The 71,915-nt window shown below is 43.7% G+C and overlaps 1 protein-coding gene and 4 non-coding genes across 5 annotated transcripts; all 5 read left to right on the top strand.

The window, feature by feature from the left end:
• Positions 1-27,683: 27,683 nt before the first annotated feature.
• LOC101732176 (transmembrane protease serine 2-like) lies at positions 27,684-53,038 on the top strand. Its single transcript, XM_031896543.1, has 14 exons — positions 27,684-27,736; positions 31,266-31,401; positions 31,615-31,701; positions 33,422-33,547; positions 35,332-35,445; positions 35,692-35,821; positions 37,002-37,109; positions 40,542-40,585; positions 44,557-44,731; positions 46,494-46,666; positions 47,764-47,859; positions 49,416-49,558; positions 49,695-49,847; positions 52,553-53,038. Exons 1-14 carry the CDS (start codon positions 27,686-27,688, stop codon positions 52,565-52,567), a joined length of 1,551 nt encoding a protein of 516 aa, XP_031752403.1. The 5' UTR covers positions 27,684-27,685; the 3' UTR covers positions 52,568-53,038.
• Positions 53,039-66,157: 13,119 nt separating this feature from the next.
• trnad-guc lies at positions 66,158-66,229 on the top strand. The gene has a single exon. It is a non-coding gene; the product is annotated as a tRNA-Asp (tRNA).
• Positions 66,230-66,471: 242 nt separating this feature from the next.
• trnai-aau lies at positions 66,472-66,545 on the top strand. The gene has a single exon. It is a non-coding gene; the product is annotated as a tRNA-Ile (tRNA).
• Positions 66,546-67,134: 589 nt separating this feature from the next.
• trnad-guc lies at positions 67,135-67,206 on the top strand. Its single transcript has one exon. It is a non-coding gene; the product is annotated as a tRNA-Asp (tRNA).
• A 242-nt stretch (positions 67,207-67,448) lies between these two features.
• Positions 67,449-67,522, top strand: trnai-aau. Its single transcript has one exon. It is a non-coding gene; the product is annotated as a tRNA-Ile (tRNA).
• The last annotated feature ends 4,393 nt before the right edge of the window (positions 67,523-71,915 follow it).

Raw genomic sequence — 71,915 nt, 5'->3', positions numbered from 1 at the left:
CAGGCGGGGCAATTACATCGGTCATTGCCTCCGCTGCTAATGACAAGCAGCAGAGGCAATGACAAAGTAGCACTAGAGGTAGGCAGAAGAGGCAGCTGCCTAGGGCGCAATGATTGAGGGGCCTCTCCTGCCTACCCCTAGTGCTACTTTGTCATTGCCTCTGCTGCTTGTCATTAGCGGCGGAGGCAATGACCGATGTAATTGCACCGCCCCCCCCTGCACCTCCTCCCGTACTTTGGCGAACATGCGCCGTTGGGGGGGCGGGGAGGTGGGCGGAGTTGGCCGACTGGGTTGCCTAGGGTGCCCGGTCGGCTTGGCCCACCCCTGTTAGTGTGTAATCTGTAGGTATGATGAATTCACCCTTCTGTTGCACAGCACTTTGTAATCTGTAATAATAATCATGGATATTAAATTAAATCTGCCAGGATATTTGTCTAATTTCACTTCCTTAACAACAAACCCCCAAAGCAGTACAGCATTGCACTAAATTTGAGCATAGTTTATAGTGCAAGGCCATTAATGCCCCAAAGAGTAGACTGACCTTAGAAAACCCAAGTATGTGGCAAGTAAAGTGTCACGGCCAGGAAGACAAGTCGATGTAAGCAAGCCCATAAAGTCCCACACTACCGGAGGCTTGCCTGAGGATGGGAATATGAAGCACGGAAGTGGAGAGAGGCCGGAGAGCCAAACGAGGTACAACGGGATCAGGCGAGAGAATAGTCAGACAGGTCCAGGTCGAGGCGGGCAGAACAGGTTCAGAAGCGAAGGTAAGGCAATGTTCAAAAACGAAGAAACAGGATCAGGATAAATGCCAGGCACAAGAGTAATCTTGATAACCAAGCAAAGATGGTGGATTCTAGGCGACTATTTAAACCAGTGTTTTTCAACCTTTTTTGGGCAAAGGCACACTTGTTTCATGAAAAAAATCACGAGGCACACCACCATTAGAAAATGTTAAAAAATTTAACTCTGTGCCCAGCAGCAGTGCCCCCCTAGTACATTGGTGCCCAGCAGCAGTGCCCCCCTAGTACATTGGTGCCCAGCAGCAGTGCCCCCTAGTACATTGGTGCCAAGAGCAGTGCCCCCCTAGTACATTGGTGCCAAGAGCAGTGCCCCCCTAGTACATTGGTGCCCTGCCTACGGCACACCAGGCAACATCTCGCGGCACACTAGTGTGCCGCGGAACAGTGGTTGAAAAACGCTGATTTAAACTAACAGGATGGCGCCAATACATGAGGACGCATTTGCGTCAAGACGCACGCTGAATTGCATCACTTGCATGCGGACCCACGTGGCCGAATTTTAGTTGCACAACGAACGTTCTTTCGTGGGCAAGTGCGCTGATCGAGCCCATGCAGACGGCGGACACCCTTACATAAAGACCTCCAAATGAAAACAGTTGAAAGCTGACCCCCACAGAGAATTATATCATAGAAATCATAGAACGTACACAATCTGACAAATCCAAAACAGCTAAATGTATCTTTCTATTCCAAAATACCAAACTGCAAATGTTTGATAAAGGAGAACCAAACCCTAAAAATGAATATGGTTAGAAATGCTGTATTTTTTTAATACTGATCTTATTGCATCAGCCTAAAGGTTCAGAAGGTCCGAAGCAGCAATTATCTAGGCCTTCCAAGTTTTCACAGGAGCTGCCTATCTTGGATTTTATCAACCTTATATTGAGACATTTATACTCTATACACAAAATATATTGTGCGTTGTACCCTAAGCTCAGGTAAGTGACAGCCGCCCAGAGTATGTGCTGGGATTTCGCAGAAAAGAAGATGGGGGGCTACTGGGGCACCTTCAGGGGTACAGATCTTCCCTGCTAAAGGGCTGTGGGTGCCTTGGGCTGGTACTGAAACCCTAAGACATAATACAGGTATGGGATCCCTTATCCGGAAACCCATTATCCAGAAAGCTCCGAATTATGGAAAGCCTGTCTCCCTTAGACTCCATTTTAATCAAATAATTCAGAATTTTTAAACTGTTTTCCTTTTTCTCTGTAGTAATAAGACAGTACCTTGTAATTGATCCCTACAAAGATATAATTACCCCTTATTGGGGGCAGAACAGCCCTATTGGGTTTATTTAATGGTTAAATGATTCCCTTTTCTCTGTAATAATAAAACAGTACCTGTACTTGATCCCAACTAAGATATAATTACCCCTTATTGGGGCAGAACAGCCCTATTGTGTTTATTTAATGGTTAAATGATTCCCTTTTCTCTGTAATAATAAAACTGTACCTGTACTTGATCCCAACTAAGATATAAATACCCCTTATTGGGGGCAGAACAGCCCTATTGGGTTTATTTAATGGTTAAATGATTCCCTTTTCTCTGTAATAATAAAACAGTACCTGTACTTGATCCCAACTAAGATATAATTACCCCTTATTGGGGCAGAACAGCCCTATTGGGTTTATTTAATGGTTAAATGATTCCCTTTTCTCTGTAATAATAAAACTGTACCTGTACTTGATCCCAACTAAGATATAATTACCCCTTATTGGGGCAGAACAGCCCTATTGGGTTTATTTCATGGTTAAATGATTCCCTTTTCTCTGTAATAATAAAACAGTACCTGTACTTGATCCCAACTAAGATATAAATACCCCTTATTGGGGGCAGAACAGCCCTATTGGGTTTATTTCATGGTTAAATGATTCCCTTTTCTCTGTAATAATAAAACAGTACCTGTACTTGATCCCAACTAATATATAAATAATCCTTATTGGATGTAAAACAATCCTATTGGGTTTAAATAATGTTTTATTGCTTTTTTAGTAGACTTAAGGTATCAAGATCCAAATTACGGAAAGACCCCTTATCCAGAATACCCTTGGTCCCAAGCATTCTGGATAACGGGTCCTATACCTGTATACAATATTTCTTTCATTTCCAAAATGAAAATACTCTCGTTTTCCACTAGCAACAGGAAGGAGCTCCCAGTGGGGAGGCCATATTGTGGCACTAACATGCAAATGGCTTAGTGCCCCAGTTTGCTCATTATGTGCATGCCGCAGCTCTCTAGGGCCAACAGCTACATTAATATTGGGGCACAGTATTATAGTTGGGCTTACAACCCCTTTAACAGTCTCCATTAAGGGATACTTTTTACAAAATACAGATATTTGAATATTGGAATTTATGGCATTTTTGCCTTCTGTAATTATAGGGCTACCACTAGAGGGCACTGCTAGTTCACCCAGATATTTGTGGTTGATTTAGTTAATAGTAGGCCTCTTTTCAGCTTTAGATTGACTTTTTCCATACAATGACTTTTACATGTCGACCAATAGATATGTTCACTTAGTGAATCTACTTTATATGTTACCTAGTTTTGCTATAGATGTTGTTGAAAAACATAATTATAGATGCAAGGAAATTCACCAATGAGCATTCTACCGACTAAAAATCTCATTATAAGTGCAAGAGAAATGACCAATAAGAACGCTGATTCCCAGCATTCTGGAATCAGCATTCTCATTGGTCAGTTCTCCTGTATCTCTAATTAAGATTTTGGTCAGTAGAATTCTCAATGGTGAATTGTTTTCCATGTGTAATTAAAGGGCACCTATTTTCATTGGGGGATTATTTTTCATCTGGGGCACTAAGTACCATTTGCATGATAGTGTCACAACATGGCCGCTCACACTGGGAGCTCCCTCCTGTTCCTGTTGCTGGGGGCATAGTGCTTGTTAGGAGCATTTTTTGAACAAAATGGAGTGTTTCCCCCATCCAGGCAGTGGGCTCTATCACCTGCACTTCCAGTGGGGGTAAACAAATTTCCAGTGATAGGTGCCCTGTAACCTCTATTATATATTACATTATTCTGGGATTTGTTTGCAGTACAACAGGGTTTACATCCCCTTTAAAGTGGAATTTTTGCTTGACTTTGTATGTGCCCAACCCATGGGCAGAATAAAGATCCCATGGACAGCATACAAGATGGTGGTGCTGTCCTCCCTAGATTAGCATCAGTGGTTAAGCCTTTCCTTAGTTTATTTTCAGGACAAATAGGCACTATTAGCACTTTTTGATTTGCATTGTATTAACATTTTATATTCATCCCCAATAAATGTTAAAATAAAATAATGTTAAAATAATATGGTCACTTTATTATGTCACTTTATTATGGCCACTCATGCACAGGGTCAAATGGGGCTGATGCAATCGTTGACCATTAGTGATGAGCGAAAAATTCACTGAACTTTTGGTTGCCCGCGTATTTTTGCTGTGACCGCGCCCGATTTGATGCGCAACAAAAAAAAAATCCGGGTGACGAATTTTGGTGGTGAAGTTTCACGTGACAATTCTCCAATGGCGAAATGCAGAAATTTGTTGCGAATCCATGCCTGGCAAAAAAATTTGTTCATCACTATTGACCAGGGCCGGATTTCTATCCCGTGCGCCCCGAGGCCGCCCCTGTGGGTGTCCCCCGTGCGCATGCGCGAACGCGCCCCCCAGTACGCATGCGCGAACGCGCCCCCAGTGCGAATGCACAACACGCCCCCCAGTACGCATGCGCGAACGCGCCCCCCAGTGCGAATGCGCAACGCGCCCCCCAGTACGTATGCGCGAACGCGCCCCCCCCCGTGCGAACGCGCCCCCCAGTACGCATGCGCGAACGCGCCCCCCAGTACGCATGCGCGAACGCGGCCCCCAGTACGCATGCGTGAACGCGCCCCCCAGTGCGAATGCGCAACGCGCCAGCTCCCCATTGCGCATGCGCAAACGCTCCTTTTAACTCCCATACGGAGCAGTGGGGAGAGGTCCCGACTGCTCCGTATGGGAGCCAAATTTAAAAATGTTCTTGCGGCGGGGCGGCATGCCGCCCCTAAACTTCTGCCGCCCTAGGCCCGGGCCTTTGTGGCCTCTCCACAAATCCGGGCCTGCTATTGACCATAGGATCAGCAAACAGATCATACACTGGGGCCATAAGGGCCATTGAACAAAGGATGCATCAACACACTGATTTGGTACTTATCCAACTAATAGAGCCTGCACTCTAGTTAAGGGAAAGTTATTCCATTGTCAGAAAATGCCCCTTGCAAGAACTTTGCTGCCCACAATGGGAGAATGGGGGAGGAGCTGACTCCATAACCCCGGGCTTTGGGCTAGTAAATGACCCTTCTTGCTCCCGAGACACCGTGAATTACTTTTACTCTTGTCCAAATCATAATATTCCATTGTACATAACCTATAAATGTAAATCGCTGCTGCCAAGAAATGCAAACAGGTGAGTTTCAGCACATTCCTTCCAGTAAGTAGGAGTTTTCGATAAGTGACTGTTTCTCAAAATGGCAGGTATGAAGAAATTGAATCAAGTTGGCCGCTTCCTTATAACACCGGGAACTGAAATGTCTAAGGACACCAATGGGGAAATGTAACAAAAATCACAAATAGAAAAAAATGCACAAATAAGAATATTCCTTATTACAGATTTGACTGCAAAATAACCTATCGATTGTCAGTAAGGAGTGTTTTTACAGATTCTGTGCACTGGTTGTGCACTCTATTACATGTTACGTTATTCTGGGATTTGTTTGCAGTGCAGCAGTGGTTAAGCCTTTCCTTGGTTTATTTTCAGGACAAATAAGCACCACTGCACTTTTCTAGGCACTATTAGCACTTTTTGATTTGTATTTTATTAACATTTTATATTCATCCCCAATAAATGTTAAAATAAAATGGTCACTTTATTATGTCACTTTATTATGGCCACTCATGCACAGGGTCAAATGGGGCTGATCCAATCGTTGACCATAGGATCAGCAAACAGATCATACACTGGGGCCATAAGGGCCATTGAACAAAGGTTGTATCAACACCTGATTTGGTACTTATCCAACCAATAGAGCCTGCACTCTAGTTAAGGGAAAGTTATTCCATTGTCAGAAAATGCCCCTTGCAAGAACTATGCTGCCCCCAATGGAGGAATGGGGGAGGAGTTGACTCCATAACCCCGGGCTTTGGGCTACTAAATGACCCTTCTTGCTCCCGAAACACTGTGAATTACTTTTACTCTTGTCTCTAGTATAAATAAATTTAAAGCAACTGGACTTGTTAAGTAATCATTGAAGACGTTTCACTACTCATCCGAGCAGCTTCTTCAGTTCAACTGACTGGTATGGGAAGCCCTCAGCATATGTACTCTTCCACTAATCCAATCACTATGGCACTTTGTAACTCTTCAGAGAGGTGACATCTGAAACTCACAGAGGTGTGAATGCTGTGGAGTTACCATACATACTTGAGTATAAGCCGATCTGAATATAAGCCGAGGTACCTAATTTTACCTAAGAAAACTGGAAAAATGTATTGACTCGAGTATAAGCCTAGGGTGGGAAATGCAGCAGCTACTGCTAAGTTTCAATAATCAAAATAAATACCAATAAAATTACATTAAATGAGTGGGGTATGTGTTTTTAAATATTTATTTAAACAGTAAACTAGCTCTAGTGGAGAAGAGGGTCAACAAAAACAATATGGTATCAATGATGATACCTTAAGAGTACTACCCCCTTAGCTCAATCAGCAACCAAGCTAAAACACAAAGAGTTAAAATCCTTCAAAACTATATATAGTTTATATAGAATATAAAGTGCAATGCCTAGTGTAGAATGGGACAGGTGAGGATTGTAGATGAAGATGAATTTGGGAGCGGGCCAGGGCACTGGAGGGTCTGGTTGCAGGTGGCCTAATTTGCACACAAAGGACAGAGGGTGCTAGTCTGGAGGGACCCATGGCACCCGACTCGAGTATAAGCTGAGGGTGACTTTTTCAGCACATTTTAGGTGCTGAAAAACTAGGCTTATACTCGAGTATATACAGTACTTTGAAAGGATTACCAAAGTATCATGCAACTCTTCAAACAGGTGTTACTTGTTAGAGTTGTATGAATGGATGTGTGAAGAGTTCTGAAACTGCCGGGGTACAGATGTTAGAACAGCATTGTATGTAGCAGACAGAGGGTGTCGAAGTCCCCCGCCTCTGTTTTGGGATGGTTTCTCCACTTTGACATGAATGGCCTCTTTTACACCTCTTTCAAACCAGCGGTCTTCTTTTACTCTTGTCCAAGTCATAATATTCCATTGTACATAACCTATAAATGTAAATCGCTGCTGCCAAGAAATGCAAACAGGTGAGTTTCAGCACATTCCTTCCAGTAAGTAGGAGTTTTCGATAAGTGACTGTTTCTCGAAATGGCAGGTATGAAGAAATTGAATCAAGTTGGCCGCTTCCTTATAACACCGGGAACTGAAATGTCTAAGGACGCCAATGGGGAAATGTAACAAAAATCATAAATAGAAAAAAATGCACAAATAGGAATATTCCTTATTACAGATATGACTGCAAAATAACCAAATATCGATCCTCAGTAAGGAGTGTTTTTACAGACTGTGCACCGGTGCAAACTAAATGCCCAGTGTTTTTGGTGGATAGGGAATTCAGTTGGTTCATGGGTTCACAAATGCTATAATAAATTGATGAAAAGCAATATATATTTACATCAAGCATAAACATCCATTGACAGTGGATTACCAAAGTTGCTATATGGCCAGTAGGGGGCCAGTTTTGTCAAAATGGTAGGAGCTTAGGTGGAGGTTTATAACATATAATATATAATATAAAAAAAAAAAAATATATATATATATATATATATATATATAAATATATTGTAAACCCAATCATAATGCTGTCCCACTGCGCCCCCTAGTGTTGCTATAGAAGTTGCAGAAAAACATAATTATAGATGCACGAAAATTCCCCAATGAGAATTCTACTGATAAAAAAACTTCATTGAATGATTTATTAAATAACAAAATGAAAAGAACACCATCCAAGAGCGAAGTAACAAGTAATAAAAATACAATAAAATGTTTACAGAATACAGTTACAGAATAGTATTCCGCATATCCAAACCCCCAGCTTTTTCATTCCCAAGATATTTCTTATCTCAGCGCTGCGGGATATGTTGGCGCTTTATAATTAAATGTTAATAATAATAATAATTATAATAATCTCTTAGGAACTAAACATACATTTCGCTCAAGGCGATTTTAATACAATCAGTTACATTAATAAAATCAAGTTTAAAGAGTAAAATGTTCCAGACTTTTCTAGATGGCATTTTTAAAAAGGGCAGTAAATCATGCTGCGCTGCTCACCCAAACTTTATTCAGATGTTGTTGGACTACAAATCCCAGAATAATGTAACATATAATGAAGGGTGAGGCATGCTGGGAGCTGTAGTCCAGCAACATCAGGGTTGTATTCTTAAAGCAATATTGCTCAATAAAACTTTTCCTAAACTTTCCCCGCAATCTCAAGGGCCGGCGGCTGCATTAAAATGCAAGAAATCCCCCAATGAGAATCCCAGCTGATGTGAGTAAATCCGGCTCCCTGTTCTCTGTTCCTGCAATTGGAGTTGGGAGCGATAAGCACAGTTTCCCAGCACTGAACAAGTCTGTCCCTTTATCCCCATGTCTGATTCCTGTGCCATATAATGACGGGAAAATGCCATCATTATCTCTATATGTAAGGTACCAGCAAGGGGCCTGACACAGTGCTGGGAATCAGCATTCTCATTGGTCACTTCTCTTGCATTTATAAAGAGGTTATTGGTCAGTAGAATTCTCATTGGTGAATTTTCTTGCATCTAAAATGACGTTTTCAGCAACTTCTATAGCAAAACTAGGGGGCGCAGTGGGGCAGGGCAGTGACATCTATGAAGGGCAACATGTGAGTGGCAGGTCCCCTTTAATTAAATGATGATTTAGAAATGTCCTACATGTTTCTTTAGGAAACTGAGCAATGGAGTCACAGGTTCAATTCCAGCCGGGCCACTATCTACAAGGTGTGTTTTTCCTATTTACTCTGGATTCCTTATACACTACAAAAAGCTGCACACAGGCTGTTCCTAATATGTGTGTGTGTGCGTGTGTGAATGCAATTAGATTGTAAGCGCCCCTAGGGAGCTGCCGAACATCTTAGTGCTATAAAAATAAAATATTAAAATGGGCAACAATGAAGTGGGGAAAAACAAACAAACATTTTCAAAGTTTACTGAAGTACTAATTCTCGTTCCTAAAATAGACTTTGTTTCAGGCTAAGCCTGTTCCTTGGTGCAACATCAACAACTTTTTGTTGATAGATAAGGAAAAACGTCTCTGAACTGTACCGTGGTACAAAAGGCGCATATTTTGTTGGATGGATGAAATTCTTGCTGTTGTTCTCACAGCAATTGACAAAGATAGGGAACGTGACAATTTGAAGTTTTTTTTACTATAAATAACTTGGACTGAAAAAATTCTTATGTGTTGTGATATGGTTATATCCGTATCAGCCGTGCATTGGAGCCACATGACAGCCCACATGTATACATGGCCACTTGCTATTGTCCCCTTCATTGGAGTTAGCCACCCCAAAGGCCAGCAGAACCATGTCTGCTCTTCACTTTCTTTCCCCTGACCCAAGGGAGTGACCCATCAGGCCCCATAACCCTCAGTCCATCAGGATCCCAGGTTTGAGGTGCAGCACAATAATATGTGCCCAGATGGTTAGACCAAAACTGCCTGACCCAATCAGACCCTGCATTGCCATCTTTAGTTATGTTACTTTATTCAAAGGGGCTGTTCAACTTTAAATTAATGTTTAGTACAATCTAGAGCAGGGGTGTCGAACTCAATCAGAGAAGGGGCCAAAATCTAAAATCCAGCCTAAATCGCGGGCCGAATGGTTTACTGAACCCCCATACAAAGTACCCCCAATTGCCCCCCTAAACAGTGCCCCCAAAAATAAGTACCCCCAATTGCCTCATCATACACAGTACCCCCCATAGACAGTAGCCCCCACACACAGTGCCCCCAATTGCCTCATACACAGTACCCCTCCATAGACAGTAGCCTCCACACACAGTGCCCCCAATTGCCCGCATAGAAAGTACCCCCAATTGCCCCCATAAACAGTGCCCCCAATTGCCCCCATAAACAGTACCCTCCATAGACAGTAGCCCCCACACAAAGTGCCCCCAATTGCCTCATACACAGTACCCCCCATAGACAGTAGCCCCCACACACAGTGCCCCCATACAAAGTACCCCCAATTGCCCCCATAAACAGTGCCCCCAAAAATAAGTACCCCCAATTGCCTTATCATACACAGTACCCCCCATAGACAGTAGCCAGCCCGCACACACAGAGCCCCCACAGAAAGTACCCCCAACAGACCAGTGATGTCGGCGGCTCCTTCTCTCTTATGCCGCGGCAACAGGCACTACTACAAGGTTGCGCCTCGTCGCTGACGTGTGACGTCATACGCACGGGTGCAACCTTATAAAAGGGCCTGTTGCCGCGGCATAAGAGAGAAGGAGCCGCTGGCGCTGACGAAGACTTGGTATGTTTTTGCGCAGAGTGCGTGCAGTGATGACAGCGCGGTGCGGGCCACATTGCAAGGCCTGGTGGGCCGGATTTGGCCCGCGGGCCTTGTGTTTGACATGTATGATCTAGAGAGTGTTATTTTAGGACAAGTTGCAATGGGTCTTCATTTTTATGTATTTTTTTTTTACTCATTTAGCTTCTTTGTTGTGCTGCTCTCCAGTTTGGAATTTGTAGCAGCTACTGACGTATTTTAAATGTCGTATTTTGACAATGTGGGTTTCTCTCTCTTCCGAAATGTTGTAATTATACTCCTATGATCCTCCACTAGGGATATATGATTCGCCCACAGTGAGTAAAGGTGCCCATACATGATAAACGATCGAATTAGCCTACATTTTCCCCGATATCGCCCACCCGTAGGTGGGGATATTGGGAGAAGATCCGCACGCTTGGCGACCTCGACAAGCGAGCGGATCTTCTCCCGATATCCCCACCTACGGGTGGGCAATATCGGGTGAATTTAGGCTAATTTGATCCATTGGCCCTGGTATTGGCAGAAATGGGTCAGTCGGATTGGGGACCGCATCAATGAGCTGATGCGGTCCCCAATCCGACTAAATCTTTTAACCTGCCCGAAAGATATCTGGCCAATTTCAGGGCTGATATCGGTCGAGCATGCCCCTCGTTCCTGCCCCTACACGGGCCGATAAGCTGCCGAATCGGTCCAAGGAACCGGCACGTGTATGGCCACCTTTAGTCACTCTTGGATTTAAATAAATACTTACTCAAATCGAGCCTGGCCACGAAGTTCCCCCTGGGCCTGACTAGAACCACTCAGATTTACAAAGGATATTAACCAAACAGCTTTATTAGAGGTATACATTATTACAGAGTATTCCATACAGAGTATTAAATAATAGTTCATACGTTGAAAGCTCGTGAGGACTTGAGGGGAACATCTAACAATACAGCATGTTACCATTTAACCATTTCTTCTTCCATGGGGTAGATCATGTGGCATCCAATCATCATCCTTGGTTTTGTATATCTATCCCTCTCTGTCCATCTTAAGGGAAGGCTTAAGTGTCTCACTGTCTCAGCCCAATAGCCCAAAAAGGTATCTCTCTGGTAAAAGAAGTCTTCTACATCAGCACAGTGTCCTAAATGGTATTTGTGCAGTTGGTGATTCTGAGACTATTTGTGACATTCTTCACCTCGCACTAGGGATACTTGTGACAGGAGACAACAGATACATTCAGTGTCGGACTGAGACCCCAGGGGCCCACCAGGAAACCTTGAACCATAGGCCCACTTTCTAAACTAATATTACTCCTCTCCACCCTCAACTTCTCCTCTCTCAACCTTTTCATTATCCAAGTCTGTTTTCTCTATCCTTCCATCTATTTTTCCTATACAGAAATAGGGAATGACCATGCACTTGGCCATATAGTCAGAAGCAAGAGGGCCCACTGACACCTGGGCTCACTGGGAGTTTTCCTGGTATGGAAATGGACCAATGGACCAGTCCGATACTGGATACATTCCTTGTTCTGTGTGAACATTCTAAGGCCCAAGCAAACAGAATGAGCTCTGGTCTTGATGTCTAAAATCATCCTACAATTGCAGTTGTTCTGTGCCTGTGTCCTTTTCTAAATCCTGGTTCTTTGAAAACAACTAAAACACCAATATCTACAGCTACTGTATATGGTTGCTGGGGTTCAAATTTACCCTAGCAACCAAGCAGTGGTGTGAAAGAGAGACTGTAATGTAAATAGGAGAGGAAACAAACAAAAAGGTAAGCAATAAAAAATAACAATAAAAGTGTAGCCTTATAGAAGAATAGTAGGGATGCACCGAATCAAGGATTTGGTTTGGTATTTGACCAAGATTTGGCCTTTTTCGGCAGGATTTGGATTCGCCCAAATCCACGGTCCTGGATTCGGTATTTGGGCGAATCCCTTATGGTGGATTCGGCCCAACCCAAAAAGAATAGTCTCTAAAGAATAGTTCTTTGGCTGCTGGGACTCTCATTTGAAAGCTGGAAAGAATCAGAAAAAGGTGGCAAACCGTTCAAAAACTATGAAACATGAAAATGTCAATTGAAAAGTTGCTAAGAATCATTGCTCATTGTATAACATACTGACCGTGAACTTAATGGTGATATTATTTTAATGGTACATTATATTTTATTATATTTTAATAGCACATCAATTATTATTCTTCATTTGTTGAAGCAACGAATTGTTCAGTGCTTTAAAGAGCTTATAAATCATTCATATCAGCCCCTGCCCCAGTGAGCTTACAGTCTAAGGTCCCTATCCCATTCCCATCAGCCCCTGCCCCAGTGAGCTTACAATCTAAGGTCCTTATCACATCCCCATCAGTCCCTGCCCCAGTGGAGCTTACAATCTAAGGTCCCTATCCCATTCCCATCAGCCCCTGCTGCAGTGAGCTTACAATCTAAGGTCCTTATCACATCCCCATCAGTCCCTGCCCCAGTGGAGCTTACAATCTAAGGTCCCTATCACATTCCCATCAGTCCCTGCCCCAGTGATCTTACAATCTAAGGTCCCTATCCCATTCCCATCAGTCCCTGCCCCAGTGAGCTTACAATCTAAGGTCCCTATCACATTCCCATCAGTCCCTGCCCCAGTGAGCTTACACTCTAAGGTCCCTATCCCATTCCCAACAGCCCCTGCCCCAGTGGAGCTTACAGTCTAAGGTCCCTATCCCATTCCCATCAGTCCCTGCCCCAGTGAGCTTACAATCTAAGGTCCCTATCACATTCCCATCAGTCCCTGCCCCAGTGAGCTTACAATCTAAGGTCCCTATCACATTCCCATCAGTCCCTGCCCCAGTGAGCTTACAATCTAAGGTCCCTATCACATTCCCATCAGTCCCTGCCCCAGTGAGCTTACAATCTAAGGTCCCTATCACATTCCCATCAGCCCCTGCCCCAGTGAGCTTACAATCTAAGGTCCCTATCACATTCCTATCAGTCCCTGCCCCAGTGAGCTTACAATCTAAGGTCCCTATCACATTCCCATCAGCCCCTGCCCCAGTGATCTTACAATCTAAGGCCCCTATCACATTCCCATCAGTCCCTGCCCCAGTGAGATTACAATCTAAGGTCCCTATCACATTCCCATCAGTCCCTGCCCCAGTGATCTTACAATCTAAGGCCCCTATCACATTCCCATCAGCCCCTGCCCCAGTGAGCTTACAATCTAAGGTCCCTATCACATTCCCATCAGCCGCTGCCCCAGTGAGCTTACAATCTAAGGTCCTTATCACATCCCCATCAGTCCCTGCCACAGTGGAGCTTACAATCTAAGGTCCCTATCACATTCCCATCAGCCCCTGCCCCAGTGAGCTTACAATCTAAGGCCCCTTTCACATTCCCATCAGTCCCTGCCCCAGTGGAGCTTACAATCTAAGGCCCCTTTCACATTCCCATTAGTCCCTGCCCCAGTGAGCTTACAATCTAAGGTCCTTATCACATTTCCATCAGTCCCTGCCCCAGTGAGCTTACAATCTAAGGTCCCTATCACATTTCCATCAGTCCCTGCCCCAGTGGAGCTTACAATCTAAGGTCCCTATCACATTCCCATCAGTCCCTGCCCCAGTGAGCTTACAATCTAAGGTCTCGATCACATTTCCATCAGTCCCTGCCCCAGTGGAGCTTACAATCTAAGGTCCCTATCCCATTCCCATCAGTCCCTGCCCCAGTGAGCTTACAGTCTAAGGCCCCTATCACATTCCCATCAGTCCCTGCCCCAGTGAGCTTACAATCTAAGGCCCCTATCACATTCCCATCAGTCCCTGCCCCAGTGAGCTTACAATCTAAGGTCCCTATCCCATTCCCATCAGTCCCTGCCCCAGTGGAGCTTACAATCTAAGGTTCCTATCACATTCCCATCAGTCCCTGCCCCAGTGGAGCTTACAATCTAAGGTTCCTATCACATTCCCATCAGCCCCTGCCCCAGTGAGCTTACAATCTAAGGTCCCTATCACATTCCCATCAGTCCCTGCCCCAGTGAGCTTACAATCTAAGGTTCCTATCACATTCCCATCAGTCCCTGCCCCAGTGGAGCTTACAATCTAAGGTTCCAATCACATTCCCATCAGCCCCTGCCCCAGTGAGCTTACAATCTAAGGTCCCTATCACATTCCCATCAGTCCCTGCCCCAGTGAGCTTACAATCTAAGGTCCCTATCCCTTTCCCATCAGTCCCTGCCCCAGTGGAGCTTACAATCTAAGGTTCCTATCACATTCCCATCAGTCCCTGCCCCAGTGGAGCTTACAATCTAAGGTTCCTATCACATTCCCATCAGCCCCTGCCCCAGTGAGCTTACAATCTAAGGTCCCTATCACATTCCCATCAGCCCCTGCCCCAGTGAGCTTACAATCTAAGGTCCCTATCACATTCCCATCAGCCCCTGCCCCAGTGAGCTTACAGTCTAAGGTCCCTATCACATTCCCATCAGCCCCTGCCCCAGTGAGCTTACAATCTAAGGTCCCTATCACATTCCCATCAGTCCCTGTCCCAGTGGAGCTTACAGTCTAAGGTCCCTATCACATTCCCATCAGTCCCTGCCCCAGTGGAGCTTACAGTCTAAGGTCCCTATCACATTCCCATCAGTCCCTGCCCCAGTGGAGCTTACAGTCTAAGGTCCCTATCACATTCCCATCAGTCCCTGCCCCAGTGAGCTTACAATCTAAGGTCCCTATCACATTCCCATCAGTCCCTGCCCCAGTGAGCTTACAATCTAAGGTCCCTATCACATTCCCATCAGTCCCTGCCCCAGTGAGCTTACAATCTAAGGTCCCTATCACATTCCTATCAGTCCCTGCCCCAGTGAGCTTACAATCTAAGGTCCCTATCATATTCCCATCAGCCCCTGCCCTAGTGAGCTTACAATCTAAGGCCCCTATCACATTCCCATCAGTCCCTGCCCCAGTGAGCTTACAATCTAAGGTCCCTATCCCATTCCCATCAGTCCCTGCCCCAGTGGAGCTTACAATCTAAGGTCCCTATCCCATTCCCATCAGTCCCTGCCCCAGTGGAGCTTACAATCTAAGGTTCCTATCCCATTCCCATCAGTCCCTGCCCCAGTGAGCTTACAATCTAAGGTCCCTATCCCATTCCCATCAGTCCCTGCCCCAGTGGAGCTTACAATCTAAGGTTCCTATCACATTCCCATCAGCCCCTGCCCCAGTGAGCTTACAATCTAAGGTTCCTATCACATTCCCATCAGCCCCTGCCCCAGTGAGCTTACAATCTAAGGTCCCTATCACATTCCCATCAGCCCCTGCCTCAGTAAGCTTACAATCTAAGGTCCCTATCACATTCCCATCAGCCGCTGCCCCAGTGAGCTTACAGTCTAAGGTCCTTATCACATCCCCATCAGTCCCTGCCCCAGTGGAGCTTACAATCTAAGGTCCCTATCACATTCCCATCAGTCCCTGCCCCAGTGAGCTTACAATCTAAGGCCCCTTTCACATTCCCATCAGTCCCTGCCCCAGTGAGCTTACAATCTAAGGTCCTTATCACATTTCCATCAGTCCCTGCCCCAGTGGAGCTTACAATCTAAGGTTCCTATCACATTCCCATCAGTCCCTGCCCCAGTGGAGCTTACAATCTAAGGTTCCTATCACATTCCCATCAGCCCCTGCCCCAGTGAGCTTACAATCTAAGGTCCCTATCACATTCCCATCAGCCCCTGCCCCAGTAAGCTTACAGTCTAAGGTCCCTATCACATTCCCATCAGTCCCTGCCCCAGTGGAGCTTACAGTCTAAGGTCCCTATCACATTCCCATCAGTCCCTGCCCCAGTGAGCTTACAATCTAAGGTCCCTATCACATTCCCATCAGTCCCTGCCCCAGTGTGCTTACAATCTAAGGTCCCTATCACATTCCCATCAGCCCCTGCCCCAGTGAGCTTACAATCTAAGGTCCCTATCACATTCCTATCAGTCCCTGCCCCAGTGAGCTTACAATCTAAGGTCCCTATCATATTCCCATCAGCCCCTGCCCTAGTGAGCTTACAATCTAAGGCCCCTATCACATTCCCATCAGTCCCTGCCCCAGTGAGCTTACAATCTAAGGTCCCTATCCCATTCCCATCAGTCCCTGCCCCACTGGAGCTTACAATCTAAGGTTCCTATCACATTCCCATCAGTCCCTGCCCCAGTGGAGCTTACAATCTAAGGTTCCTATCACATTCCCATCAGCCCCTGCCCCAGTGAGCTTACAATCTAAGGTCCCTATCACATTCCCATCAGCCCCTGCCCCAGTAAGCTTACAATCTAAGGTCCCTATCACATTCCCATCAGCCGCTGCCCCAGTGAGCTTACAGTCTAAGGTCCTTATCACATCCCCATCAGTCCCTGCCCCAGTGGAGCTTACAATCTAAGGTCCCTATCACATTCCCATCAGTCCCTGCCCCAGTGGAGCTTACAATCTAAGGTCCCTATCACATTCCCATCAGCCCCTGCCCCAGTGAGCTTACAATCTAAGGTCCTTATCACATCCCCATCAGTCCCTGCCCCAGTGAGCTTACAATCTAAGGCCCCTTTCACATTCCCATCAGTCCCTGCCCCAGTGAGCTTACAATCTAAGGTCCTTATCACATTTCCATCAGTCCCTGCCCCAGTAAGCTTACAATCTAAGGTCCCTATCACATTTCCATCAGTCCCTGCCCCAGTGGAGCTTACAATCTAAGGTCCCTATCCCATTCCCATCAGTCCCTGCCCCAGTGAGCTTACAGTCTAAGGCCCCTATCACATTCCCATCAGTCCCTGCCCCAGTGAGCTTACAATCTAAGGCCCCTATCACATTCCCATCAGTCCCTGCCCCAGTGAGCTTACAATCTAAGGTTCCTATCACATTCCCATCAGTCCCTGCCCCAGTGGAGCTTACAATCTAAGGTTCCTATCACATTCCCATCAGCCCCTGCCCCAGTGAGCTTACAATCTAAGGTCCCTATCACATTCCCATCAGCCCCTGCCCCAGTGAGCTTACAATCTAAGGTCCCTATCACATTCCCATCAGCCCCTGCCCCAGTGAGCTTACAGTCTAAGGTCCTTATCACATCCCCATCAGTCCCTGCCCCAGTGGAGCTTACAATCTAAGGTCCCTATCACATTCCCATCAGCCCCTGCCCCAGTGAGCTTACAATCTAAGGTCCTTATCACATCCCCATCAGTCCCTGCCCCAGTGAGCTTACAATCTAAGGCCCCTTTCACATTCCCATCAGTCCCTGCCCCAGTGAGCTTACAATCTAAGGTCCTTATCACATTTCCATCAGTCCCTGCCCCAGTGAGCTTACAATCTAAGGTCCCTATCACATTTCCATCAGTCCCTGCCCCAGTGGAGCTTACAATCTAAGGTCCCTATCACATTCCCATCAGTCCCTGCCCCAGTGAGCTTACAATCTAAGGTCCCTATCACATTCCCATCAGTCCCTGCCCCAGTGAGCTTACAATCTAAGGTCCTTATCACATTCCCATCAGTCCCTGCCCCAGTGAGCTTACAATCTAAGGTCCCTATCACATTCCCATCAGTCCCTGCCCCAGTGATCTTACAATCTAAGGTCCCTATCACATTCCCATCAGTCCCTGCCCCAGTGAGCTTACAATCTAAGGCCCCTATCACATTCCCATCAGCCCCTGCCCCAGTGAGCTTACACTCTAAGGTCCCTATCACATTCCCATCAGTCCCTGCCCCAGTGAGCTTACAATCTAAGGCCCCTATCACATTCCCATCAGCCCCTGCCCCAGTGAGCTTACAATCTAAGGTCCCTATCACATTCCCATCAGCCCCTGCCCCAGTGGAGCTTACAATCTAAGGTCCCTATCCCATTCCCATCAGTCCCTGCCCCAGTGAGCTTACAATCTAAGGTCCTTATCACATCCCCATCAGTCCCTGCCCCAGTGAGCTTACAATCTAAGGCCCCTATCAAATTCCCATCAGTCCCTGCCCCAGTGAGCTTACAATCTAAGGCCCCTATCACATTCCCATCAGTCCCTGCCCCAGTGAGCTTACAATCTAAGGTCCCTATCACATTCCCATCAGTCCCTGCCCCAGTGAGCTTACAATCTAAGGCCCCTATCACATTCCCATCAGTCCCTGCCCCAGTGAGCTTACAATCTAAGGTCCCTATCACATTCCCATCAGTCCCTGCCCCAGTGAGCTTACAATCTAAGGTCCCTATCACATTCCCATCAGTCCCTGCCCCAGTGAGCTTACAATCTAAGGTCCCTATCACATTCCCATCAGTCCCTGCCCCAGTGAGCTTACAATCTAAGGTCCCTATCACATTCCCATCAGCCCCTGCCCCAGTCAGCTAACAATCTTAGGTCCCTATCACATTCCCATCAGTCCCTGCCACAGTGAGCTTACAATCTAAGGTCCCTATCACATTACCATCAGTCCCTGCCCCAGTGTAGCTTACAATCTTAGGTCCCTATCACATTCCCATCAGTCCCTGCCCCAGTGAGCTTACAATCTAAGGTCCCTATCACATTCCCATCAGTCCCTGCCCCAGTGGAGCTTAAAATCTAAGGTCCCTATCACATTCCCATCAGTCCCTGCCCCAGTGAGCTTACAATCTAAGGTCCCTATCACATTCCCATCAGTCCCTGCCCCAGTTGAATTTACAATCTAAGGTCCCTATCACATTCCCATCAGTCCCTGCCCCAGTGAGCTTACAATCTAAGGTCCCTATCACATTCCCATCAGTCCCTGCCCCAGTGAGCTTACAATCTAAGGCCCCTATCACATTACCATCAGTCCCTGCCCCAGTGAGCTTACAATCTAAGGTCCCTATCACATTCTCATCAGTCCCTGCCCTAGAGGAGCTAACAATCTAAGGTCCCTATTCCATTCCCATCAGTCCCTGCCCCAGTGAGCTTACAATCTAAGGTCCCTATCACATTCCCATCAGTCCCTGCCCCAGTGAGCTTACAATCTAAGGTCCCTATCACATTCCCATCAGTCCCTGCCCCAGTGAGCTTACAATCTAAGGTCCCTATCCCATTCCCATCAGTCCCTGCCCCAGTGAGCTTACAATCTAAGGTCCCTATCCCATTCCCATCAGTCCCTGCCCCAGTGAGCTTACAATCTAAGGTCCCTATCCCATTCCCATCAGTCCCTGCCCCAGTGGAGCTTACAATCTAAGGTCCCTATCACATTCCCATCAGTCCCTGCCCCAGTGAGCTTACAATCTAAGGTCCCTATCCCATTCCCATCAGTCCCTGCCCCAGTGGAGCTTACAATCTAAGGTCCCTATCCCATTCCCATCAGTCCCTGCCCCAGTGAGCTTACAATCTAAGGTCCCTATCCCATTCCCATCAGTCCCTGCCCCAGTGAGCTTACAATCTAAGGTCCCTATCACATTCCCATCAGTCCCTGCCCCAGTGAGCTTACAATCTAAGGTCCCTATCACATTCCCATCAGTCCCTGCCCCAGTGGAGCTTACAATCTAAGGTCCCTATCACTTTAACACACTATCATCAGTTTAAGAAGAAGCCAATCAACTTGTCTGGATGTTTTTGGATTGTGGGAGAAAACTGTGCCAAGAGGAGCCCTTACAGGCAAGTTAAGAACATCCTGCTCCTAGCAGATAGGGCCCTGGCTGGAATCAAACCTAGGACCACTGCATTGCAAGGAAATGATTAGCCCACCATGCTGCTTATTAGCTCCTCCTCTGCTCTGTGAAACCAGGAAGTGCTGTAGTTTATTGCTAACAGGAAACTGGTTTGATATTCTTCTCTTGCAAAATACTGGATTAATTACATGTATTCTCAGAAATTGTAATCAATCAAACTGTCTATGAAAAAGGTGTGACGATACATTTCAGTTTCTTCTGATAACGTCTTAAAGTATTCAGGCTACATTTTTGTCATTTATAAATAATGCATTATTTTTGAGTAAGTATTATGGGATCCATTTGGTATCTGTTATCCAGAAACTCGCTATCCTAAAAGCTCTGAATTATGGGAAGGCCATCTCAGATTTTAAGGAAATAATTTTAAATTTCAAAAATGATTTCCTTTATCTCTGTAAAAATTAAACAGTACAAGTATGGGACCCATTATCCGGAAAACCTGTTATCCACGGTTCTGAATTATAGAAATTACCATTTCTCTGTAATAATAAAACAGTACCTGTACTTGATCCCAACTAAGATATAATTACCCCTTATTGGGGCAGAACAGTCCTATTGGGTTTATTTAATGGTTAAATGATTCCCTTTTCTCTGTAATAATAAAACAGTACCTGTACTTGATCCCAACTAAGATATAATTACCCCTTATTGGGGCAGAACAGCCCTATTGGGTTTATTTCATGGTTAAATGATTCCCTTTTCTCTGTAATAATAAAACAGTACCTGTACATTGAAGTCTGGGGATGAAGTTGCTGCAGGTGTATGTGGGACCGTCTGTAAGTCATGGTTGAATTATTCTTATATAACACGGGGCGGCAGATATAACAAAGGTTATCAGCTTTTCCTAGTACCAATACAATACATTAGTTAGTATTATTTCCTGGAGAACAAGGTTTTTTCCCCCAGTTGAACTCCATGCAAATATTTCTTTCAGTGCTTTTCGTAAGTGATTTATAATTTAAATATACATAGAAATTCTGAGTTGGGTTTCACCTCCTCGCAACCCCTAAACCCAGGCAACTGCTCTAACATTAATGGTCACCGGTGCAGAACAGGAAATAGTGTTACAAATAATAGTACCTAATAGGGTTGTGATGCCACCAATATAGATTCATACACCTCAGTAGAGATGTAGCGAACTGTTCGCCGGAGAACTAATTCGCACGAAAATCGGGTGTTCGCAAGTTCGCGAACTTTTAGCGATGTTCGCAATTTTGGGTTCACCTTAGCTGGAGCCAAATTTTGACCTCTCACCCCAGAGCCAGCAGATACATGGCAGCCAATCAGGCAGCTCTCCCTCCTGGACCACCCCCAGACCACTCCCTTCCATATATAAACCGAAGCCCAGCAGCCATTTTACATTCTGCCTGTGTGTGCTTGATGAGTTAGCATAGGGAGAGAGCTGTGCAGGGGTTTGAGGGAGAGTTTAGGTAGCTTTGCTGACTAGTAATCTACTTTCTACTGCTCTGTATGTAGCTGCTGTGGGCAGCTGTCCTTCTGATCTCATCTGCTGTAATCCAATAGTCCTTGTAAGGACTGCTTTTATTTTCTGATTACTGATTACAACAACGTATTTTTCAGAGAAATTTTTGCCCTTGATCCCCCTCCTGCATGCCACTGTCCAGGTCGTGGCACCCTTTAAACAACTTTTAAAATCAGTTTTCTGGCCATAAATGGCATTTCTAAGTTTCAAAGTTCGCCTTCTCATTGAAGTCTATGGGGTTCGCAAAGTTCGCAAAAGTTCGCACTTTTTGGCAGAAGTTCGCAAACGGGTTCGCAAACTTTTTTTGTGAGGTTCGCTACATCCCTACACCTCAGTTCCCAGCAATACAGGGCCGGAACTAGGGGTTGGCAGAGTAGGCGCCTGCCTAGGGCGCAATCACTTGGGGGCGCAGTCGGCGCACATTAAAGGGGAAATGAAATTTTTTTTTTTTGTAGTTGTAGCTGGCGCCACCCAAACCCCCCTCTGGCATGATTAGCTTCCCAGGAACCGAGCGCACCGCCACCCTACCCTTCTCTATGCTTACCTCTGCGCCGCCTGCGCATGCGTATTGGGAAGTGGCGCGCACGCCCCCCTACGCATGCGTGTCATTCACAAGGCGCCAGAAGGACAGAAAGCGCTGGGGTGCGGCGGCAATGGGGCAATATGAGGGGTGGCTGGGCTGCTGGCACAGGTACAGATGGGGGCAATATGAGGGGCTGGGCTGCTGGCACAGGTACAGATGGGGGCAATATGAGGGGTAGCTGGGCTGCTGGCACAGGTACAGATGGGGGCAATATGAGGGGCTGGGCTGCTGGCACAGGTACAGATGGGGGCAATATGAGGGGTGGCTGGGCTGCTGGCACAGGTACAGATGGGGGCAATATGAGGGGCTGGGCTGCTGGCACAGGTACAGATGGGGGCAATATGAGGGGCTGGGCTGCTGGCACAGGTACAGATGGGGGCAATATGAGGGGGGCTTGGCTGCTGGCACAGGTACAGATGGGGGCAATATGAGGGGTGGCTGGGCTGCTGGCACAGGTACAGATGGGGGCAATATGAGGGGCTGGGCTGCTGGCACAGGTACAGATGGGGGCAATATGAGGGGTGGCTGGGCTGCTGGCACAGGTACAGATGGGTGCAATATGAGGGGCTGGGCTGCTGGCACAGGTACAGATGGGGGCAATATGAGGGGTAGCTGGGCTGCTGGCACAGGTACAGATGGGGGGCAATATGTTGGGTGTTGCTGGCACAGGTACAGATGGGGGGAAATATGTTGGGTGCTGCTGGTACAGATGGGGGGCAATATGTTGGGTGCTGCTGGCACAGGTACAGATGGGGGCAATATGATGGCTGTTGGCACTGGTACATGGGAGCAATTGGGGGGCTTATTTTATGTGGCATGATGATGGCAGCCAGTGTCGGACTGGCCAGGATACCAGGAAAACTCCCGGGGGCCCAGGTGTCCGTGGGCCCTCCTGCTCCTGACCATTTGGCCTGTTTCTTGGTCATTACCTATTTCTGAATGGTAAGAGAGAGGAGAAATAGATGGAAGGATAGATGTTAGCATGTAAATAAAAGAGACTGGGAGAATAAAGTGGTTGGGTGAGGAAAGGAGGCAAAATAGTTTGGAGAGTGACCCTAGGGTCTAAGGTTCTCTGTGGGGCAATACATGTAACTTGTTGTGACTGGGGGGTGGGGGTGGTTTCTGCTGTGCTGGAACTGATTAGGGTTATGTGTGCTGTGATTATTAGGTTTTAATTTTGGGCTGATGTGCTGCCTGTGATAATATGTGATATTATAAAATATAATACTTTAAAATGCAAAAAAAAAGAGATTACAAAAAACTGATACTGTTATCAGGTGGGAAAATGTAATGGGGGGGGGGGGCGCTAATTGAAGTCCTTGCCTAGGGTGCCAAAATACCTTGGCCCGGCCCTGCAGCAATACAAGGTACAGGTATGAGACCTGTTATCCAGAATGCTCAGGACCAGGTACTGTTTTATTATTCCAGAGAAAAGGGAATCATTTAACCATTAAATAAACCCAATAGGGCTGTTCTGCCCCCAATAAGGGGTAATTATATCTTAGTTGGGATCAAGTACAGGTACTGTTTTATTATTACAGAGAAAAGGGAATCATTTAACCATTAAATAAACCCAATAGGGCTGTTCTGCCCCAATAAGGGGTAATTATATCTTAGTTGGGATCAAGTACAGGTACTGTTTTATTATTACAGAGAAAAGGGAATCATTTAACCATTAAATAAACCCAATAGGGCTGTTCTGCCCCAATAAGGGGTAATTATATCTTAGTTGGGATCAAGTACAGGTACTGTTTTATTATTACAGAGAAAAGGGAATCATTTAACCATGAAATAAACCCAATAGGGCTGTTCTGCCCCAATAAGGGGTAATTATATCTTAGTTGGGATCAAGTACAGGTACTGTTTTATTATTACAGAGAAAAGGGAATCATTTAACCATGAAATAAACCCAATAGGGCTGTTCTGCCCCCAATAAGGGGTAATTATATCTTAGTTGGGATCAAGTACAGGTACTGTTTTATTATTACAGAGAAAAGGGAATCATTTAACCATTAAATAAACCCAATAGGTACTATTATTTGTAACACTATTTCCTGTTCTGCACTGGTGACCATTAATGTTAGAGCAGTTGCCTGGGTTTAGGGGTTGCGAGGAGGTGAAACCCAACTCAGAATTTCTATGTATCTTTAAATTATAAATCACTTACAAAAAGCATTGAAAGAAATATTTGCATGGAGTTCAACTGGGGGGAAAAACCTTGTTCTCCAGGAAATAATACTAACTAATGTATTGTATTGGTACTAGGAAAAGCTGATAACCTTTGTTAAATCTGCCAACCCGTGTTATATAAGAATATTTCATCCATGACTTACAGACGGTCCCACATACACCTGCAGCAACTTCATCCCCAGACTTCAATGTACACATTTCATGGTCGGTTTGTAATGTCAATTTATTTAGCTGCTCTGTTATTTCTTCTGTTTTGGCTTTTATGTTTCTTATTGTGATCTGAGGGTTGTTTATGCATCGCACGAAAACTTGTTCTGATTTCTCAACCCCCCATCCCTCGTTCCGTAAGTGGTATCATCTGGGCGTTACCAGAGGGGGTTTGGGGGGGGGGAGAAGGCTCTAGAAATAGAGCAGACGACGCATTATTTTACTCTTTTTAAGAACGAATCAAGGCGAGAAACTGCAAAGAAAACTAATTAAGAAAGACGCCGTTGAAGAATCCAGGTAGAAATATATTGATACAGGTATGGGATCCCTTATCCAGAAACCCATTATCCAGAAAGTTCCGAATCACAGACAGGTTATCTCCCATAGACTCAATTATAAGCAATAATTCTAATTTTTAAAAATTATTTTCTTTTTCTCTGTAATAATAAAACAGTATCTGTACTTGTTCCCAACTAAGATATAATTACCCCTTATTGGGGCAGAACAGCCCTATTGGGTTTATTTAATGGTTAAATGATTCCCTTTTCTCTGTAATAATAAAACAGTACCTGTACTTGATCCCAACTAAGGTATAATTACCCCTTATTGGGGGCAGAACAGCCCTATTGGGTTTATTTAATGGTTAAATGATTCCCTTTTCTCTGTAATAATAAAACAGTACCTGTACTTGATCCCAACTAAGATATAATTACCCCTTATTGGGGCAGAACAGCCCTATTGGGTTTATTTAATGGTTAAATGATTCCCTTTTCTCTGTAATAATAAAACAGTACCTGTACTTGATCCCAACTAAGGTATAATTACCCCTTATTGGGGGCAGAACAGCCCTATTGGGTTTATTTAATGGTTAAATGATTCCCTTTTCTCTGTAATAATAAAACAGTACCTGTACTTGATCCCAACTAAGATATAATTACCCCTTATTGGGGCAGAACAGCCCTATTGGGTTTATTTAATGGTTAAATGATTCCCTTTTCTCTGTAATAATAAAACAGTACCTGTACTTGATCCCAACTAAGGTATAATTACCCCTTATTGGGGGCAGAACAGCCCTATTGGGTTTATTTAATGGTTAAATGATTCCCTTTTCTCTGTAATAATAAAACAGTACCTGTACTTGATCCCAACTAAGGTATAATTACCCCTTATTGGGGGCAGAACAGCCCTATTGGGTTTATTTAATGGTTAAATGATTCCCTTTTCTCTGTAATAATAAAACAGTACCTGTACTTGATCCCAAGTAAGATATAATTACCCCTTATTGGGGCAGAACAGCCCTATTGGGTTTATTTAATGGTTAAATGATTCCCTTTTCTCTGTAATAATAAAACAGTACCTGTACTTGATCCCAACTAAGATATAATTACCCCTTATTGGGGCAGAACAGCCCTATTGGGTTTATTTCATGGTTAAATGATTCCCTTTTCTCTGTAATAATAAAACAGTACCTGTACTTGATCCCAACTAAGATATAATTACCCCTTATTGGGGCAGAACAGCCCTATTGGGTTTATTTCATGGTTAAATGATTCCCTTTTCTCTGTAATAATAAAACAGTACCTGTACTCGATCCCAACTAAGATATAATTACCCCTTATTGGGGGCAGAACAGCCCTATTGGGTTTATTTCATGGTTAAATGATTCCCTTTTCTCTGTAATAATAAAACAGTACCTGTACTTGATCCCAACTAAGATATAATTACCCCTTATTGGGGGCAGAACAACCCTGTTGGGTTTATTTAATGGTTAAATGATTGCCTTTTCTCTGTAATAATAAAACAGTACCTGTACTTGATCCCAACTAAGATATAATTACCCCTTATTGGGGCAGAACAGCCCTATTGGGTTTATTTCATGGTTAAATGATTCCCTTTTCTCTGTAATAATAAAACAGTACCTGTACTTGATCCCAACTAAGATATATTTACCCCTTATTGGGGGCAGAAAAATCCTTTATGAACACAGCCCTACTGTTGTTGGGTTCCCAGCCTTCATTATTAAGGTTATTACATTATTCAGGGATTTGTAGTCCAACAACAAGTAAAGTTTGGATGAGAAGTGCAGGAGGGTTTACAACCCCTTTAAATCAAGAGTAGTGATGAGCGAATCTGTTGTGAAAAATGGGAAGAAAAAAAAAAAAGTGGAACGGCAAAAAAATTGTCAAAAACAATTCTTACATGACTGCGCCTTTTTTTGACACGCCTGCAAATTTTTTGCAGCAAAATTCTGCAGAAGCTTCAATACACAATTTGCCGATGGCAAAATGCCTGGGGAGTAAATAATCAAGTATAATCAAGAGTAATTTCTAAACATTTTATAGTGACAGTTCCACTTTAGCAAGATTCCCATCTCGGGCTCATGATCACAGACAAATGGATACCCACAAAACAAATAATTCTCCAAAGACAATGGGTCATATGCTAAGGATCTGGTGTAACTCCAGGTTGTTTAACTTATGCTTCCAGGGCTTCCCTCAATAAATATTTCTATACCTTTATCCCCAGGGCCCTGCTCATAAGAGCTTACAATCTAGAGTTCAGTGAGCCGCCACATAGACCATTGCTGGTAGAACTGAACGGTTGCATTAGGGGCATTTTGGGCCCTAGTTCCACCCCTTTGACCCCATTTTTGTGCATCGGAGGGGGCCCCACATCACTAGTGCAGAAAGTGCAATGGTGCTCTCTCCACTAGAAGAGATGGAATTCAGATTAAAAAATCTGAATTTAGGCTCTTAAAGTTACCAGGAGCGGCTTTTTGTCACCCTTGGTAACTTAAGGGGCACTGCCGTGTCATGGCAACAGTACCCCGGGTTGCGTGATGAAGGATTTAGATTAATGAAGTGCTAGCACCCCTATTTCCTTTACTGGGTGTGTCAATTATGATTGTGTGTTCCTGCCCTCCTCTTTTGTTATTTCTTTGACATTCTGTAGATTTTAAGACGCTATGTGCCTTCAGCCTTTAACTAGAAGTCATTTACCCATCGGCACTGAACGAGGATTGTGGGTTTTCTAGAAATAACTAAAGACGAGGGGAAGGTGAAATTAACGACATTGATATATAATGACATTGATTAACCAGCATTTTACTTAGTTATTTGGTAATTCATTCTCTGGTTATCTGTTATCTGCTCATTTATTATGTATTTTTGTTGTTCCAGGTTCTGTTTATTATATGAGGAATTTAAAATGGTAAGTACATGTCTATATGTTCATGTATGTGTTTGATCTGTAAATGCATTTAAATAAGATGTTGTATAATTGTCTACTAATTATTACCAACATACTGGCGCCTACAATTCAATACATTTAGCCTTTATAAGGAAATATTTTTATAGATTATTTCAGCAGGACAATGGGGAAGGGAGCAAGATAGCAGCTCCCAGTAGGTATCAGAATAGCACTCAATAGTAAGAAATCCAAGTCCGGCTTGGGACTCCTCCAGTTACATGGGAGTAGGAGAAACAATAGGTTAGCTGAAAGCAGTTCTAATGTGTAGCACTGGCTCCTTCTGAAAGCTCAGGCACACTTTACTGCTGCGCTGCAAGTTGGAGTGATTTCCCCCCCCCCCTCACCCCCAGCAGCCGATCAGCAGAACAATGGGAAGGGAGCAAGATAGCAGCTCCCATTAGGTATCAGAATAGCACTCACTAGTAAGAAATCCAAGTCCGGCTTGGGACTCCTCCAGTTACATGGGAGTAGGAGAAACAATAGGTTAGCTGAAAGCAGTTCTAATGTGTAGCGCTGGCTGAAAGCTCAGACTCAGTCACACTTTACTGCTGCGCTGCAAGTTGGAGTGATATCCCCCCCTCCCCCCCAGCAGCTGATCAGCAGAACAATGGGAAGGGAGCAAGATAGCAGCTCCCAGTAGGTATCAGAATAGCACTCAATAGTAAGAAATCCAAGTCCGGCTTGGGACTCCTCCAGTTACATGGGAGTAGGAGAAACAATAGGTTAGCTGAAAGCAGTTCTAATGTGTAGCGCTGGCTGAAAGCTCAGACTCAGGCACACTTTACTGCTGCGCTGCAAGTTGGAGTGATATTCCCCCCCCATCACCCCCAGCAGCTGATCAGCAGAACAATGGGAAGGGAGCAAGATAGCAGCTCCCAGTAGGTATCAGAATAGCACTCAATAGTAAGAAATCCAAGTCCGGCTTGGGACTCCTCCAGTTACATGGGAGTAGGAGAAACAATAGGTTAGCTGAAAGCAGTTCTAATGTGTAGCGCTGGCTGAAAGCTCAGACTCAGGCACAAGGCACTGAGATGGCGCCTACACACCAATATTACAGCTACAAATACATTTGCTGGTACAAGAATAAAAGGTTAAATGGCAGAGGGAATTATTTGCTGTGTAACAGTGTCATTTAGAAATAAAAATTATGCCAGTATCCCTTTAATGCCTTTTATATGGTGGGTAGATTTATGTATGCATATTTATATTTATATAGCACTTCTTATGTACGCAGCGCTGTGCAGCAGAATAATACATTCATAAACAAGCAGGGGGTCATTACAATAATAGATTAATTTATACAAAGTACAATAATGAATACAGATAAATACAATGTACATTTGCATTAAAGATTCCACAGAACTAAGTGAGAAAAAGAGCTGATTTGAAATTTTTTATTTGAAATTTTAATTTCAATTACCTAAAAATTCTGCCCCTATATTGTAGGTTTAGTTACACCTTGATATCTGAGAATTTTACATTTAGTTTGCAGTAACAGTCCCTTCTTGTTCTCCTGCCATCAGAATCCCCTAACATAAGCTTCCTAATAAAATTAAAATGAATACAGTTTGGGTGGTGTTCTGGTTTTCAAAATTTTTATCTTTAAAGGAATATTTATATTGAACAACATTGGCCACTTAGATTGTAAGCTCTACAGGGCAGGGACCTCCTTCCTATTATGTCTCATACCACATGGCACTTACTCCCTGTGTATTTATACTTATTTATTGTATTTATTATAATACGTGGTATTCCTGTGTGTATTTATTTACAATGTACAGCACTGTTTATTCTTGTAGTGCTTTATAAATAAAACTATACATACATTTACAGCAAATAAAGTGCTGTCTTGTATAAAAAAGGGCATTGACTCAAGGGATGAGAACATAATTTTGCCCCTTTATAGGTCCCTGGTAAGGCCTCACCTTGAGTATGCAGTGCAGTTTTGGGCTCCAGTCCTTAAGAAGGATATTAATGAGCTGGAGAAAGTGCAGAGACGTGCAACTAAACTGGTAAAGGGGATGGAAGGGTTAAACTATGAGGTGAGACTGTCAAGGTTGGGGTTGTTTTCTCTGGAAAAGAGGCGCTTGCGAGGGGACATGATTACTCTGTACAAGTACATTAGAGGGGATTATAGGCAGTTGGGGGATGTTCTTTTTTCCCATAAAAACAATCAGCGCACCAGAGGTCACCCCTTTAGATTAGAGGAAAGGAGCTTCCATTTGAAGCAGCGTAGGGGGTTCCTCACGGTGAGGGCAGTGAGGGGGTTGGGGAATGCCCTGCCGGGGGATGTTGGGTAGGGGGTTCCTCACGGTGAGGGCAGTGAGGGGGTTGGGGAATGCCCTGCCGGGGGATGTTGGGTAGGGGGTTCCTCACGGTGAGGGCAGTGAGGGGGTTGGGGAATGCCCTGCCGGGGGATGTTGGGTAGGGGGTTCCTCACGGTGAGGGCAGTGAGGTTGGGGAATGCACTTCCTAGTGATGGGGTAATGGCAGATTCTGTTAATGCCTTTAAGAGGCACCTGGATGAGTTTTTGAACAAGCAGAATATCCAAGGCTATTGTGATACTAATATCTACAGTTAGTATTACTGGTTGTATATATAGTTTATGTATGTGAGTGTATAGATGGGTAAGTATAGGTTGTGCGCTGGGTTTACTCGGATGGGTTGAACTTGATGGACAATGGTCTTTTTTCAACCCTATGTAACTATGTAACTATATGTAACTAAGGGGCTAATATATATAATATATATGAGAACTAAAATGGTTATATGTGAATGAAGCACTAGAAGCAAATCCTAGGGTACTAAGGTGCAAATAAATGGGTAGTATGTTTTACCCTTTGCACTTTCCCTTTACTGTATCTTTAAAAGGGTTGCAAACCCAATCATAACGCTGCCCCACTGCGCCCCCTAGTTTTGCTATAGAAGTTGCCAAAAAACACAATTATAGATGCACGAAAATTCCCCAATGAGAATTCTACTGATAAATTCAAAAGAATAAACCAGTGAGAATGCTGATTCCCAGCACTATGTCCGGTATCTTGCTGTTATCTTACATATAGAGATAATTATGTATTTTTTTCTTTATTATTTGACACAGGAATCAGACATGGGGATAAAGGGACAGACTTGTTCAGTGCTGGGAAACTGTGCTTATTGCTCCCAACTCCAATTGCAGGAACAGAGAACAGGGAGCCGGATTTACACAGATCAGCTGGGATTCTCATTGGGGGATTTCTTGCATTCTTAATGAAATCACAAGTTTTATTGTGCAATATTGCTTTAAGAATACAACCCTGATGTTGCTGGACTACAGCTCCCAGCATGCCTCACCCTTCATTATATGTTACATTATTCTGGGATTTGTAGTCCAGCAACAGCTGAGTAAAGTTTGGTTGAGCAGTGCAGCAGGGTTAATATCCCCTTTAATCTCAGTAGTGTAATATCCTATTCTCATTATCCATTTTTTTTCATCTTCGCATCCATCAGGACTGTAAAAAATCCACAGAACCCAATGTGTACGAAACCGACCCAAAGTCAGACCCAGACAACATTCAACAAGTATATGCCATAGGGTATATGCCTCCCGATCCGATAAAACCAAGTGAAACCTGGTTTACACCAAGTAAGTGTCTCCTATAATCTAGACCTTACATAAGGTATCGTACCTAATAAGGGTTAATATAAAATAACCAGACACAGGCAAAGGGTAAGGGGCGTGCTGTTCTCTGTGAATAAATTCTGCATTTCTCTCTGGCAACCTAACATTTAGGTTGACAGGAATTTCAATGTAACTTTTCAATTTCAATTCACTCAATCTGACTTTTGTCTCTTGAAGGAAGAAAAAAAATTCTTTGCATTGTCTCCAGTGTTTGCGTGCTCCTAGCAGCAGCCATCATTATCGCCGTGCTGTGTTCAGTTTATGGTAAGGATACAATAAAAAAATAATAAATCCCTATTGTGGTTCTTTTAGATCTCATCAGGTCCAAGAGCTCTTCAGCAAGTGGTAATGGAAAATATATAGCAAATGTATCATTGTTAGTGTCGCCAAACACATTGTGTAAATATTCTATCTAAAACCAAATGCAGGTATGGGATCCCTTATCCGGAAACCCGTTATCCAGAAAGCTCTGAATTACGGAAAGCCTGTCTCCCATAGACTCCATTTTAATCAAATAATTCAGAATTTTAAACCTGATTTCCCTTTTCTCTGTAATAATAAAACAGTACCTGTACTTGATCCCAACTAAGATATAATTACCCCTTATTGGGGCAGAACAGCCCTATTGGGTTTATTTAATGGTTAAATGATTCCCTTTTCTCTGTAATAATAAAACAGTACCTGTACTTGATCCCAACTAAGATATAATTACCCCTTATTGGGGCAGAACAGCCCTATTGGGTTTATTTAATGGTTAAATGATTCCCTTTTCTCTGTAATAATAAAACAGTACCTGTACTTGATCCCAACTAAGATATAATTACCCCTTATGGGGGCAGAACAGCCCTATTGGGTTTATTTAATGGTTAAATGATTCCCTTTTCTCTGTAATAATAAAACAGTACCTCTACTTGATCCCAACTAAGATATAATTACCCCTTATTGGGGCAGAACAGCCCTATTGGGTTTATTTCATGGTTAAATGATTCCCTTTTCTCTGTAATAATAAAACAGTACCTGTACTTGATCCCAACTAAGATATAATTACCCCTTATTGGGGGCAGAACAGCCCTATTGGGTTTATTTAATGGTTAAATGATTCCCTTTTCTCTGTAATAATAAAACAGTACCTGTACTTGATCCCAACTAAGATATAATTATCCCTTATTGGGGGCAGAACAGCCCTATTGGGTTTATTTAATGTAATAATAAAACAGTACCTGTACTTGATCCCAACTAAGATATAATTACCCCTTATTGGGGCAGAACAGCCCTATTGGGTTTATTTAATGGTTAAATGATTCCCTTTTCTCTGTAATAATAAAACAGTACCTGTACTTGATCCCAACTAAGATATAAATAATCCTTATTGGATGCAAAACAATCCTATTGGGTTTAATTAATGTTTTATTGATTTTTTAGTAGACTTAAGGTATGGAGATCCAAATTACGGAAAGACCCCTTATCCGGAATACCCTTGGTCTCAAGCATTCTGGATAACGGGTCCCATACCTATATATGGTTCAGTTACTTTTGTGTTGTAATAAAAACACAAGATACCACTTTGGATCTGATTTTTGTACCATGCTGGTTCTTTCTTTCCACTGGGCTTCAAATCTGGGCTTAGTACTCTAACAATGGAGACAAGCCCACGCCCATAGCAACCAATCAGCAATTTGATTTGAATGGTCACCTACAAGCTCGAAAACAAAAGCAAAGATCTGATTGATTGCTATGGGCAACATCACCAGTGGTGTTTGTCCCCAATGTTGATAAAAACACCTCCTTTATTGACCAATGACAGCCTGTCACTGCATTATTGTCTCTATTTAATCCCTTTGCTGTTTACTGAGCATTTGGTCCTGTTGAGATGAACGTATTCAGCTCTGATTACTGAAAGTGAAACATATTCCTGTAACGAAGTTATCACCTAATGAGGATTTCACCCAACTCCGTGACTTAAACTTTGGTTCTCTGTTCACAGCCCAAAATAGGACTATAGGATCGAACTGTAAAAAACCATGTGGAGCCAACGGAACCTCTGTCCTTTGTTCCCAGTGGTGCGATGGGAAATCTGATTGTCCCAATGGAGAAGATGAGGAATCCTGTGGTAAGAAGGGTATAGCATTTTAAAGTAGGTATAAGGTATAAGCATTTTAAAGTAGGTGGGCTTCTAGTCAAATATGTCACATAATTAAAAAACAAAACATTATTTTAAACCACTTTCCAGTACAGGTAAAGGATCTGTTATCCGAAACCCTCTCAGAATTAAGGGAAGGCCATCACCCACAGACTCTATTATAATCAAATAATGCTCAAATAAAAAAAGAAACAATACTTAAACACATTATTCAGTGAGAAACACAACCATTTATTGGCTCAGAATTTAAATACAAAATTCAAAATTCAAAAAACATGATACTTCCTCTGATGAAGCACTTAGTGTGCGAAACGCGTTAGGAAGGAGAGAGGGTGCCATGTAGCATGGGATGTACCTTTCCATTTGGTATAGTATGGTTTGTTTTTTGAATTTTGAATTTTGTATTTAAATTCTGAGCCAATAAATGGTTGTGTTTCTCACTGAATAATGTGTTTAAGTATTGTATGCTATTTCAGGACCTTTCAGTGAGATACATCTTAGGTTTTCTTTCTGAATCTTACTAATTGTTATCAAATAAAAAAAGATGCTAGTTTTCTTTTTCTTTGTAATAATAAAACAGTACCTGTACTTGATCCCAACTAAGATATAATTACCCCTTATTGGGGCAGAACAGCCCTATTGGGTTTATTTAATGGTTAAATGATTCCCTTTTCTCTGTAATAATAAAACAGTACCTGTACTTGATCCCAACTAAGATATAATTACCCCTTATTGGGGGCAGAACAGCCCTATTGGGTTTATTTAATGGTTAAATGATTCCCTTTTCTCTGTAATAATAAAACAGTACCTGTACTTGATCCCAACTAAGATATAATTACCCCTTATTGGGGCAGAACAGCCCTATTGGGTTTATTTCATGGTTAAATGATTCCCTTTTCTCTGTAATAATAAAACAGTACCTGTACTTGATCCCAACTAAGATATAATTACCCCTTATTTGGGCAGAACAGCCCTATTGGGTTTATTTCATGGTTAAATGATTCCCTTTTCTCTGTAATAATAAAACAGTACCTGTACTTGATCCCAACTAAGATATAATTACCCCTTATTGGAGGCAAAACAATCCTATTGAGTGTATTTAATGTTTAAATCATTTTTAAGTAGACTTTAAGGTATGGAGATCTAAATTACCTTTTCTCTAATCTCCTGGTCCTAACTACATCCATGACTGCAACAATGAAGCAATAGGCAGCCTTACTTTGGCCAAATAAGCAGAGTTTGCATTGTTTTGGTAATTGGAGTGATCCCCTTTTTTAACCCCCAAGCTGATAATTGGATCAGATCGCCCAAAATGCACATTTAAGTAGAGGACTGCATTTGCAGCCTAGAGCCGTTCAGATATATATCAGGGAATCCATCAAGTTGGCTGTGAGTATTGGTCTTTGTAAGTCAGCTCTTTATCAACTTTTAAAGAAACATAATACAATGTATGACCCAGATGGGCCATATTTGTAACCCCTTTGCCAATCAGATCTGTCTACGTAATGATAATTAGGGCATATTCCCTTGGGCCAGTTGCAGATCATAAGAGTGAGAGATATTGGGCATAGTAGAGGAAGACTCCCATAGTAATCTTGGTGGGCAAAGATGTCAATGGTAACAAGTTTATATCAATGTAGCCCAACTTATTGCTCTTCAGTTATAGTCCATCAATTACAGACAGCTGAAGGCTGCATACTGCTGGTCATTATATGGTACCCGAGTGATTTATGATTTTTCTTCTCTTACCACAGTGGAGACAAAAGCTTGTCAGATGACATGTGGAACCACTGGTATCTGTGTCCTTTATACCCAGTGGTGCGATGGCATTTCCCAGTGTCCTAGTGGGGAAGATGAACAAACCTGTGGTGAGTAATGAGAGGAGAGTCTAGGATGATGAGGGATGCCATTGGCCTTCGAGTCTATAATAAGAGACCAAATGGAATGCTGAAAAGTTGTTAATGCAAAGTATCAACCAAAGCCAGGAGGCATAACTAATCAGTGGGGGTGGGACATATTGAAAGGAGATAAATACGACAGGAGTTAAGATGAACTCTAGAAGGGATCTCCACTGTTCCGTAGCTAAGAAGCTAAGCTCTAACCTAATCTTCCAGTTCGACTGTACGGACCCAGCTTCCAACTACAGGCCTATTCTCCTGCAAAAGCAACATGGCTGCCGGTCTGCTATGACAGTTGGAGTGACAACAGTGGGAAGACTGCCTGCCAGGACATTGGATACAGCATGTAAGTAGTCGGAATAACACTTCTACTGCACGGTATATACAGCATATTTATATTTATACAGTCCATAAAGTTTTCAGCACACCCAAGCCTCTCCATAGCTCTTTCCAACTATTCTTATAGTACAGGTATAGTAACTGAACCATATACAGGTATGGGACCCGTTATCCAGAATGCTCGGGACCAAGGGTATTCCGGATAAGGGGTCTTTCCGTAATTTGGATCTTCATACCTTAAGTCTACTAAAAAACCAATAAAACATTAATTAAATCCAATAGGATTGTTTTGCATCCAACAAGGATTAATTATATCTTAGTTGGGATCAAATACAAGGTACTGTTTTATTATTACAGAGAAAAAGGAATTCAATTTTAAAAATCCTAATTATTTGATTATAATGGAGTCTATGGGAGACAGGCTTTCCGTAATTCGGAGCTTTCTGGATGATGGGTTTCCGGATAAGTGGTCCGATACCTGTATATGGAATACAAATGCCGTGCATGCTGCGATATTAAAGAAAATTCTATTTATATAAGTATGGTTTGTCTCTAGTTATAGGCCATTTTGTTATCAAAGATCGTTCTAGATTGATTGATTCTGATCAATCCAAAGATTTCAGGATCCATTAACCTATTTAACAAATCTGATTGCATTAGATCGATTCTGAACAAATCGGTGTAAAATTTCAAAGTCAATAGGCAACTTTTTTTACACATGCAGCAATTTTTACCCTCAACTTTTTTCTTACTCCAAACGAATTATAGTTTTATTCCAAATGCCAAATGCGATGGTTGTTTCTATTACTCCAAATACTATAAATCAATGGGCTTTTTTTTGCGCGGTGATTTTTTATACTCTGCAACATTTTTGTCTTGCTGATATTCTTGTCTCGGCTGCATTTTTGGTTTGGCAACTTTTTTGTCTTGACGATATTTTTCCGTGGCAAATTTTTGCTGCAGTTTGCTGAAGCTGAAATGTGGAATTTGTGTCTGGCAAAAAAAATGTGCTCATTGCTATTCACCACCTAAGGCACCAGTAGGTCCAGAAGCCCCGGGGAGTCAATATTAAATATTGCATACATTTTTTCTTTGTTTTACAATGACCTGTTGCCCAGTCAGTGGGCACAAACAACATAGGAGCAAAAAACTTAACTTGTTCTCCATTCTTTGCTTTGTCCCATCAGGAGCACCTATTTGGGGAGCAGTCAGATTTTGGCCTCCTCAAGTAATGGATATGTCAAACTCAAATCCAGTACCGTGACCGGCAAGTTGTACAAAAATCTTCAATACAGGTATTTATTTTAGCTGAAGCATAAGTCAGTGTAGTGAATTTGACCAATCAATGAAATCTTTACGTTATTAGCCAGTAGTATTTGGTCAGGTTCTGCCCCTTCTTCAGGTTATTTCAGGTTCTGCCCCATGGCTTATAAATATATGAAAACAGTGTTTAACCCGACGTCTCACCCAACAAAACTCCAAGCTAAGTATGTATGTATGTATGTATGTATAACTTTATTTATAAAGCGCCACAAGGGTACGCAGCGCTGTACAGTCTTACAGAATACAAAATTACACACAGGGAGGACAAGTGATATAATAAATAAATACAATAAATACATATATGTATATATATATACAGGTCCTTCTCAAAAAATTTGCATATTGTGATAAAGTTCATTATTTTCTGTAATGTACTGATAAACATTAGACTTTCATATATTTTAGATTCATTACACACAACTGAAGTAGTTCAAGCCTTTTATTGTTTTAATATTGATGATTGTGGCATACAGCTCATGAAAACCCAAAATTCCTATCTCAAAAAATTAGCATATTTCATCCGACCAATAAAAGAAAAGTGTTTTTAATAACAAAAAATTCAACCTTCAAATAATTATGTTCAGTTATGCACTCAATACTTGGTCGGGAATCCTTTTGCAGAAATGACTGCTTCAATGTGGCGTGGCATGGAGCCAATCAGCCTGTGGCACTGCTCAGGTGTTATGGAGGCCCAGGATGCTTCAATAGTGGCCTTAAGCTCATCCAGAGTGTTGGGTCTTGCGTCTCTCAACTTTCTCTTCACAATATCCCTCAGATTCTCTATGGGGTTCAGGTCAGGAGAGTTGGCAGGCCAATTGAGCAGTAATTCCATGGGCAGTAAACCATTTACCAGTGGTTTTGGCACTGTGAGCAGGTGCCAGGTCATGCTGAAAAATGAAATCTTCATCTCCATAAAGCTTTTCAGCAGATGGAAGCATGAAGTGCTCCAAAATCTCGTGATAGCTAGCTGCATTGACCCTGCCCTTGATAAAACACAGTGGACCAACACCAGCAGCTGACATGGCACCCCGGACCATCACTGACTGTGGGTACACTGGACTGCAGGCATTTTGGCATTTCCCTCTCCCCAGTCTTCCTCCAGACTCTGGCACCTTGATTTCCGAATGACATGCAAAATTTGCTTTCATCCGAAAAAAGTACTTTGGACCACTGAGCAACAGTCCAGTGCTGCTTCCCTGTAGCCCAGGTCAGGCGCTTCTGCAGCTGTTTCTGGTTCAAAAGTGGCTTGACCTGGGGAATGCGGCACCTGTAGCCCATTTCCTGCACACGCCATTTCAGTCCACTGCTTCCGCAGGTCCCCCAAGGTCTGGAGTCGGTCCTTCTCCACAATCTTCCTCAGGGCCCGGTCACCTCTTCTCGTTGTGCAGCGTTTTCTGCCACACTTTTTCCTTCCCACAGACTTCCCACTGAGGTGCCTGATACAGCACTCTGGGAACAGCCTATTCGTTCAGAAATTTCTTTCTGTGTCTTACCCTCTTGCTTGAGGGTGTCAATGATGGCCTTCAGGGCAGCAGTCAGGTCGGCAGTCTTACCCATGATTGCGGTTTTGAGTAATGAACCAGGCTGGGAGTTTTTAAAAGCCTCAGGAATCTTTTGCAGGTGTTTAGAGTTAATTAGTTGATTCAGATGATTAGGTTAATAGCTCGTTTAGAGAACCTTTTCATGATATGCTAATTTTTTGAGATAGGAATTTGGGGTTTTCATGAGCTGTATGCCACAATCATCAATATTAAAACAATAAAAGGCTTGAACTACTTCAGTTGTGTGTAATGAATCTAAAATATATGAAAGTCTAATGTTTATCAGTACATTACAGAAAATAATGAACTTTATCACAATATGCTAATTTTTTGAGAAGGACCTGTATATATATATAAGTGCCATGTGGTATGAGACACAGTAGGAAGGAGGTCCCTGCCCCGTAGAGCTTACAATCTAAGTGGTTGGGTAACATACAGGCACAAATTGGAAGGTAAGAGTGCACCAGGTATGGGCATTTGCCCTTAAGCGCAGGACTGGGCAAAATAATGTTTTAGTGCCCCAGAAGGTAACAGCTGAGTTTTTTCTTAAAGAGAGTGGGTGAGTGTTCCCTACGGAGGGATTCAGGGATAGAGTTCCAGAGGTAAGGAGCAGCGAGATAGAAAGGTTTAAGACGAGAGAGTGTCTATGATTCTGGATATAAACCCACATATGTAGGGGCAAAGGCCATTCTGTTTCATAAATCATTCCAAATAAAAAAAAAAAAATACTTTCAAACGCCCCCAAAAAATATTTCCATGGCTACACAGAGTAGGGTTGATTCACTAAAGTGCATTAAAACGAGCGCTATTTATAGCATACATTAAAAATGTTATTGCATCTTATTTTTTGCGAGTTAACGCACGATTCACTAAAAGGACGAGCTTCAAAATTAAGAAGCGATGCTGTTTGCGTTATTTAACTCACAATGACTATTTTCGTGCGGCATTTGACGCAACGCACGCTAATTAATGCAGTGCGAAAAAACGTATGCCATATTAGCCATACACGCCATTACTTTTGGAAAACTACTGTACTGAAAATGCCCATTTCCCTGCAAACTGGCGGCTGCGTCACTCTGGGGCCAACACAGACTTGAATAAATCCCACTGCAAAGTCCATATTGTGTTGCCAAAAGCTCATGAACTGTACTTTTCTATAATTACCGCCTGCCCCAAGTAGGGGTTAATTTTCGCACAGACTAATGCGATATTTAGCGTGTTTAACGCTTGTTGTATTTTTGAATCATGCATTAATACTATTTCTATTTGCCAATTAACGCATTGCAGTTGCGCACTATTTAACTTACACGATATTCGACTTAACACATGACAATATTTTAGCGTATTGCATGTTTTTTCGTGTCAATTTTAATGCAAAGAAGCATGCGATAACAGTTAGAAAAGTAAATATAGATTCAACTTTAATATTATATTTGATTTGTGCAAAGTGGTAATTAAATCAATTTAGGGTGCCCTTTAGTACTTATTGGTGATGAGAAACAATTTTAAACAGGTATGGATTTGTGGCAAAATTCTGCAGGTCGTCATGGGCAATTACTTTCACGAAACTGTTGGAAAAATTTCCCTAGAAACTTTTGCTGCAATAAAAGTCTTGATGACAAAACACCCATTGACTTCAATGTATTCTGCGCAGAAAAAGTAGGAGCAAAAAAGTTGCTGCACAGAACAACCATTAACTTTAATGCATTTTGCAAATTTTTGCAGTTTTGCAGATTTTCCCATGGTTTCGTGGATTTGTCGGTCAAGTGAAACTAATACTTCTAATTTCTTGCTATCACAATGTAGAGAAGAACATATATTTAAACATAAACACATTCTGAATAATATATTTATTGATTTCAGTGCTACCTGTACCACCGGGACTATGGTTTCATTGCGCTGTATAAGTAAGTAACTGAAAGTTAACTTTGTTTTTTGTAATCCAAAAGTGTATAATTGCATCCCTCAAATTGTTACAGAACTACTTTGCCAAGATAAATATTTGCCCCCAGTTTAGTAATGTACTAGACTTGTAAAAGCTAACGCTTGATTGGCCTCAGGTCTTAGGGGCACATTTACTAATCCACGAACTTCCGAAAAGCGTCCGAATGCGGTTTTTTTTCGTAATGATCGGTACTTTGCGACTTTTTCACAAATTTTTCGAGCGCTCAATACGAAAAAGTCGCGACAATTCGCAAAATTCATAATGGCTATGAAAAAGTCGCGACGGTGACGAAAAAATTGCAAAAAATACGAAAAAGTTGCAAAATGTTAGTTTCCAATCCGATTTTTTCCCATTCGGGATTCGGATTCGTGGATTGGTAAATAAGCCCATAAGGGGCACATTTACTTACCCACGAACGTTTCGACGGCGTCCGAATGCGTTTTTTTCGTAATGATCGGTATTTTGCGATTTTTCGCAAAATTTTCGCAACTTTTCCGTAGCCATTCCGAATGTTTCGCAAAATGTCGCGACTTTTTCGTAGCGTTACGATTTGCGCGAATTGTCATAATGGCTATGAAAAAGTCGCGACAATTCGCACAAGTCGTAACGGCTATGAAAAAGTCCGACGGTGACGAAAAAATTGCAAAAAATACGAAAAGTTGCAAAATGTTAGTTTCCAATCCGATTTTTTCCCATTCGGGATTCGGATTCGTGGATTGGTAAATCAGCCCCTAAGGGGCACATTTACTTACCTACGAACGTTTCGACGGAGTCCGAATGCGTTTTTTTCGTAATGATCGGTATTTCGCGATTTTTCGCAAAATTTTCGCAACTTTTCCGTAGCCATTCCGAATGTTCCGCAAAATGTCGCGACTTTTTCGTAGCGTTACGATTTGCGCAAATTGTCACAACTTTTTCGCAGCTTTCGCGACGAATACGAAAGTTTCGGATTCATTCAAGCTTCAGTATGGTGACTTTTCTTGGGCCAGGTTGGAGCTGCAGAGTGCCATTGAGCCCTATGGGAGACTTTCCTTGGGCCGGGTTGGAGCTGCAGAGTGCCATTGAGCCCTATGGGAGACTTTCCTTGGGCCGGGTTGGAGCTGCAGAGTGCCATTGAGCCCTATGGGAGACTTTCCTTGGGCCGGGTTGGAGCTGCAGAGTGCCATTGAGCCCTATGGGAGGCTTTCCTTGGGCCAGGTTGGAGCTGCAGAGTGCCATTGAGCCCTATGGGAGACTTTCCTTGGGCCGGGTTGGAGCTGCAGAGTGCCATTGAGCCCTATGGGAGGCTTTCCTTGGGCCGGGTTGGAGCTGCAGGGTGCCATTGAGCCCTATGGGAGACTTTCCTTGGGCCAGGTTGGAGCTGCAGAGTGCCAGTAAGCCCTATGGGAGACTTTCCTTGGGCCAGGTTGGAGCTGCAGAGTGCCATTGAGCCCTATGGGAGACTTTCCTTGGGCCAGGTTGGAGCTGCAGAGTGCCATTGAGCCCTATGGGAGACTTTCCTTGGGCCGGGTTGGAGCTGCAGACTGCCATTGAGCCCTATGGGAGACTTTCCTTGGGCCGGGTTGGAGCTGCAGAGTGCCATTGAGCCCTATGGGAGACTTTCCTTGGGCCGGGTTGGAGCTGCAGAGTGCCATTGAGTCCTATGGGAGGCGTCAATACGAAAAAATTGCGACTTTTCGTGCAAGTCGTAACGCTTACAAAAAAGATGCAACTTTTCGCGCAAGCCGTAATGGTTATGAAAAAGTTGCGACAATTTCCGAAAAATCGTAACGGTGACTAAAAAATCTCAAAAAATACGAAAAAATTTTGCAAAATGTTCGTTTTCCAATCGGAATTTTTCCAATTCGGATTTGGATTCATGGGTTAGTAAATGTGCCCCCTAGTGTAGTAATTGAATACATAAATGTTACTTAATAGCACTATGATAGGTGAATCATTGATAGGGAAGAACCTTGTAGTTCTGCTGGATAAAAACTATGTAGCAAGCAATTCAATTCTGCAATACTGACTAGCAAGACATTGCTATTGATATTGAAATAGATTCAAAGAAAATTTGTGTATTTTTCTTTCCATAAAGCACTTGGGTGAGGCCCTGTCTAGACAATTTAGATCTCATTTGTCTCCAGTGTGCACAAATAACATTATCAAGAGTGTTTCCATAGGAATGCATAAACTCTAAAGAATGTGGAATGACTGCCACAGTTGGGAGTTGGGGGTTGCCAAATTGTTAGGCAACCTCCTGTGATATTATTAGCTGACCTGAGGCCCTGACACAGGCCACTTGACATAAAACTGCACCTGTCCTAGGCAGTAAAGTAACCCTTTATGGATTCCTCTACAGCAGGGATCCACCAAGCTTTTTTACCCACGAGCCCCACTCAAAAGTAAAAAGTGTTGGTAAACTATGCAAGCATGAAAAAAGGTGTAAAATAAGGACTGGAGTTGGCTATTTGGTAGCCCCATTTGGACCGCTAGCCTGAAGAAGGCTTTGCTTGGAGTAAAACTGCTTCAGGACTTCACGCCAGAAATTAAAAAATGGCACTGACTTTGAGGCCCCTGGGAGCAACGTCCAAGGGGTTGGTGAGCAACATGTTGCCCCTGAGCAACTGGTTGGGGATCACTGTCCTAGAGGAACTGTGGGCACCGTTGGTGTGAAACATAGTTTTAAGAAAAGGATGAAAGCCATTTTGGCAAGTGTGAAAATATGAAGCACTTGGTATAAATATTCATAAAATAAAGTTGATCCAGGGAGTGATCTGATTGCCTTGTTGAATATAGTCATTTACTTTTTCCTCAATCTGAAGGCAACTGTATACAGCTTAAAGAGGTACTCTCGCAAGTTGAGAAACTCACCTCAGGCGGCATCGCCCCTGAAGTTACCACGGGAGGCACAAAGCCAGCTGAATTTCTATTTTTTCGGCTCTGCTAGTGCAGAGAGCCTAATAGCGCCCTCTACACTAGCGATTTGCCCCCCCGGACTCCCTCCAGCTCTGTAAAGGTAAATGCAGGGGGGCTGAGGGACATCAGCATCGGAGGAGCCATCTCAAGTGGCTCAGGGGCCAGAAACGCCCCTACTGAAGAACTGCAAGCACACGATCATGCATTAGGAACTGGCATAACTGCCTACACACCGTAATTGAATCTCAAAAAACATTTCTTTTGAAAATAAACTTTGAAATGTTGAATATATTGTATTATAATTAGGATATTTTATTATAAGGCACACAATGTAATATAGTATTAATAGCTAAGCCATTAAAATCAGTATCATCTAGAACGGTGGTTCTCAACCTTCCTAATGCCGTGACCCTTTAATACAGTTCCTCATGTTGTGGTGACCCCCAACCATAAAATTATTCCTAAGACCATCGGAAATATGTGTTTTCCGATGGTCTTAGGCGATTCTGTAAAAGGGTCGTTCAACCCCCAAAGGGGTCCCTACCCACAAGATGAGAACTGCTGATCTAGAAGTTAAAAAGAATTTTGTGAAAGCTTGAACATCATGACCATTTCAGGACAGTACATTTTGTATCCAACAATATAGTCCTAGAATTTTACTACCCTGTATTTCAGTGGTCCCTCCTTTAGTGTTACTCAGGTTTATCCTTCATGCCAGCTTCATTAAAAACAAAAAAAAGAGCTTCAGGGCAGAGACAACTGAAACAATAACTCTAGGATCAACCCATGAATGACCATCTCTAAATTCTCCAGATATCTCAGGTGAAACCAGGAACTGCAGGTTGGAGCAACACAATAATTTTCAATGGCTTCAAACAGCATGTTAATACTGGGTGAAACCAGGACAAAGCATGGTCAAATAGATGTTTCCTACAAAAAGAAGGTTTCACAAAGATGAATAAGTTGTCTGTAGTTTACATTAGGTTCTGTCTCTGTTCATTGCCTAATCTAACTGTGTATCTCCTGTCCTTGCAGATTGTGGTTTGTCTACAAAGGTGGATAACAGAATAGTAGGAGGCACATTTGCTTTAGCAGGAGACTGGCCATGGCAAATAAGTCTTATGAAGCTAGTTGGTACTAGCCTTTATCTATGCGGTGGATCCATCATCACACCATACTGGATAGTGACTGCAGCTCACTGTGTCTATGGGTACGTTCTGTGTATGATGGTTTAGGTGCATTCACTGGAGTGTGGAAGCACTGCGATCAGTTTTTTGTCTGTACGTGCACTGTAGTATATACAATACCCAAGTCCTCACCGCTCTTAACAATGTTCCAAAAGAGTGAAGACATGTGTTAGTGATCCTGCAGCTCAGAAGCCCAGAAGCTTTCAGAATTGTGAACATTTGATTCCTAAATAAATCCAATCACCAAAGGTGCATGATATAAATGTTAACATATAACACCACTGTGTATAGTGATAAAAGGCTCACCAGATGGTGATAAAATCAAGCCCAACAGCAGATGTTCGAGAATGGGATGTAACTGAGTCCTCAATTTGTGGCTGCTTTATGACATTGTTCATTTGAAAGGTACGTACAGACAAAAGCTTTCAGAATTGTGTAGTGGGAGCGCATATATGTAAAATAAAACAACTAATAGTGCAATACCGTTATGAACATTTGATTCATAAATAAATCCAATCACCAAAGGTGCATGATATAAATGTCTGCCATGGCAGACAAATCTTTACACGTAGGGAATGGCATCAACCCCACATCACTATACTATTTAAAGAGGTCCTAGGGTTAGGAGCTCCACTTTACTCCTGAGGAAGCGTACCGTAGTACGTGAAACGCGTTGAGTTTCTTATGTACCTGTTTACACTCTACATTCTGTAAGTAGCCTATTTTTAGCAGAGCTTATTTAATAAATGATGTTACACTATGTGCCGTTTTTCTCTTTTTTCTGCCTAAATTGAGGACTCGGTTACATCCCATTCTCGAATATCTGCTGTTGGGCTTGATTTTATCGCCATCCGGTGAACCTTTTATCACTATACACGGTGGTGTTATATGTTAACATTTATATCATGCACCTTTGGTGATTGGATTTATTTAGGAATCAAATGTTCACAACGGTATTGCACTATTAGTTGTTTTATTTTACATATATGCGCTCCCACTACACAATTCTGAAAGCTTTTGTCTGTAGGTACCTTTCAAATGAACAATGTCATAAAGCAGCCACAATTAAAAAACTGGAAATTTTCCAAGGCAACTCTAGTCCTGATTATTAATCAGTGAGAATACTAGAGCTCACTGTCCAAACATCTATAGTCTATATCTACCTGCAACTGATACAGGGCGAAGTGGAACAGATAGCAGCAGTAAAACGTCACCCATAAGTAAAAGAAATAGATGAAAAATAAGTGCTAATCAACACATTTCTAAACAAAATGCAGAGTTTTCCCAGACCTCCATGGCAAATTGAATATATTTACAAACAAAAATGTGGAAAATGGGCACTAATGGTAATAATAAGAACCCCAAAACCTGATACCCAGAAAGCTGTGAATTATGGGAAGGCCATCTCCCATAGACTTTCATTTTCTCTGTAAAAATAACACAGCCCCTTGTACTTGATCCAGACTAAGATAGAATGCATTCTTATTGGAGGCAAAACAAGGAATAATTATTATTATTATTTTTTTTTTTTTAAATATTGACTAATTGCAAAGCTGCTTAAATCTACAACATAATGGGCGTAAATATTTTTGTATTATGCTACTTTCTGATTGTTCTGAAGTAGAATATATGTGTAAGTATAAGGATCATCTGAATTTCAGTTATAGGTTTTATTGGTATATTTCCCGATACTTTTCTATTATTCTGTTTTTTGAATTTGCTTTAGTAGAATACATATGAGCATCGGAATTTCAGATCTATGTATTTTTTTTTTTTTTTTTTTAGATATACCTCTTCTCCATCCATATTTAAAGTATTTGCTGGATCACTGACCCTTTCCAACTATTATTCTGCTGGCTATTTGGTGGACAGAGTACTTATACACCCCAGCTACTCGCCAAACACACAAAACTACGACATTGCTCTCTTGAAGCTTAAAACAGCGCTGGTATTTAGTAGTATGTATTGGTCATATTTTGTATTCTTATCTAAACAGTTCTTTAGAGATATAGGATTGGCAGTACAGGTATGGGATCCCTTATCTGGAAACCCGTTATCCAGAAAGCTAAGAATTATGGAAAGCCTGTCTCCCATAGACTCCATTTTAATTAAATTATTCAGAATTTTAAAACTGATTTCCTTTTTCTCTGTAATAATAAAACAGTACCTGTACTTGATCCCAACTAAGATATAATTACCCCTTATTGGGGGCAGAACAGCCCTATTGGGTTTATTTAATGGTTAAATGATTCCCTTTTCTCTGTAATAATAAAACAGTACCTGTACTTGATCCCAACTAAGATATAATTACCCCTTATTGGGGGCAGAACAGCCCTATTGGGTTTATTTCATGGTTAAATGATTCCCTTTTCTCTGTAATAATAAAACAGTACTTGTACTTGATCCCAACTAAGATATAATTACCCCTTATTGGGGGCAGAACAGCCCTATTGGGTTTATTTAATGGTTAAATGATTCCCTTTTCTCTGTAATAATAAAACAGTACCTGTAATTGATCCCAACTAAGATATAATTAATCCTTATTAGATTCAAAACAATCCTATTGGGTTTAATTAATGTTTTATTGATTTTTTAGTAGACTTAAGGTATGGAGATCCAAATTACAGAAAGACCCCTTATCCGGAATACCCTTGGTCCCGAGCATTATGGATAATGGGTCCTATACCTGTTCTATGTTTAAAGTTTAATCCTTGACTCTGTTTTACACATAAGCTCCTATGTTATAACTAGAGAATCATGGGCACTGGTACAACCTGCTGTGGGATTAGGCTCTCCCCTTGGAAACCTGGGCACCCATACCCTCACCCATAGACATGGCCATAGAGGTCCCAATACTGATAGGAGGTCATTATTTTGAATTCCCTGTAGTTACACCACTGGAATTTTCTGGGAGGCTAAATTAAATCTTTAAACTCTAATGCCCACCAGTTGGCTTTTGACAATACAGCTTTTGACTACACACTGCGGTATGGCTTTGCACATATTTTAGATTGTAATTTATCCCTTATACCTTTTTTGTTGTTTATTTCTTCAGCCAATCTCAGACCTGTATGCTTACCCAATGTCGGGATGCCCTGGGCAGATGGACAACCATGTTGGATATCCGGATGGGGAACTACATCAGAGGCAGGTAAGACAAAGACCATATGTGAGCAATGGGTAGTATGGTCATAATCCTCCTGGCTATGTGAAATACCAGCCATTATGTTTCATGAAGCTCACAAGACAATAACTTTTAATAAGAAAACAAATGGAAACTCCAACTGCCATCTAATTCCAACATTTCAAAGCACAAAATAAAATTCACGCGTGCAGCAGGCAAAGATTATAAAGTGTAAGATTCTAAAATCCATGTCTTATTTTTGGATTAAGCTTTTTAAAGTTCAACTCCAGTAGAGCCGTTGCTGCACTTATTATTGCTATATGAAGTAGATAAATTTCATCCAAGCAAGGTTATACCAGAAAACTGAGACATCATAGGGCCCAGCCTGAAGGCCAGTCAGAGTGAGATTTTGGGAGTGAGTGCTTATTTGTGCCCTGGGTACCCCTGGAACTATAGCGGGGTGACTGTTACCCCAATGTTTCTATATATCTGTAACCTTGTTATGGGCTAAGGGGGCCCAGTCTGAAGGCCAGTTAGGGGGGGATTTGGGGTGAGTGCTTATTTGTGCCCTGGGTACCCCTGGAACTATAGCAGGGTGACTGTTACCCCAATGTTTCTATATATCTGTAACCTTGTTATGGGCTAAGGGGGCCCAGCCTGAAGGCCAGTTAGGGGGGGATTTGGGGTGAGTGCTTATTTGTGCCCTGGGTACCCCTTGAACTATAGCAGGGTGACTGTTACCCCAATGTTTCTATATATCTGTAACCTTGTTATGGGCTAAGGGGGCCCAGCCTGAAGGCCAGTTAGGGGGGGATTTGGGGTGAGTGCTTATTTGTGCCCTGGGTACCCCTGGAACTATAGCAGGGTGACTGTTACCCCAATGTTTCTATAAATCTGTAACCTTGTTATGGGCTAAGGGGGCCCAGCCTGAAGGCCAGTTAGGGGGGGATTTGGGGTGAGTGCTTATTTGTGCCCTGGGTAACCCTGGAACTATAGCGGGGTGACTGTTACCCCAATGTTTCTATATATCTGTAACCTTGTTATGGGCTAAGGGGGCCCAGCCTGAAGGCCAGTTAGGGGGGGATTTGGGGTGAGTGCTTATTTGTGCCCTGGGTACCCCTGGAACTATAGCAGGGTAACTGTTACCCCAATATTTCTATATATCTGTAACCTTGTCTGAAGTCTGAAGGCCAGTTAGGATGAGTTAGGATGAGAATCATATTTGTGACCTAGGTACCCCTGGAACTATAGCAGGGTTGAACGTTTCTAAGTTCCCTGTTACAAGCTTAGGGTCCAAACTATGGGATATTTAGGTTAAAGGCTTGTATTTTGCCCTTGATACCCCTGAAACTATAAAACTCAAGTTGTTACACTGATTATGGGTCACAACTACATTTAATGGCGTCTCTGCAAATGCAGAATTTCCTCTTGTTTTCCTATAAACTGACATATAAATGTGTAAATTGGGACTTATTGGTGGGCTGAAATCTGAACTCACTTCACAAATCAATGGCTTATTTCCCCATAGTTCCATTTAAATGCACCAAGAGTTATTAATATTATATTTTTCCTTTGTATCACAGGCAGTATTTCCACTTCTCTAAAGGCAGCTTCAGTGCCTATTATCTCCTCCGCTACATGTAACCTAGCCCCTGTGTATGGTGGAGTCATCAGTCCTACTATGATATGTGCTGGGTATCTTGGTGGAGGAACCGACACTTGCCAGGTAAGGTCAGGTTTGACTAGTTCAGGTCAAAAATAAAAAAACATATTTTGTTTAAATTTTTATTGAATTATTGTATAAAGAAACTATTGGATTGGAAATATGAATACCCTCATTGTTTTCTCTCTGTTGTCTTCAGGGTGACAGCGGTGGCCCTCTGGTTACCAAAACCAACTCCTTGTGGTGGCTTGTTGGTGACACAAGCTGGGGATATGGATGTGCCAGGGCCTATAAACCTGGAGTGTATGGGAATATTACCGTCTTCTTGGAATGGATATACTCACAGATGCAGGTAACAACCTTGCAGTAACATAGTAACATAGTAAGTTAGGTTGAAAAAAGACATATGTCCATCACATTCAACCATAATGCCTATATATAACCTGCCTAACTGCTAGTTGATCCAGAGGAAGGCAAAAAAGGAAGGCAGTGTAACCCTTTCTTGGCACACTCACTTAATTTGAGCTGTATATAGACTTAGAAACAGGAGATTTCTTTGTTTCTCTTAGAATTATAGATACTGGGAACTGGGATTCAGCGCAGTGCCTCCACCTAGTGGACACTGAGGAACACACCTCAAGGGACTTTCCACTAGGAATAATCACTCACAGTTTTGCAGCAATGTCAAACTTTATATAACTGTTGAAAATGGAAGTAAAACAACTTTATGGATAACTGTTTATCCTGCTTTGAGGAACCTGTGCAGTCTATCCACTGCTGGCACAGCAGTCTCTATAGGTGCCCAGTCCCCACTTGGATCCGGATAGACCACAACCCTTTTTGTCAGTTCAGTCCTTTCCCCAAGAGCTCTTAAGTCCCCCCCAGGTAGCACTACCTGCCCCAGAGTACCTTCCCCTATGGAAAGGTGGCTTCTCCCATGTAGCAAGCAAACGAACAATACCTGTTCTCACCAGGGGACACACACAGACATATAACAGAGGACTTTGTAATCACCAGCAGCCCCGCAGACTTCTCTCTTTGCAGTCTCAACTCACGACAGTTTGTACTGGCTGCTCACTCTGGATCTCTCTTTCAACACTGGCAAACAACAACAGGGGCTTCTTTTATCAACTGCTGGGCCCGCCCCTAGATTTTTCGCTACAAACCTTAAGCACACTTCCTCCCAGACTCCCAGATGTGCACTAGGGATTCCAGCCAATCGGGTTCCTCCCCAGTCTGTAGCTAGGCTGGATGATGTAACAGACTGAGAAACAGGGGACAGGGTTCTCTGGTCCCCTACAGCAGTTTGGGTTAGAAGATTAAATTAAATGTTCCAATCTGCTGTATGGCATTGCAGTTACCTTGTTCTACAGGGTAAGGCATAGAATATAGTTGGTTATTTATGGTAACCAGTAACCACAAACACATAGGTAAATGTTTCCTAAAAATCATTATATATTATTGTAGGTTTCAAAGGTGGAATCAGATCTCCTGATTAGCCCCAAGCTGCCTTACACAGCCTCACTATTCGCCCAGAGAGCCAACAGCGGTTCAAAAATGAATCCCTTCAGCAGTGATGTCACATAACATGTGTTGGCATTCCATGAACCACAAAAAAGTAGGGTTTTCAGGGCACCCACCTGCTTGAACCATCTTGCACAAGACTCCATTGTCTCATTTGAACACAAATGACATTGCTCTACCAGAATCACAGCTGCAGGGGTCAGATTCCCAAGAACAATATGGTGGAAGGAAAAGGGACACAGAAAAACAACAGAGTGCAGTAAAACAACAGCTAACATCATTGTAAACACACATTAACCAAATGTGGCTGTTTCATATAGCACACAAAGTTTAAGCTAATGTGTATATTCCAACACTTTTCCGTTTGGTTGCAAAATGCTAATGGAACCCTGGACTTCACTGGTGCCCTAAAGCAGGTGTTAAAAAGGGTAGTTTACTTTTTACTATTGTCTACACATTAGAATTCTAGTCTTTTATTATATTTTCGGTAGCTTTTGACAAATTTGCATCAATTGTTCTGTTGCTTTATGGTTTTCAGCTAAGGTTGCCACCTGTCCGGTTTTGACCCCGACAGTACGGATTTCGGAAGGGCTGTCTGGGTCAAAACCTCCTGCCCAGTCTTCCTAATTTGGAACCACTGAGATTGATGCAACGATTAACCATCACAGCCTGCCTTTCCCCCGCCCACGTGATGACATGGTCCCACCTTTTCCCCGCCCCATTGATGTCACTGTTCACCCACTGCTCTACGACAAATGCTGGCAGAGGTGGCAACCCTACTTTTAACTAAGGGTTTATAACCCTAGAAAGTAGGCAAATTTATTTGCACCCATACTTAAGGTGGCCGTACACGGGCCGATTGTAGCTGCCGATATCAGTGCCTTGGACAGATTCGGCAGCTTATCGGTCCATGTAGGGGCACAAACGACATGCATGCCCAACCGATATCTGGCCTGAAATTGTCCAGATATCGATTGGGCAAGTTAAAAGATTTAGTCGGATCGGGGACGCATTGGCCTGTTGATCTGGTCCCCGAACCAACTGCGCCCATTGCCACAGGGCCAAACGACCGAATTAGCCTACATTTACCCGATATCACCCACCCGTAGGTGGGGATATCAGTAGAAGATCCGCTCGCCTTTACTTAAGTACACTAGCTGTAAGAAGGTTAACTTGCTTGCAGGTGCAAAACTCAAAGGAATTCCTGTATTTAATGGGTGGTGTTTAGAAGAAGCTTTCCCTTGCAATTATAACATCACAATTTGCACATTAATGGCAATAGTTGCCACTATGGCTTAAGCGCTATGGGTGGTACAGGACTGCATGTAAACAGTACACATGGTGCCAAGACACAAATCATTCCTTTTGTTTTTAGCTTTACGCTACTAGGTATCTTGGTAATTGAGACTCCCTGGGATATTCTCTTTTGCTCTGCACCCAAACACAAATGCTTTTGCGCTCAGATAGAGGCCTTTGGGTTCTGCCTACTTACTGTCTCTACACACTTATCTAAAAGACGCTTATCTTTTGCAGACATACGGCGGATGAAATGAACATTGCGGGCGGAGCAAGAGACCATGGAAAAATGACAATTGTTATTTGCTTTTCTGCTTTTTAATCAAATCAATCAAATAATGACTGTGATATAGGAAGCCATTTTAAGGGGAAATATACCTTGTTTACACATAAGAAGGAAGGGGGCAATTTTTTAATAGAAAGTATGACTACCAAGACTAGGGCCAGCTGCTTTTGAACTACAAATCCAGTTGTTCATGGGTGCTGGGCATTGTACCTTAGCAACATCTGAAGCTACTGATGCCATCTTGTCCAATGTTTGCCACCTTTCCTTATTATACCTCCTATCTTTTACCCTTAGTACCTTCAAGTGCTAGTATGATGGACACTCTATACCTAATTCTAACAACTCTTATATTTGCATCACCAGGCAGCTTTCCTTTCCTGTACTTTCCGTAGACAGTGTAAACCAACAGCATTTTATTGTGGAAGACCAGTATAAGAACTATAGTTAGATGCCTTCATAAAGTAATAAAGTAATACTGACTCCTGAAAAAAGTAGACACTATTATGAACCATTAAAAAGTATACAAAAACTGCCAATATGAAATGAACATTTTCCCTATCAATTGCTCCTAAGAACACAGGTTAAAGGATAAAATAACTGCTACAGCAAAGAAGAAACTGGCTGGGTTGATAGCTAGAGCCTCTTACTGTGGGTCAGCTTGGTGGGGGTGGGGGGTAGGTACCTGAAAGGTGAGAATAAGCATTGCCTACACGGAGTATAATGGAAGCTGCTGAGCCTTGTGTATTAGTTTACAGTCATAAATCTAGGTTCAGTGGAACACTGCCACAGAAGAAGTTCAGTAGGCAATGTACATTCTTTGAGAGAAAGGATAAGGTCTTCCCTAGTCTAAAAGTCCCCCATACACGGGCAGATTGCAGCTGGCGATTTTGGTCCCTTGGACCCTTGGTCGTGTAGGGGCAGAAACTATGCCCATACCTGATCTGGCCTGTAATAGGGCAGATATCGATCGGTCAGGTTAAAAGATTCAGTTGGATCAGGGACCGCATCGGCTCGTTGATGCAGTCCCTGAACTGACTGCCCCATTGCCACCATTATAGTTCGATCGAGTTAGCCTACATGTTCCCTGATATCGCCCACCCGTAGGTGGGGATATCGGGTCAAGATCCGCTCGCTTGGCGACCTCGCCAAGTGAGCGAATCTTCACGTGTATGGGCACCTAAACACTGTAAACTCCTTGTCCAGCATGAACATTAGGGATGCACCGAACCCACTTTTTTGGGTTCTGTCGAATTCGGTGAATCCCTAATGAACATACACCGTAACTAAACCTAGAAAAAATCCCTTTATAGAAATAACCATCCAGACCTGCCATGTAGCTTGATCAAAGGGAGAGGCTCTGGCTACTGACCCAGCCATCTGCTCCTCTGCTGTGGAATCTTATTATTTATTTCACCAATAACAGCTCTTAGGAGCATTTAAATAACATATAGACAGTTTCTGGCCCATTTAAGTGGTGCCTAACGGTGCATACTTATTTTGTAGTCATTTTTTTCCGTGTTTCTTTGTTATAAGAAGCAGGCAATGTTGTTTGGAGTTAATTTGTAAATTCAGATTTTATATAAAATGAAATTTAGTAACATAATTAAAAAAAATGATTGTAAAAGCTGGCTGTCAATGCTTTGTCTATGAATCTGGTAGACATCTAAAAAAATCTCTAAGACTCAAGACAAAGTTGGAAGTGCATTATGTTGCACACAGAGAAATGCTATGTAGTTAAGTTTTATGACCAATTAAAGTTCCAATTACTACTCACACCATTAGCAGAACATCCCTACTCTTCTGTTCAGGGATGGTTTTTCCTGTCTGTCCTGTCGGTCCAAAATATGCATGTTACTGTCCTCAAAAGAGTGACCTTTTTCTTTGAGGTGTAGATAGACCGCTGAGTCTTGTCCTGAGGAGTTTGCCCGCCTATGTTGGGCCATTCTCTTACAGAGAGGTTGTTTTGTCTCCCCAATGTATAAGTCTGAGCACTCTTCACTACACTGGACAGCATAGACCACATTACTTTTCATGTGCTTGGGTGTAGGGTCTTTCGGGTGCACCAGCTTCTGTCTCAGGGTGTTGCTGGGTTTGAAAAACACAGGAATGCGATGTTTGTTGAAAATTCTCCTAAGTTTTTCTGATGTTCCAGCAACATATGGAATGACTATGTTGTTTCGCCTGCTGTGTTCCTCCCTTCTGTTTGTAGGTCTGGTCTTTCTGTTGGTCTTTGATTTGGTTTTGATGAAGGCCCAGTCTGGGTACCCACAAGTTTTCAGAGCTCCTTTTAGATGTTTATATTCTTTCTCCTTGGCCTCTGCATTGGGTGCCACAGTTTCAGCCTGATGATGTAGAGTCCTAATTACACCCAGTTTATGTTCCAAAGGGTGGTGGGAATCAAACAGCAAGTACTGGTCTGTGTGGGTGGGTTTCCTGTATACTTCAATATCCAGGTCCCTTCCCTCTTTGATAACTATAGCATAGTCCAAAAAAGCCAGTTTGCTGTCTTTCACATCTTCCCTTGTGAACGTGATGTTTTTGTCCACCGAGTTTATGTGTTTGGTGAAGGCTGGAACCTCGCATTCTTTAATTTTGACCCAGGTGTCATCCACATATCTGAACCAATGACTTGGTGTTGTTCCCTTGAAGGTGTCCAGGGCTTTCTTTTCCACTTCTTCCATGTAAAGGTTCGCTACAATTGGAGACACAGGCGAACCCATGGCACAGCCATGTTTTTTTCTATAGAAAACTTCCTTGTGCTTGAAGTAAGTGGTATTGAGACATAGGTCCAGTAAGGAACAAACTTGTTCTGGGGTCAGCTTTGTTCTGCTGCTGAGGGTGGTGTCTTGTTTCAGCCGTTTCCTCACTGTATCAATTGCCTCGGCAGTGGGTATGCATGTGAACAGAGATGTTACGTCATAGGACACCATTGTCCTATGTAACGTGCATATTTTGGACCAAGAGGACAGATGGTTTGAAAGAGGTGTGAAAGAGGCCATTTATGCCAACCTGGAAAAACCATCCCTGAACAGAGGAGGGGGCCTGAGACACCGCTTGTCACCAACATACAATGGCGCGTTGACATCCTTACCCCGGCAGTTTCACAACAGTTCACACTTCCAGTCATGTACTTTGAAGGATTAACACCTTCATCAATGAGAATCTTGGTACCATTGTGATTGGATCATACCTTCTTACACCTGTCAGTTTCAGCTAACACCTAACTGAACAAGTTCAATGGAACCATTGTGATTGGATGTCTGTGACTCTACTACCATCAAGAGTTTAAATACCGGGGAATTCCCTACCAGTCATTTGAACTGAAGAAGCCATTTGGATGAGTGGTGAAATGTTTTCAAGAAAAACTCAGAAAAGTCCAGTTGTTTTAGACTTAATTCTACTAGATACTGTATATCATGACCTGGATGAATGAGAATCTTCATAGACATCCCTACTCTCTATTAGGGATGTAGCGAACCTAAAAAAAAATGTTTGCGAACATGTTCGCGAACTTTCGCCGAAAAGTGCGAACGTTCGCGAACTTTGCGAACCCCATAGACTTCAATGGGAAGGCGAACTTTAAAACCTAGAAAAGCAATCTCTGGCCAGAAAACTGATTTTAAAGTTGTTTAAAGGGTGCCACGACCTGGACAGTGGCATGCAGGAGGGGCATCAAGGGCAAAAATTTCTCTGAAAAATACGTTGTTGACACAGCGTTGCGTTTTGTGCTGTTAAGGGGAGAAAACACACTACATTCCTAAACTTATGTAATAAACTGCTTTAAAAAGTCCGGCATCTACATTCCAATCAAGTCGTGTAAAGGTTACGGCCGGTTCACACGCAAAGACAAAACGCCGCGTTTACTGCAACGAAAAAAAACGCAAAAAGCTTTAATGATACTGTCAAGTGTGCGAATATTAGTTTTTACTAGTTGCTTGTCACCTCCAGGACGTTCGTCCCGTCGGTGGGAATATTTCTGTAGTGGTGTGTTTAGCAGTCACCGTGCTTGTGCGCACGTGCATGGTCAGGCAGAGGTAATTCAATGTACAGTAACGTGAACCAAAAAACACTGATTCTGCAGTGTGGGCCCAGGTTTGTCCTACCTTTTCGATCACCTGTGGTGACCATAAAAGATACGATTTTGCCGCCGTTGCAGAACCCTGAAAAATCAGAAATGTGTACATTCCTAAAAAATTATGGTTTTTTTGTTGCAGCCACTGAAGCACAGAGGACAGAAAAAATATGTTAGATAGATGGTATCATAACCAATCCTGAGGCAGAACCTTTAAAAAATCGAAGATAGCGTACCAAGCACAGAAGACAGAAAAAATATCTTAGATAGATGGTATCATAACCATGCCCCAGGCAAACCCTTTCAAAGAACTAAGATAGGGTGACAACAAGCACAGAAGACATTAAAAACATCAAAGCTAGACGGTATAATAACCATGCCCCAGCCAAACCCTTTCAAAGAACTCAGATAGGGTGACAAGCACAGAAGACATTAAAAACATCAAAGCTAGATGGTATCATAACCATGCCCCAGCCAAACCCTTCCAAAGAACTCAGATAGGGTGACAACAAGCACAGAAGACATTAAAAACATCAAAGCTAGATGGTATCATAACCATGCCCCAGCCAAACCCTTTCAAAGAACTCAGATAGGGTGACAACAAGCACAGAAGACATTAAAAACATCAAAGCTAGATAGTATCATAACCATGCCCCAGCCAAACCCTTTCAAAGTACTCAGATAGGGTGACAAGCACAGAAGACATTAAAAACATCAAAGCTAGATGGTATCATAACCATGCCCCAGCCAAACCCTTTCAAAGAACTCAGATAGGGTGACAAGCACAGAAGACATTAAAAACATCAAAGCTAGATGGTATCATAACCATGCCCCAGACAAACCCTTTCAAAGAACTCAGATAGGGTGACAAGCACAGAAGACATTAAAAACATCAAAGCTAGATGGTACCATAACCATGCCCCAGCCAAACCCTTTCAAAGAACTCAGATAGGGTGACAACAAGCACAGAAGACATTAAAAACATCAAAGCTAGATGGTATCATAACCATGCCCCAGCCAAACCCTTTCAAAGAACTCAGATAGGGTGACAAGCACAGAAGACATTAAAAACATCAAAGCTAGATGGTATCATAACCATGCCCCAGCCAAACCCTTTCAAAGAACTCAGATAGGGGTGACAAGCACAGAAGACATTAAAAACATCAAAGCTAGATGGTATCATAACCATGCCCCAGCCAAACCCTTTCAAAGAACTCAGATAGGGTGACAACAAGCACAGAAGACATTAAAAACATCAAAGCTAGATGGTATCATAACCATGCCCCAGCCAAACCCTTTCAAAGAACTCAGATAGGGTGACAAGCACAGAAGACATTAAAAACATCAAAGCTAGATGGTATCATAACCATGCCCCAGCCAAACCCTTTCAAAGAACTCAGATAGGGTGACAAGCACAGAAGACATTAAAAACATCAAAGCTAAATGGTATCATAACCATGCCCCAGCCAAACCCTTTCAAAGAACTCAGATAGGGTGACAAGCACAGAAGACATTAAAAACATCAAAGCTAGATGGTATCATAACCATGCCCCAGACAAACCCTTTCAAAGAACTCAGATAGGGTGACAAGCACAGAAGACATTAAAAACATCAAAGCTAGATGGTATCATAACCATGCCCCAGCCAAACCCTTTCAAAGAACTCAGATAGGGTGACAACAAGCACAGAAGACATTAAAAACATCAAAGCTAGATGGTATCATAACCATGCCCCAGCCAAACCCTTTCAAAGAACTCAGATAGGGTGACAAGCACAGAAGACATTAAAAACATCAAAGCTAGATGGTATCATAACCATGCCCCAGCCAAACCCTTTCAAAGAACTCAGATAGGGTGACAACAAGCACAGAAGACATTAAAAACATCAAAGCTAGATGGTATCATAACCATGCCCCAGCCAAACCCTTTCAAAGAACTCAGATAGGGTGACAAGCACAGAAGACATTAAAAACATCAAAGCTAGATGGTATCATAACCATGCCCCAGCCAAACCCTTTCAAAGAACTCAGATAGGGTGACAAGCACAGAAGACATTAAAAACATCAAAGCTAGATGGTATCATAACCATGCCCCAGCCAAACCCTTTCAAAGAACTCAGATAGGGTGACAAGCACAGAAGAGTAGAAGAGAGAAAAATTCAGGATTTACCTGTCCAAAAAGTTTGGCTTACAATTAAGCCAGTAGGATTTGCACCCTAGTTTGTACGGTGATGGAGGAGGACGCTAAAGGACAGCTGTGTGTGGTGTCAAGCGGCGTGCAGAGAAGGACAGCTGCATGGGCAGTCAGAACAAGTCTTCCGGCGTGCAGTAACCCTCCGAGATCCATGCCTCATTCATTTTAATAAAGGTCAGGTAATCAACACTTTTGTGACCTAGGCGAGTTCTCTTCTCAGTTACAATCCCGCCTGCTGCACTAAAGGTCCTTTCTGAGAGGACACTTGAGGCAGGGCAAGACAACAGATTTATGGCAAATTGTGACAGCTCTGGCCACAGATCAAGCCTGCGCACCCAGTAGTCCAGGGGTTCATCGCTCCTCAGAGTGTCAATATCTGCAGTTAATGCCAGGTAGTCCGCTACCTGCCGGTCGAGGCGTTCTCTGAGGGTGGATCCAGAAGGGTCCTGGCGCTGCCTTGGACTGAAAAAACTTTGCATGTCTGACGTTACAGAGTGGCCAAAGTGCATTGTCCTTGCAGGTGTGCTCGTGGGAGGATTACCGGCACCTCTGCCCCTGGAATGTGGAGTGACATCACCCTTAAAAGAATTGTACAACATGTTTTGCAGGCTGGTTTGGAAATGCAGCATCCTTTCGGACTTGTGGTACGGTGGTAACATTTCTGCCACTTTATGCTTGTAACGAGGGTCTAGTAGCGTTGCCACCCAGTACAGGTCCTTCTCCTTAAGCCTCTTGATACGGGGGTCCTTCAACAGGCATGACAGCATGAAAGACCCCATTCTCACAAGGTTGGATGCAGAGGTATCCATCTCCCCTTCCTCGTTATTAAGGACTACGTCCTCATCCACCACCGTCTCCTCCCCCCAGCCACGTACAAGACCAGGGCTCCACAAAAGGTGACCACAAGCCCCCTGGGAAGCCTGCTCCTGTTGGTCTTCTGCCTCCACAAAGCCACCTTCCTCCTCTGACTCTGCTTCTGACACCTCTCCCTGCGTTGCAGCAGGTGCCTGGGAACGTTCTGGTGATTCCGCCCAGAAATCAGGCTCTTGGTCACGCTGGTCTACAGCGTCATCTGTCACTCGTCGCACGGCACGCTCAAGAAAAAAGCAAAGGGTATTAGGTCGCTGATGGTGCCTTCAGTGCGACTAACCATATTTGTGACCTCGTCAAAAGGGCGCATCAGCCTGCAGGCGTCGCGCATAAGCACCCAGTAACGGGGGAAAAAAATCCCCAGCTCTGCAGATCCAGTCCTACCACCCAGTTCAAATAGGTATTCATTGATGGCTCTTTGTTGTTGCAGCAGACGTTCAAACATCATTAGCGTGGAATTCCAGCGAGTCTGGCTGTCGCAAATTAAACGCCTGACTGGCAAGTTGTGCCGCCGCTGAATGTCAGCAAGGCGTGCCATGGCTGTGTAGGAACATCTGAAATGGCCAGACACCTTCCTGGACTGCCTGAGAATGTCCTGCAATCCTGGGTACTTCGAGACAAACCGTTGGACTATCAAATTTAAAACATGTGCCATGCAGGGCACATGTGTTAAATTGCCCAGTCTCAGTGCTGCCAACAGATTGCTTCCGTTGTCACACACCACTTTTCCAATTTTCAGTTGGTGTGGGATCAGCCACCGATCGGCCTGTGAGTGCAGAGATGACAGGAGTACAGATCCGGTATGGTTTCTACTTTCCAGGCACGTCATGCCCAAGACAGCATGACAACGGCGTACCTGGCACGTCGAATAGCCTATGTGGAGCTGGGGGTGCACAGGTGTGGAGGAGGACACAGCAGCAGAGGAGGAAGAAGCCGAGGAAGAAGCCAAGTTAGAAGACGACTTAGAAGACGAGTTAGAGAGCAAAGGAGAAGTAGAGGTGGTGGCAGACCCGCATGCAACCCGTGGCGGTGACACCAACTCCACTGTTGTTGAACCACGCATTCCCTGCTTCCCAGCCATCACCAGGTTCACACCCAGTGGGCAGTGTAGGTGACATACCTGCCCTGACCATGCTTGGAGGACCATGTGTCAGTAGTCATATGGACCTTTGCCCCAACACTAAATGACAGAGATGCGGTGATTTGGCTCTGCACATGCTGGTACAGGTGTGGTATTCCCTTCTGTGAAAAAAAATTGCGGCTGGGTACCTTCCACTGCGGTGTCCCAATTGCTACAAATTGGTGGAAAGCCTCAGAGTCCACCAGCTGGTATGGTAAAAGCTGGCGGGCTAAGAGTGCAGACAATCCAGCTGTCAGACGCCGGGCAAGGGGATGACTCAGAGGCATTGGTTTCTTACGCTCAAACATGGCCCTCACAGAAACTTGGCTGGGGGCAGATGAGCAGGAACTGGAAGGCGGAGTGGAGGGTGGTTGAGACGGGTCAAGGACAGCAGAGGTAGAGCAGTAAGATGCTGGAGCAGAAGGAGGGTGGCTTAGTGTTTGGCTGCTGCCTTTGAGGTGTTGCTCCCATAGTGCTTTGTGTTTGGCGTTCATGTGCCTTCGCATAGCAGTTGTACCTAAGTGGGTGTTGGGCTTCCCAAGACTCAGTTTCTGACTGCACTCATTGCAAATTACAGCGCTTTTGTCAGAGGCACACACATTAAAAAAATGCCACACTGCTGAGCCTTTTGATGTGGGCTTTCTAGCAGTAACAGTAGAAGTTGGCGGGTGCGTTGGCTGGCTGACCACAGGTGCCGATTCATGTTGTTGCCCTACTGTTCCCTGGGAGCTGTCCCTGCTTCTTCTAAGTCTTATTCTCCTCCTGCCTCTCTGACTCTCCGTCTCTCCATCTGAACTATCCTCCTCTTGCTCTCTTCTTGTGGGCACCGACAAAATATCACTCTCATCATCATTCTCCTCAGATGCATCAATTTCTTCTGACAGCTCACAGAAGACAGCAGCAGCGGGGACCTCATCACACCTTATGTCCATCTCTGTTGTGTTGCCTGCCTGAATTATGATATCTGGTGTAACGTCCGCATCTCCTTCATCTTCTTCTGGCAATAATGGTTGCGCATCACTCAGTTCAACAAACTCATGAGTAAATAACTCCTCTGACTCCAGTGAAGAAGGGGCGGCGGTGGCGGAGGAAGTGGTACGTGGGGTGCCCATAGCAGAGGAGGATGAGGATGTTGTGGCAAAGTTAGAAACAGTAGAGGATGGGGTGTGCTGTGTAAGCCAGTCAACTACCTCTTCGGCATTTTGGGAGTTCAGGGTAAGTGCCTTCGGAAAACTGGGCAATTTCCTAGGGCCACAGGATATCATAGCAGCACGGCCCCTAGTGCCTCTGCGTGGCAGCCTGCCTTTGCCTGGCATTTTTTTTATTTTTACAAAACAACAACAACTTGGGTGATGTTTCTGGACACGGAATTATTATTGTTATTTAGACAGATTGTGAAAAAGCTCACACAGCTAGGTGGCACTTGGTTGCAGACACCGGACAACAAGGCCTGCAAGGGTAACGTATACAGTAGTGGATACGGAATATATTATTGCTGGTGGAAAACCGTCACTCAGGTTGTGTTTCTGGACATGGAATTATTATTGTAATTTAGACAGATTGTGAAAAAGCTCACACAGCTAGGTGGCACTTGGTTGCAGACACCGGGCAACAAGGCCTGCAAGGGCAACGTATACAGTAGTGGACACGGAATATATTATTGCTGGTGGAAAACCGTCACTCAGGTTGTGTTTCTGGACACGGAATTATTATTGTTATTTAGACAGATTGTGAAAAAGCTCACACAGCTAGGTGGCACTTGGTTGCAGACACCGGGCAACAGGCCTGAAAGGGCAACGTATACAGTAGTGGATACGGAATATATTATTGCTGGTGGAAAACCGTCACTCAGGTTGTGTTTCTGGACACGGAATTATTATTGTAATTTAGACAGATTGTGAAAAAGCTCACACAGCTAGGTGGCACTTGGTTGCAGACACCGGGCAACAAGGCCTGCAAGGGCAACGTATACAGTAGTGGATACGGAATATATTATTGCTGGTGGAAAACCGTCACTCAGGTTGTGTTTCTGGACACGGAATTATTATTGTTATTTAGACAGATTGTGAAAAAGCTCACACAGCTAGGTGGCACTTGGTTGCAGACACCGGGCAACAAGGCCTGCAAGGGCAACGTATACAGTAGTGGATACGGAATATATTATTGCTGGTGGAAAACCGTCACTCAGGTTGTGTTTCTGGACACGGAATTATTATTGTTATTTAGACAGATTGTGAAAAAGCTCACACAGCTAGGTGGCACTTGGTTGCAGACACCGGGCAACAAGGCCTGCAAGGGCAACGTATTCAGTAGTGGATACGGAATATATTATTGCTGGTGGAAAACCGTCACTCAGGTTGTGTTTCTGGACATGGAATTATTATTGTTATTTAGACAGATTGTGAAAAAGCTCACACAGCTAGGTGGCACTTGGTTGCAGACACCGGGCAACAAGGCCTGCAAGGGCAACGTATTCAGTAGTGGATACGGAATATATTATTGCTGGTGGAAAACCGTCACTCAGGTTGTGTTTCTGGACATGGAATTATTATTGTTATTTAGACAGATTGTGAAAAAGCTCACACAGCTAGGTGGCACTTGGTTGCAGACACCGGGCAACAAGGCCTGCAAGGGCAACGTATTCAGTAGTGGATACGGAATATATTATTGCTGGTGGAAAACCGTCACTCAGCTTGTGTTTCTGGACACGGAATTATTATTGTTATTTAGACAGATTGTGAAAAAGCTCACACAGCTAGGTGGCACTTGGTTGCAGACACCGGGCAACAAGGCCTGCAAGGGCAACGTATTCAGTAGTGGATACGGAATATATTATTGCTGGTGGAAAACCGTCACTCAGGTTGTGTTTCTGGACATGGAATTATTATTGTTATTTAGACAGATTGTGAAAAAGCTCACACAGCTAGGTGGCACTTGGTTGCAGACACCGGGCAACAAGGCCTGCAAGGGCAACGTATACAGTAGTGGATACGGAATATATTATTGCTGGTGGAAAACCGTCACTCAGGTTGTGTTTCTGGACACGGAATTATTATTGTTATTTAGACAGATTGTGAAAAAGCTCACACAGCTAGGTGGCACTTGGTTGCAGACACCGGGCAACAAGGCCTGCAAGGGCAACGTATACAGTAGTGGATACGGAATATATTATTGCTGGTGGAAAACCGTCACTCAGGTTGTGTTTCTGGACACGGAATTATTATTGTAATTTAGACAGATTGTGAAAAAGCTCACACAGCTAGGTGGCACTTGGTTGCAGACACCGGGCAACAAGGCCTGCAAGGGCAACGTATACAGTAGTGGATACGGAATATATTATTGCTGGTGGAAAACCGTCACTCAGGTTGTGTTTCTGGACACGGAATTATTATTGTAATTTAGACAGATTGTGAAAAAGCTCACACAGCTAGGTGGCACTTGGTTGCAGACACCGGGCAACAAGGCCTGCAAGGGCAACGTATACAGTAGTGGACACGGAATATATTATTGCTGGTGGAAAACCGTCACTCAGGTTGTGTTTCTGGACACGGAATTATTATTGTTATTTAGACAAATTGTTATTTAGACAAAATATACAGAGCAGTAGAAAGTAGATTACTAGCCAGAAAAAACTACTTAAACTCTGCCTCAAAATAAATACACAGCTCCTCAGTCCTCTCCCCACACAAATACAGAGCAGTAGAAAGTAGATTACTAGCCAGAAAAACTACTTAAACTCTGCCTCAAAATAAATACACAGCTCCTCAGTCCTCTCCCCACACAAATACAGAGCAGTAGAAAGTAGATTACTAGCCAGAAAAACTACTTAAACTCTGCCTCAAAATAAATACACAGCTCCTCAGTCCTCTCCCCACACAAATACAGAGCAGTAGAAAGTAGATTACTAGCCAGAAAAACTACTTAAACTCTGCCTCAAAATAAATACACAGCTCCTCAGTCCTCTCCCCACACAAATACAGAGCAGTAGAAAGTAGATTACTAGCCAGAAAAACTACTTAAACTCTGCCTCAAAATAAATACACAGCTCCTCAGTCCTCTCCCCACACAAATACAGAGCAGTAGAAAGTAGATTACTAGCCAGAAAAACTACTTAAACTCTCCTTCAAATGAATACACAGCTCTCTCCCTACACTATCTCTTCAAGCACACACAGGCAGAATGTAAAATGGCTGCTGGGCTTCGGTTTATATATGGAAGGGAGTGGTCCAAGGGGGGGGGGTGGCCCAGGAGGGAGAGCTGCCTGATTGGCTGCCATGTATCTGCTGGTTTGGGGTGAGAGGTCAAAATTTCGCGCCAGCTAAGGCGAACCCAAATGGCGAACATACGCCGAAAGTTCGCGAACTTCCGCGTTCGCGAACACCCGATGTTCGCGCGAATTAGTTCGCCGGCGAACAGTTCGCTACATCCCTACTCTCTATATAGGCATTTATCCCACACTTGTTAGTGTTGGCTAGAAGTACTTGAGCTTGTGTGTTATTTGAGCTATGCACGATTATGTAGGCCTGCTGAATGGCAACTCCCGGACCCTGCTGCCCCTTAGTGGGTTCTAACCAAGTAGCTGGAGATCCGCCTGGGGAGGAATGACCAGGAGACTTGAGATTGCTGATAAACCAAACGAAACTTCTTTATTTGTTCAAAACAGCATTCAGTAGTATTACATGCAAACACAGGAACTTCTCTTTCTCCCAATAATCTCCCCTCTTTGGGAATAACTCCTAGGAGCACATTTACTAAATTCGTATTGTAAACGAAAATTTCTGAACTTTTTCGTTGCCGGCGCGACTTTTTCGTATATTTCACAACTTTTCGTCGCAAATTTATCGTATTGAACGATCATAAACACCAGGAAAACCTATCTGACTTTGATCCTTCAATGCATGTCTGCATGGGCTCGATCAGTGCACTTGCGCACGAAAGAACGCTTGTTGTGCAACGAACGTTCTTTCATGCATTCCGAAAATTTGGCCTTGTGTTTTGTTGTCATCCCTTTTACAAGAGCTAACGCGGCTCCAAAGTCTGCCACAAGTCATGGAGCCAGCGGTTAAGCGAGCTCTAGCAGCAGAGCATCTGCGGCAGACACGAGCGCTGGCGGGAGCAGGAAAAAGGGGTTGGACATAGTTGCCAGCGCCCGGCATAGCATTCATTGGTTAAAGGCTCTGACAAGGTCGGGAAAACCTGCAGAAAGGACTTGACCCCGCGCTGGACGAGCGAGCAGTAAGCCCTGCTTTTCGCCTCGCTTCCGATCCAGCCTGGAACGGCAAGCGAGGCAGCACCGCAGGGTTCCTCGTTAGTATAGTGGTGAGTATCCCCGCCTGTCACGCGGGAGACCGGGGTTCGATTCCCCGACGGGGAGGCTGGCCTTTTGCTCCAGGGGGGCGGTTTCCAAAGGTATCCTTGGCGCCTCTGCGGGGAACGCACCGACGCTTTGAAAGCCTAGGAGAAGGCTTTGCAGAATGGCACTCTTCTGGCCCATGGGATGCCGGCCCGAAAAAAAAAGGGGGTGTTCCCTGCTGCCGGAGCCCTTCTCCCCACGCGCCTTACCCCTGCCGCGGTAGCCATCCTACCCGCCGTCCGGGTATCGGCAACAGGCTTTCCGGCCGGTTAGCTCAGTTGGTTAGAGCGTGGTGCTAATAACGCCAAGGTCGCGGGTTCGATCCCCGTACGGGCCACTCATTATACGTCCCACCCCTTTGGGAACTTGTGCCAGATCTTGCGCTCCTCTTGGGAAACAAGCCTGGGAGTTGCTGCCATGCCTTTCAAACGCTTAGAAAGTCGTGTCTGCTATGCTTCCTGCGTTGAGAACCTGCACAGGCGTTGAATCATTTGCAGCCAGAGGGCAGGGGGATATCATGCGCTTCGCTGCTTTCTCCATGCCTGCAGGCTTGATGGTCCAATGACCCCCTCCATGCCCTTCTTCTTATCTCCTGCTGGGATGGCCTTCTTCCAAGCTCCCGTATCTGCCTTTCGGCTTGTGTTTTGTTGTCATCCCTTTTACAAGAGCTAACGCGGCTCCAAAGTCTGCCACAAGTCATGGAGCCAGCGGTTAAGCGAGCTCTAGCAGCTGAGCATCTGCGGCAGACACGAGCGCTGGCGGGAGCAGGAAAAAGGGGTTGGACATAGTTGCCAGCGCCCGGCATAGCATTCGTTGGTTAAAGGCTCTGACAAGGTCGGGAAAACCTGCAGAAAGGACTTGACCCCGCGCTTTTCGCCTCGCTTCAGATCCAGCCTGGAACGGCAAGCGAGGCAGCACCGCAGGGTTCCTCGTTAGTATAGTGGTGAGTATCCCCGCCTGTCACGCGGGAGACCGGGGTTCGATTCCCCGACGGGGAGGCTGGCCTTTTGCTCCAGGGGGGCGGTTTCCAAAGGTATCCTTGGCGCCTCTGCGGGGAACGCACCGACGCTTTGAAAGCCTAGGAGAAGGCTTTGCAGAATGGCACTCTTCTGGCCCATGGGATGCCGGCCCGAAAAAAAAAGGGGGTGTTCCCTGCTGCCGGAGCCCTTCTCCCCACGCGCCTTACCCCTGCCGCGGTAGCCATCCTACCCGCCGTCCGGGTGCCGGCAACAGGCTTTCCGGCCGGTTAGCTCAGTTGGTTAGAGCGTGGTGCTAATAACGCCAAGGTCGCGGGTTCGATCCCCGTACGGGCCACTCATTATACGTCCCACCCCTTTGGGAACTTGTGCCAGATCTTGCGCTCCTCTTGGGAAACAAGCCTGGGAGTTGCTGCCATGCCTTTCAAACGCTTAGAAAGTCGTGTCTGCTATGCTTCCTGCGTTGAGAACCTGCACAGGCGTTGAATCATTTGCAGCCAGAGGGCAGGGGGATATCATGCGCTTCGCTGCTTTCTCCATGCCTGCAGGCTTGATGGTCCAATGACCCCCTCCATGCCCTTCTTCTTATCTCCTGCTGGGATGGCCTTCTTCCAAGCTCCCGTATCTGCCTTTCGGCTTGTGTTTTGTTGTCATCCCTTTTACAAGAGCTAACGCGGCTCCAAAGTCTGCCACAAGTCATGGAGCCAGCGGTTAAGCGAGCTCTAGCAGCTGAGCATCTGCGGCAGACACGAGCGCTGGGGGCAGGAAAAGGGGTTGGACATAGTTGCCAGCGCCCCGCAATGCATTCGTTGGTTAAAGGCTCTGACAAGGTCGGGAAAACCTGCAGAAAGGACTTGACCCCAGCGCTGGACGAGCGAGCAGGTAGCCATGCTTTTCGCCTCGCTTTCGATCCAGCCTGGAATGGCAAGCAAGTTAGCGCCGCAGGGTCTTTTTCTCGTTAGTATAGTGGTGATTATCCCTGCCTGTCATGCGGGAGGCTAGGATTCGATTCCCCGACAGCGTTTTTTGCTCCAGGGGGGTGGTTTCCAAGGGTTTCCTTGGTGCCTCTGCGGGGAACGCACCGACGATGCTCATCCATTGAGTTCAATGTAGCCTAACATAGTTTCCTCCTCTCTTTCATAAAGTGGGGGAACACCTCCTGACAACCTGTGTCAATAGGGGATCCCTTCTATATGGGAAAGGTAAAATATCTTTAGTCTCTTTTGTCTTTCTATGTATTCTGTAGCTATTTAGCAACCTTAGCCTGTCTAACTGCAAAAACTTCCACCATGTTTTATTATATGACACTTTCCTTTTTTCCAACCCAACATTTTCCTTTAATTTTCCTCAATCTTCCATATTTTGCATTCACACTTGAAAGGTTCCACCACACCACCCTTCATGAAAACACCATATAATCTGTGCAGTTACTGGTCATTATGGTGCCCCCTACCTTCCCATTGTACCAGCAGTGGTGACACTCATGCTCGTGCTGCTCTTACCAACATTACTTATGGTAGGGGATCATGGTCTAAGAGATATAACTATGTGGCAATGGAAATACAGTGTAATATAATGTGTTTGACCTGGAACTCTCCCCTTTTACCTAGGTCATTTCATGTTATCATATAAATTCACACAAATATTTTGCTCCTTATTCCAATCTCTGCCTCTTTGTACCCTCTCTATGCCCTCTCTATACCATAGTCTCTCATCACTGTGTCCATTGTATGCTGTTCTCTCACCTCCTCCACCTTCACTGTGTGCTAGGTTATGTTCTGTGCCCTGTCTGTGCCCCTCTGTGCCATACTCTTACTTCTGTGGGCTCTTAAGCCAATATCTATTTTTCTGTCGTTTTAATATCCAAGTCTCCACAATTGTTTATCCCTTCTTTGTACCCTCTCTTTATAGAATACTTCCTATAGTAGTTAGCCACCCCCCAGCCTGGGGTACCCCTGAAGGAACACCATGCCATCATTATCTTCTTCTTTCTGTATCTTTTCTACATTCTGATCAGGGTGTGTATCAGCTGAACTTAGAAACTGGCTTTCCACTCTGCTGCCCAAGTGCACCCAGGCCAAGGCCTCAGAGATGATGGTGACCCTACAGAAATACCCCAGAGTGGTGCAGTTTTCAGCAAACAGAAACATGGGGCTGGGGGTATTAGTTCAGTGATTATAATCACTAGGGGGAGCCTAACATTTTTTTCCAGCTTATTGAGATAGAATAATACAAACCCGCAAGTTCCCAAAACAGACTAAACCAGTTCTGTGATGCAAGGCTGCTTTGTGTTCATGGATAAGGTAAAGGACTTTGTGTTTTTGCTGTGATTGTTCAATGGATGAAACTATTCTTGTTGTTCTCAAAGAACCTGAGATAGAGGACGTGACAATTTGAGGGGTATTCTGTATATAATTGGCTCAGACAGTCAAAATTCTTTTGTATCCTCGTGCATATCCATATCAAAGCAGATACAATTACCTGTCATTAATGCAGGATACAGTAGCGTTCATCATTATGCCAAGAAACCTCATTAGATGTGTTTTCTTGATCTGTATGTTGGGTTAATTTAATTTATACCCAATATTTTTGATATTTATTTTAGAAACCCGAGAAGAACAGTGTAGTAGTGAAAAGGCTTTATTTTACAGGTCACCCCTTCTTCGTTCTTTTTGTGGTAGAGGTAGGACTGTATTTAGGTCCGGTGCCACCCTGAGCACCGAACCTAAAGGCTCCCCCTTCATCATTCGTGTGATGTCACATAGGTAACATAGGGGGCGTTTCACGTCACTTTCGCAGCTACGTTGCAGAAGTGACATCATGCACAGCAACCCGCCAAGCAACCCAACCCTGTACCCCTCACCCCCCCAGCTCCGTCGAGGATTTCCTATAGAAATCCATGGTGAAGGCTGGGGCCCATATTTATTCTTTTTTTTTTTAAAGTTAAAAAATGAATATAGGCACCCAAGGGCCATCCCCCCAAAATGTGCCACCCTAGGCTGGGGTGCCTTTATATAAATACAGCCCTGTGTAGAAGGAGACATTCAGTGGCGCTAAAGTGCACCATAGGGGGATTACACAGTTCTCTGTTCATTTCTATAGGATATTGTAGTGGTATATGTTGTATTCACCCTGTGTTAAACACCATAAAGAAAATAAATAGGGATCAGCAAATTTTTTCGCCAAGTATGGATCTGCGGCAAAAAAATAACACCTGTCAAAAAAAAAGTTTTATGCATCGAAAAAGTCACACGGTATCTGCATTTTGTGAAATTTTCGTCATTTCTCAAGGTTTTCCAGCAGTTTCGCACATTTTTTGGCGAAGCGAAACTGGACAGATTTGCTCATCACTAAGGGGCACATTTGTGAATGTTCAAGCCATTGGGCTCAAGCATTCATATCCGAAAACCACGCAAGAGTTCCCAAACTCTTGCGTGGTTTTGGGTGCCAAGCTTTTTATTTTTTGGTCAGGGAAAAGAAAAACACAATTCGCACGAATCGTATTTGGATGATGAAACCCCACAAGTGTCTGGGAACTGATAAGAATGCTTGAGCCAGAAGGCTTGATTGTTCATAAATGTGCCCTTAAATATATACATATAAACCATAAACAAAAAATATAAACCATAAGATATATATATAAATGATTAAGCAATATGGATGCTTATCTGATGTAGCATGATAGTGTGCAATGCTGGCGGCCTAGTAGAACCAATAGTTTCACCAAAAAAATATATATCACCCTCAGAATTATGTATGTATGGATATATAACTTTATTTATAAAGCGCCACAAGGGTACGCAGCGCTGTACAATCTTACAATATACACAATTACACACAGTGTTATAATAAATACAATAAATAAGTATAAATACACAGGGAGTAAGTGCCATGTGGTATGAGACACAGTAGGAAGGAGGTCCCTGCCCCGTAGAGCTTACAGTCTAAGTGGTTGGATATTACTGTATAGTTTCAAACTTTGGTTGACACAGATACAGAAACGATCACTACCAAGCAGCTAATGTTGCTCCAATCAGTCAACTTTTCACCCCTCCCTCAATTATGGGTAGTGATGGGCGAAAAGTTTCGCCAGGCATGGATTCGCGGCGAATTTCCGCGTTTCGCCATTGGCGGATTGTTTCGCGAAACGGATGAAAAATTTTGCCGCGGAAAAATTCGCCGCACGTCCAAAAATTGTCGCCGGCGTCAAAAAAGAATAGTCGCGGGCGACGAAACAATAGCCGCGCGACAAAATAAGAGCTGCGGACGACGAAACAATAGCCGCGCGACAAAACAATAGCCACGGGCGACGAAACAATAGCCGCGCGACAAAATAATAGCCGCGGGCGACGAAACAATAGCCGCGGGCGGCGAAACAATAGCCGGGCGACGAAACAATAGCCGCGCGACAAAATAATAGCCGCGGGCGACAAATTTTTTTGTCGCACGACATTTTCGCCGTTTCAGGGATCTTTTGAAAGATTCGTGAATTTTCCGGCGAAGCGAAACGGAACAGATTCGCTCATCACTAATTATGGGTCCATTTTGAGAATGAATTAATCAAACCAATATAGGTGACAGCTCTGCCGTGAGTAATTAACCAAGAAAGACATTGCTCTGATTTGTATAATTATAATCACGAAATATAGGATCATCTTCTTCCAGCAACACTAACATACGGAAACCCTATATTTGCACCATATTTAGCATCTCACCAATAGTGGGATAAA

This window comes from Xenopus tropicalis, chromosome 2, assembly GCF_000004195.4.
Source record: "Xenopus tropicalis strain Nigerian chromosome 2, UCB_Xtro_10.0, whole genome shotgun sequence".
NCBI classification, from domain to species: domain Eukaryota; kingdom Metazoa; phylum Chordata; class Amphibia; order Anura; family Pipidae; genus Xenopus; species Xenopus tropicalis.
This window is presented reverse-complemented; position numbering and strand designations above follow the sequence as displayed.

Excerpts from the sequence above, each read along its gene's own strand:
- LOC101732176 (XM_031896543.1), top strand. The coding sequence starts at position 27,686 with ATGTATTTTTGTTGTTCCAGGTTCTGTTTATTATATGAGGAATTTAAA. Across the intron at positions 37,110-40,541 it reads TACAAAAATCTTCAATACAG|TGCTACCTGTACCACCGGGA; the intron begins GTATTTATTTTA and ends TATTGATTTCAG. Across the intron at positions 47,860-49,415 it reads GGGAACTACATCAGAGGCAG|GCAGTATTTCCACTTCTCTA; the intron begins GTAAGACAAAGA and ends TTTGTATCACAG.